Here is a 70762-nt window from a genome sequence, read left to right on the forward strand (position 1 = left end):
ACACTTCCCTCCGGGAGGGGGAAATCATCACCAACGTCATCACCAACGATCCTCTCATTGGGAGGGGGTCAATCTCCATCAACATCTTCACCAGCACCATCTCCTCTCAAAACCCTAGTTCATCTCTTGTATCCAATCTTGTATCAAAACCACAAATTGGTACCTGTGGGTTGCTAGTAGTGTTGATTACTCCTTGTAGTTGATGCTATTGGTTTACTTGGTGGAAGATCATATGTTCAGATCCTTTATGCATATTATTACTCCTCTGATTATGAACATGAATATGCTTTGTGAGTAGTTACGTTTGTTCCTGAGGACATGGGTGAAGTCTTGCTATTAGTAGTCATGTGAATTTGGTATTCGTTCGATATTTTGATGAGATGTATGTTGTCTTTCCTCTAGTGGTGTTATGTGAACGTCGACTACATGACACTTCACCATTATTTGGGCCTAGAGGAAGGCATGGGGAAGTAATAAGTAGATGATGGGTTGCTAGAGTGACAGAAGCTTAAACCCTAGTTTATGCGTTGCTTCGTTAGGGGTTGATATGGACCCATATGTTTAATGTTGTGGTTAGGTTTACCTTAATACTCCTTTTTGTAGTTGCGGATGCTTGCAATAGGGGTTAATCAAAAGTTGGATGCTTGTCCAAGTTAGGGCAGTACCCAAGTACCGGTCCACCCACATATCAAATTATCAAAGTACCGAACGCGAATCTTATGAACGTGATGAAAACTAGCTTGACGATAATTCCCAATGTGTCCTTGGGAGCTCCTTCTTCATTATTAGAATTTGTCCAGGCTTATCCTTTGCTACATAAAGGATTGGGCCACCTTGCTGCACTTTATTTACTTTATTTACTTTTTGCTCGTTACTATTTATCTTATCCCAAAACTATCTATCACCTACTATTTCAGTGCTTGCAGAGAAAACCTTACTGAAAACCACTTATCATTTCCTTCTGCTCCTTGTTGGGTTCGACACTCTTACTTATTGAAAGGACTATGATAGATCCCCTATACTTGTGGGTCATCAAGGCCTCACACATGACGATGAATGTCAAGATGTTGAGGAAGGAATTTGGGGATAGATCATGAAAATCAATCCCGTAATAATACATGATGCCGCGAATGAATGGATGAAGGGGAAACCCTAGCCCGCGGATAAAATGAGGGAGGAATACCACCCTCTCATGGGGTTCCGGAGTGGGGATGATCTGCCCCGCCATCGGAAGATGGTGGCCAATTCTCTTGGCCAGATACCCGGCCCCCCGAAGCTTTTTGATATCCTTCTCCCGGACGGTAGAGGCCATCCACTTGCCTCCTGCTCCGGATCCGGACATCTTTGGGAAGCCTTTTTGGGCGGAGAAGAGGAGTGCTTGGGCACTAGGACTCAAGCAAAAAGGAATGGATGAGTAGAGGAGGGCGTGGGTGAAAAAGGGAGTTCTTATCCCCTTATAAAGGCAGCAGAGATCCTGTGCCTCCCCACTTGCCTGCTAAAATCGCTTATTCCCCAAGCGCCACGATTGATGGCACGGTTGGGTTACCTACACCTGTATTGATGAGAATCTCGTGATAAGGGGACACGATCTCTGCTTCAACGAGACTTGCCGATAAAGCTGCCTCGCGATATGTGCGGTGGCAGGTTGTGAAAAATGGTTCGAATAAAGACCGGACCGCAGTGTGATGTCATAAAAAGACGTCAGCAGATCAGATCTTGGAATATTGTACTCTCTACGGTGGTATGTGGAATTTGTTTTACAGAGCCGGACACGATTCTTGTGTTCAAAATCTTCCATGAAGTATTCGGAGAAGGAAACCGCCTTGCAATGCCGAAGACAATATGCACGCCGGACTCATCGTCATTGAAGCCTGGTTCAGGGGCTACTGAGGGAGTCCTGGATTAAGGGGTCCTCGGACAGCCGGACTATATACTTTGGCCAGACTGTTGGACTATGAAGATACAAGATTGAAGACTTCGTCCCGTGTCCGGATGGGACTCTCCTTTGCGTGGAAGGCAAGCTTGGCAGTTCGGATATGTAGATCTCCTTCTTTGTAACCGAATCTGTGTAATCCTAGCCCCCTCCGGTGTCTATATAAACCGGAGGGTTTAGTCCGTAGGACAACAACAATCATAATCATAGGCTAGCTTCTAGGGTTTAGCCTCTACGATCTCGTGGTAGATCAACTCTTGTAATACTCATATCATCAAGATTAATCAAGCGGGAAGTAGGGTATTACCTCCATCGAGAGGGCCCAAACTTGGGTTAAACATCGTGTCCCCAGCCTCCTGTTACCATTAGCCTTATACGCACAGTTCGGGACCCCCTACCCGAGATCCGCCGGTTTTTGACACCGACAGATGGCTCGGATGAGTCGAAGGGGCAGGCGGCGGCAGCGACGGCCCGGATGTCTGGAGGGGGGATCCAGATGACCGGCTGGGGTCCGGGTGTTCGTCCGGATGGTCCGGCTTCGGGGTCCAGCTTTGGGTGTCTCCGGGCACATTATCCGGATCGTCCGGGACCTCGTCCGGATCATCCGGCCAGCCAGGGACTTGGCTGATTTCTTCTCCGTCTTCAGGCATGTCTTCTGCTTTCAATTCTCCTTGCTTCTTAGCTTCTCCATGGCTAACTCCTTGTTACCTGAGTATGCAAAGCGTCTCAATTGAGGTAGTAGCCATGTCTCGTGTGATACGAAAGGGAGTTGTGAGAGGAGTGATGTCACCTTGGTTTTGAGAGCTCTTGCACGTGCTCTTGTCATTGGTCCAAGTGGTGTCGTAGGAGATGTAGATGCGTCCATGGGGATGATCGTGGGATGCTCCGCATCATCTCCCCCCTTGGGAAAGATCCGACCTCGGATCGAAAGCTTCATCACCATGGTATGGCGAGAGGTCTTTGACATTGAAGATGTCGCTCACATTGTACTTGTCGCTTGGGATGTCGATCTTGTAAGCGTTGTTGTTGTTGTATCGTGCTAGCACCTTGAAGGGTCCATCGGCTTGTGGTAGAAGTTTGGACTTGCGTTCATTGTGGAAGCGGTCCTTGCGAAGGTGTAGCCACACAAGATCTCCAATGTTGAATATCATGGGTTGCTTGTTGATGTTGAGCTTGGTCGTGAGTCGTTGTACTTGGAGCTCGATCGTGTGCCTTGTATCTTCATGCATCTTCTTGAGGTAGCTTGCTCGTGCACTCGCGTCCATGTTGGTGCGCTCTTTTAGTGGAAGAGGTAGAATGTCCAGTGGGGACAACAGGTTGAAACTATAGACGACCTCAAAGGGGGACTTGTCGGTAGTCGAATGTCTTGCGCGGTTGTAGGCATACTCGGCGATGGGGAGACACTCCTCCCACTCCTTGATGTTCCTCTTGATGAACACGCGTAGTAGAGTGGAGAGTGTTCGGTTCGTCACCTCCGTTTGGCCGTTGGTTTGTGGATGGTATGTCGAAGAGAATAAGGGCTTGATTCCGAGCTTGGCGCATAGAGTCTTCCAAAAGTAACTCAAGAACTTGACGTCGCGGTCTGAGACAATCGTCTTTGGCACTCCATGGAGGCGCAAGATTTCCCTACAAAAAGATTTGCAATATGTGAAGCATCGTCTATCTTGTTGCATGGGATAAAATGAGCCATTTTAGAGAATCGATCCACAACAACAAACACGGAATCCTTTCCATTTTGTGTTCTAGGTAAACCAAGTACAAAATCCATGCTAATGTCTTCCAAAGGTTGATAAGGAATAGGAAGAGGCATGTAAAGACCATGTGATTGAGCTTTTGACTTGGCTTTGCGACATGTAGAGCATCGGTTGGTGAAGCGTGAGACGTCGGGGAACTCTTGGGCTAAAATTAGTTCTTGGAGAGTGTGGCAAAAGTATTGTCGCGTCCAAAGTGTCCCATGAGTCCGCCTCCATGAGCCTCTTGCATAAGGAGCAAACGAAGGGAAGACTCGGGAATGCAAAGTTTATTAGCTCTCATAAGATAATCATCCTTGATGTAATATCGTTCCCAAGATGTATGCGTCAAACACTTGTCATAAGGAATAGCAAAAGTAGGATCATGCGCATACAAGTCTTTTATGTGCTCAAAGCCAATGACATTCAATTCAAGTTTAGTGACAAGCGTGCATATGCGGGAAAGAGCATCCGCCACTACATTTTCCTCACCCTTGATGTACTTGATAACATAAGGAAATGACTCAATGAATTCACTGCACTTAGCATGACACTTGTTCAACTTAGTTTGACCCTTTAGGTACTTAAGCGTTTCATGATCGATATGAATGATAAATTCATGAGGGCGAAGATAAGGTTCCCATTCACGCAAAACTCGCACTAAAGCATATAGCTCTTTGTCATAGATGGGATAATTCATTTGCGCTCCGGAAAGTTTCTCACTAAAATATGCTATGTGGCACTTCTCTTGCGTTAACACACCTCCTATGCCATTACCACTAGCATCACAATGAATCTCAAAAGGTTTGTCAAAGTTTGGTAAAGCAAGCACGAGAGCATGAGTAAGCAAATTTTTAAGCTCATTAAATGCGGTATCTTGGGATGGCCCCCCAACAAATGGCACTTTTTTCTTACTCAAAGAATGTAAAGGTGAAGCTATGGTGCTAAAATCCTTCACAAATCTATGATAGAAACTGGCTAAACCAAGAAAACTACGCACTTGTTGCAAGTTGGTTGGTTGGGGCTAAGTTTTAATAGCATTGATCTTAGATTCATCTACATGAACGCCCTTAGAAGACACAACAAAACCCAAGAAAACAAGCTTATCAACACCAAAAAGGCATTTGTCCATATTAGCATAAAGTCGCTCTTTCCTAAGGGTTTGCAACACGGTTCTAAGATGGGTGACATGATCTTTGAGAGATTTGCTAAAGACAAGAATATCATCAAAATAGACCACAACAAATACACAAATATAGGGACGAAGAACAGAGTGCATGATTCGCATGAAAGTACCGGGTGCTTCGGATAAACCCATTGGCATAACTAGCCATACATATAAGCCAAATTTGGTCTTAAATGTGGTTTTACATTCATCACCTTCTTGGATGCATATTTGATAGTAGCCACTAATAAGATCAATCTTAGAGAAAATGGCGGCTCCGCTAAGATCATCAAGCATATCATCTAGGCGTGGAATAGGGTAACTATATCTAACGGTGATAGCATTGATGGGCCGGCAATCGGAAACCATGCGATAAGTACTGTCTTTCTTTGGAACAAGTATGACCGGAATGTCACAAGGGCTCAAGCTTTCACGTACTTGACCGTTGTCGATGAGTTGTTGTACTTGCCGTTGGAGCTCCTTAGTTTCCTCGGGGTTGATGCGGTAGGGAGCTTCGTTAGGTAGAGGTGCTCCGGGGATGAGGTCGATTTGGTGCTCAATGCCTCGTAGGGGAGGTAGACCCGGAGGTAGCTCATCGGGGAAAACATCTTGGAATTCCTGCAAAAGAGAAGAAAACACTAAAGGTAGATCGTGAGAGGTGTTAGTTTTTGGTGCCTCGTCCTTGCACACGAGAACATAGTGTATAACACTTGATGGGTTCTCACACACTTCTCTCATCTCACTTTTGGTGGCAAATAGGACTAAATTCTTCTTGTCGCTCATCATTGAGGCACTCGATTTAGGCTTGTGGCGCTCACTTTCTTTTGGGTGGGTCACTCTCTCACTCTTTTCTCCATGATGGGTGGCTTGCTTGTCGGCGATCACTTGACTTGGAGACATAGGTCGTAGCACGTACTCCTTTCCTTTCATCTTGAAGCTATAGTGATTGGTACGCCCGTTGTGGATGATGCCGTGGTCAAATTGCCATGGTCGACCAAGAAGGAGGTGGCAAACGGACATCGGGACGACATCACACTCCAAAGTGTCTTCATATGCTCCGATTTTGAAGGAGACTTTGACTGTATGCTCGACTTGGATAGTGTCGGAATCGCTTAGCCATTGGACCTTGTAGGGGTGTGGGTGCTTTATCTTGACCGATTGGAGCTTGGAGCATAGTTCTTCACTTGCCAAGTTGTGACAACTCCCTCCATCGATGATGACCTTGACGGACCTTCCATTGATGCCGGCCTTGGTGTGGAAGATATTGCATCTTTGGTCTTTGTCTTGTTGATGTTGAAGGTCAAGACTTTAGAGACAACGAGAGCGGGGCTCGAATCCTCATCACAAAAGACTTGATCATCTTCATCTTCGTTCACGCACCGGTGCATGGCCACTTGCTCAAGGGCTTCCATCTCGTCTTCACTCATGGAGTCATAGGTTCCGTCATCGTTGAGGATCATGGTGCGCTTGTTGGTACACTCAAAGGACTTGTGGCCTCGGCCGCCGCAAGTGAAACACTTGATAGAACTTGTCTTGACGATCTCATCGGTTGGAGTAGATGATGAAGCGCACGGCTTGAAGTTGCTTGTAGTAGGAGGACGACTTGAGGTTGTCGAAGTTTTCTTGTAACTTGACTTGTCGCCGTTACTTGTAGATGGCTTGGTTGAGGTAGAAGTTGTTGGAGTCGTTGAAGCTTGGGTGTTGGAGAAGTTGTAGCTCTTCGAAGAGTACTTTGCGTACTTGAAGTCATCTTGCACTTGACGTTCCTCTTTGGTACCTTGATGCACAAGCTCAATGAGGTTGGAGTAGGGTTGGAAGTTGGCGATCTTCTTGATGGGATGATTGAGGGAATTCAAGAAACGTGACATAGTTTGCTCATCATCTTTCGTGACATTGGCTCTTATCATGGCAATCTCCATTTCCTTGTAGTATTCTTCAACACTCTTTGTTCCTTGCTTGAGAAGTTGGAGTTTCTTGAAGAGATCACGGTTATAGTAGGTTGGCACAAAACGTGCTCGCATGACATCTTTCATTTCCTCCCATGTGGTGATTGGTGGTTCACCTCTTGCTTCTCGGTGTTCAAGGACTTGTTCCCACCATATGAGCACATAGTCTTGGAACTCAAGGGATGTCATAGCGATCTTCTTCTCTTCTTCATAGTTGTGCAAGTGAAAGATTTTTTCGACCTTCAATGCCCATGATATGTACTCTTCGGGATCATTGCTTCCATTGAACTTGGGCATGGTGAACTTGAGCTTGCCATAGCATTGCTCTTCATTGTGTTCGGGTCGAGGGTGATGATGACGCCCTTGACATGGAGGATTATCAACCTCATGTTGCTCTTGTCGTGGAGGATTACCATAGTCATCTTGCTCTTGATGAACTTGTGTGGAGGAGCTTGTCGAGCTTGTGGAGGAGCTTGAGGAACTTGACGATGCACTCTTGCTTGATAGTTCCTCTCTTGAACTTCTTTGTGAAGTGCTTCCTCGTGATTGCGCCTATATCAGTTGCAGTTGGCAATGGCTCGACTTGGTTCTCGTAGGTCACATTGCGCTTCAAGTGCTTGAGCTTTGCGTAGTTGTCGTTCTTGACGTTGAGCCTCCGCATCTTGTTCGTCTTGATGTTGTCGTGCTCGCTCTTCCTCTTGGAGACGTTGACGTTGCCTTTCTTGATCTTGTGAAAGAGGGACTTGGTTTTGTCGATGACGATGTGCTTGCTCGTCGAATTGCTCTTGTGGATGATTGCCGTGTAGAGGATTGCGAGATGCTTGACGGTCTTGACGCGCGGCTTGACGTAGAGTGTTTGATGTTAGTGTACTTGAGCCAGAGAAGGTGTCGTCGGTGTGTCAACTCGAACGGCTCCGTCTTGAGTAGGATGAAGTGGTAGAATGGCGGTTCACCAACAAGGCATGAATCTTGTCCATTCTTGCATTGTTCTCTTGTTTGTGAGCGTCAAGCTTGTTGTCCAAGTAGTCTCTTGTTCATTAATCGGAGAGTCTCAAGTCGGTGGCGAGATTGCTGATGCAGTCGCTCATTCCTTGTTGTTCTTGATGTAAAGCTCGTTGTGCACGGAAGAGGTGGCTCTTGGTGACATAGGATGACATGTCGTCGTCTTGGTCGATGAAGAGTGGGTTGGTAGAAGAACTTGGCCTATCCATCATTCCAAGCAAATATGTGAGTGGGAGAAACAGAAGAACTTATACCAAATGTACCTTGACCGATGTTGAATATGGATCAATGATCACTCAGATGTGGTACAAGGAAATAGCACAATTGGCACCAATTCTTGTTGGTTCTCACACCTGCACAAGTAAAATCTTATGGTGGAGCTCGGTTAGGATGGTGGCACAAAATTTGATGCAATTGTTAGTTAGACTCTAAGATGTTGAAAAAGATTCGCAAATTCGCAAATGCAACAAGTAGACCAAGCAAGTAGCGGTACACGGAAACAAACACACTAATAGATAAGTGGGGTTGTGCAAACCAAAAATGAGCCAAAATGTGGAATCCACGAAAATGCTCTTGTTGCACAACACTAGAGAGACGCTAGCACGATTGCACAATAGGCGGATACGAGACTTGTGCACAACCTACTAATCAAAAATGCAACGACTTATATCCCAAGTATGCTATATGTATGGTATTCCGGTGATATGAGCCAAGATGATCGAGTATGACAATCTTAATGTAGTATGATGCTATGGTTCTTGCTTATAAGCTCTTTGCTTATATTTTCCTTTTGCTTAAAAGCTTGTTTGGCTCTTTCTTTTGTGAGCTCTTTTCTTATGCAAAACTTCACGAACCAAGATAGCAATTGTGTATGCGATGACAACTTTGTGACACAAGAGATGATATCAAGATATGCACCACGATTGTATGGTGTGGTATGTATGTATTGGAAGTATGATCACTAATGTGCACAAGTCACATGGCCGGCAATACTCAAAGGCTAGTCTCGATGGGTAAGCAACGCAAAAGTAAGGCTATGGTTGTTATCAATGCAATGGCACAGCATAGACAAAGATGTCGTCGAGGTTACCGTCCTTAGCGATGATGAGTACTCGACGAAGATGAGCGGTGGTGATGTTAATGTCGCGTCGTACCTATATAGCCGAAACACAATAGGACATGGGAACCACAACTAAAATTCTCAAAAACAAAGTCGAATGGTGGTACAGTGTGGTATGTCATGGGGTTGGCGGAGTTTACGGTGGTGGTGGTCGAAGTGGGTATGCGGAGGCGTAGGTGGCGGTGGACAAAAACTGCAGAAAATGCAGTTTCCGCAGAGGTAGCTGGATGATCCGGGCTAGGAGCCGGATGATCTGGGTCAATGTCCGGATGATCCGGGTCAAGGTCCGGATGATCCAAGGAGGTCAACTGTGCACGGGAAAGGCTCAGGATGAACTCGAAAATGGGGAGAAATTCGAGGATTTCAAGGATTTTGGATGGATTTCGAGGGTAAGATGGTGGGGAAATGCAAGATCCACTTGAAACACAACGAATCCACGGATCAAAAACAACAAAACATCATCAAAACCAACAAATCACAAAAAAAATTGGGGGCTATTTTTGTGGGGATTTCGAATTTGGGACAAAATCAACAAAATCAAGCTAGAAAAAGAGGGGTAGGGGCTCCAAATACGTGATCAACGTGGCTCTGATACCAAGATGATGTAGGGTAGAACCCTAGATGCCCGATCTTTCATGGTTGGAGGGGATCCTACGAAGAACAAGAGGGGGAAACGAGGGGAAACACAAGAGAAATCACTCAACCAACAAGATTCGATTACACATATGCTAGATCCTCGAAACACAAAGAGATACACGATCCGAATCCAACAAGGGACGATAGATAGGGTAACCGGTTCTTCTCTGTGAGGAGTCCTTGAGTTCTTCCCGTTAGGGGTATTGAATCCAAGTGGATCTTCTCTGAAGAGGCACGGTCTCTCTCAGAGGAGCAGATTCGGATGGATGAGCAAGGCTCTATCTCACAAATGAGCTATCACAACGCTGACCCTAGAAGAGAGGTGGAGGAGTCATATATATAGGCAAAGGGGGCAAAGGGGTACATGGGCCTCGGCCCAACACGCGCACGCAGGCGGGGGTCTGGATGATCCGGAAGAGTACCCGGATGATCCGGGTCATTGTCCGGATGATCCAAGGGATGGCCCGGACGGGTAGCAGGATGATCTGTTTCATTGTCCGGATGATCCGGGGGATGGCCCGGATGAGTCGAAGGGGCAGGCGGCGGCGGCGGCGATGGCCCGGATGTTTGGAGGGGGGTCCGGATGATCCGGGTGTTCGTACAGATGGTCCGGCTTCGGGGTCCAGCTTCGGGTGTCCTCGGGCACATTATCCGGATTATCTGGGCTCTGTCTGGATTGTCCGGGACCTCGTCCGGATCGTCCGGGACTTGGCTGATTTCTTCTCGGTCTTCACGCATGTCTTCCGCTTCCGATTCTCCTTGCTTCTTGGCTTCTCCTTGGTACCCGAGTATGCAAAGCGTCTTCGTTTGAGGTAGTAGCCATGTCTCGTGTGATTTGAAAGGGAGTTGTGAGAGGAGTGATGTCACCTCGGTTTCGAGAGCTCTTGCACGTGCTCTTGTCATTGGTCCAAGTGGTGTCGTAGGAGATGTAGATGCGTTCATGGGGATGACCGTGGGATGCTCCGCATCATAGGTCCATGGTAAACTACTCACACATCATCGGTAGGGCAGCAAGGTTGATGTAGAGGCCCTCCGTGATCGAATCCCCCTCCGGCAGATCGCCGAAAAAGGCCCCAAGATGGGATGTCACGGGAACAGAGGCTTGCGGCGGCAGAAAAGTATTTTGGTGGATGCTTGTGATGTTTGGGGAATATTTGAGAATTTATAGAGGTGGAACTAGGATTGGGGAACTCCCGAGGGATCCACAAGCCAGAGGCGCCCCCATGGGGTGCGCCCTAGAGGCTTGTGGCCTCCTCGGGACTCTTCTGGCCCTCTCTCCAAGTCACGTAGGTGTCTTCTGGTCCAAGAAAAATCATCGTGTAAGTTTTATTCAGTTTGGACTCCGTTTGATATTCCTTTTCTGAAAAAGCCAAAAACAAGGAAAAACATAAAGTGGCAGTGGGCTCTAGGTTAATAAGTTAGTCCCAAAAATAATATAAAATAGCACATTAATGCACATAAAACATCCAAAACTGATAATATAATAGCATGGAACAATCAAAAATTATAGATACGTTGGAGACGTATCATCCACAAGAGCAACAGCTTGAATTTCGGCTATGGGTTTGTTACGTACATAGTGGCAACACTATAAACGAATAGTATTAGGCTTTATATTGAACGGGTATGTATGTAGTAAATAAAGGGGACTGATCAAAAGAGCTCAAAGTGACAAATATCAAAGGTCCATAGTTCCCGGAAATTAAGTCACGGTGAAACTCTATGCATGATCAGTTATTTGGCATAATCCCTTCACTTGACAACCATAGTTTTAGCAAACAATGATTGAAATAAAGTTCTTAAGAGCCTATAGGATGAGTTAATTTTGGTCATGTGTATGAGCACTCTAGCATCATGTTTTTCCACATGCCTTACACTCTCTATCAAAGGAAACTCTTCCGTGCATTCCCAGCAAGCAAGTGTTGTCTAGAATAAATAGAATTCAGTGTTGCAAAGTTGTTTTATCTAGTAGATCAAAAACTTTGTGTTGATTATCTTTACTTCACTAACACTTGCACAATAACCATGCCAACAGTACGGCTATACTAAGTTTTCATGTCAAAAAGCAGAGGGCTATCTAGACGTACCGATCATAAGTAAACCAAAACCTTTTCATTATTTCGGTTTAAACAACTGAGTTCCTTATGATTTGGATTTATCTATATGTTGCTTGAGGACGATCAAGTTTAAGCTTGTGGGAGTTCATGAGTGATATTTTTACACTCATTCACTCTTAGTTTAAACCGAGATGCTTCATTTAAATCGAGATATTCGCTCCGATATTGCTACTAATGACTAATGAATGCAAATGATTCCACAAATCCTCTCCGTAATGTGTTTTCAGGGGAAATGGGCTAAAAAGGGAAGAAATCATGTGTCAACATGGAAAGGAATGAAAATGAAGAAAGAAGAAATCATCAAGAGGCGCACTAGAAGAGACAACACAAAAGACGACGTTCCATACGACCACGAGTGCTCGTATGGTGTGAATTCTAAGGCGTCTCGTCCACTTGAACTTGCCATCTAAAACGTCCACAAATGGAAACCCCTCCCAACGAACGTCCGACTGATATTCCGGTCCAAAAAAGTGTGGCGGACAATTAGGATTAGCTCATGCCTTAGAGCATCTACACCCGGGCTCCTCAAACACCCCCTATACGTCCGGGTGAACGACCCGGTCAATGACCGATCATAGAAATGTGACCCAACCGGGCTCCTCAAACCTGCCCTATATGTCCGGGCTGGCCGACGCCCTCATATCTCAACCTTGTCGGACGAGCCATTTTCCTCTCATCTCTTCTCCCTCATCCACCTCGGCCCTCCCTAGCTCCGCCGCCACCCCGACCCCTCAGCACCGCCACCACCACCACAAAAACTCTTCCCCATTCGCCTCACCATCCCAGACACCGTCGTCACCCCGGACACCACCGCGGTACATCTGGCAATTCTCAGACAACACCTTGCCATCTATGTGTTCGACAAATTGTCCAAGAAGTTTTTGGCGATTCTTTTGTAGGAAAACGATGGATTCAGATGGTTCATCAGAAGAGGAGTACGGAAACCCGTAGCTTGATGAGTTAATGAAAAAGGAGCTTCAATTCGTTTGAGTTAGACGAAGATGATGATGATCATGAGCATCCGTGAAGAAATGTATAGGGAGGTGGAGCACATTCTAAACTTCAAGGGTTCGACCAAAGGTAGAAGATTTTTGAAATAGAATAGGGTCCCTAGAGCACGACTGCTCTACAAGGACTACTTTGATATCGGACCAACATTCCCCGATACATGGTTTCGTCTACGCTTTCGTGTGTGTAAACTCTTGTTCCTGCACGTGGTGAAGAGAGTGGAGGCACATGATCCCTACTTCAAGGTTTTTTTAGGAAGGAGGCATCTGCCCAGCCTTAGAATGAGGCCCTTAGAGTACATCAAGTAGCTAAGGAAGACGACAAAACACAAAGGGCAACAACTAAGCAGACTAGCAGTATGGATACAGGTCGGCGGCCATACACGTGGTGCAGTGCGGGAGCAGCACAAAGCTAAAGCGAAAGCTATTAAATGCAATCAAGCAGGCTAACGGCAAGGCTGTCGAGGTAGCCGGGGTGGCGCAAGCCGACGAAGTCCCCTATGAAGCACGACGAAGCTCAGTGCACTTTGTTCGCACCCTTGTAGCGAGCACCTCCATGTACCTTCTGTCTTGAGATCTTGCCAACAGTTTCCACAGCTGCAAGAAAGACACCAATTTTTATAATAGGCCAGCCATGTGCTGGATGAATTTCCCCTCAATCAAAGCCTTGTTTCTAGTAGTCCAAAGGGCCCAAGTGATGGCCCCGAATCCCAGCCATGCCATCCTCTGGTATCTCCCCACCGTGGTATTTGCTAGGCGATAAAATTCAGAAAAACCACTCGGGTTCCAGGTGCAGCCGGTCACCACTCTAATGGCACTCCAGACGAACCGTGCCAAGGAGCATCAAAAAGGACATGGTCGCGGTCCTCACTCTAACCGCACCAGATGCATTTCCATCCCCTGGCCCCCTATATTTCTGGACTTGGTCGCCGCTCGTAATTCTATTCCACGTCACTTGCCAAAGGAAAAAATTTATCTTGGCCGGGAGACGCGCCTTCCAAATCCCGAAAAGGTAAGGGAGGAGCAGTCCTGAAGATATTCTTATATAACGAACTAGTCGAGAAGTGGCCTGAGGGGTCAAGGCGCCACATCACCTCGTCCTGCCAAGAGGTGAGGTGCACTCTCTGAGGTTTGTCCACCGGTCTTGGCACCACATGTCTCCAACCCTCGTGGTCAGATTGTCGATAATACCAAATAACCGAGGGAACACAGACTGTAGCGGCTCCTCCTCGAGCCAGCGATCAGTCCAAAAACAAGTCGTCTTCCCCCTATGAATCCGGAACTTGGTTCCAAGCTACAGCAGAGGCTGGCCCTTTTTGATATCTCTCGCAAACTGGGATAGCTTGATATTTCGATGAAAATCCAGGCCATCCGATGTTAGGTATTTTCTCACAAAGATGTATAGCCACATCCTCCCCAGCCAGTTATGATTTTTCACGCCCATTTGATCATGAGACACCAATTCATGATTTTGGAATTGATAACTCCCAAGCCGCCAGTCTCTTTGGGTTGACATATACTCTCCCAACTAACCATGTGATACTTCTGTTTCTGGTTTTCCTTGGCCCAAAAGAATCTAGATCTCACTCTATTAAGTTTCTCATGCACCCCATCCATGACATCCGCAATGATATTGAATAGGAGAGGCAATATTGGGTCACCTTGGCAGACTCCTCGTTTATTCCTAAAGAACGACCTGATGTGGTCGTTGATATTTAAAGTTGTCTGGCCGTCCCAGACCAGTTGCCGCATCCAGCTGGTCCAAAGCGGGCCAAAGACCCTTTTGCTCAAAACCTCCTCGAGAAAATCCCACCGGACCCTATCATATGCTTTCTCGAAGTTGATCTTGAGGATAAACACCTCTTCCTTGGTGAGTCTGATCTCATGTACGACCTCATGTAGTACCGCCACCCCGTCTAAAATGCTTCTCCCATGGATGAAGGTCGATTGGCCAGTGTCAATCACCTTGTTAGCCATCGGAGCGAGCCGGTTCGCGAACCCTTTGGACAGAAGGTGAAATCTCACATTGGTAAGGGCTAAAGGTCGACATTATCTAATATTGTCCGCACCATGGACTTTAGGAATCAGCACGAGGACCCCAAGTTTATGCGTTTCTCATCTATCCTGCCCAGTGTAAACTCGTGGACTAGAGTAGCAAATTGAGGCCCCACCAAACTCCAAAACTTCTTATAAAATATATCCGGAAACCCGTCTGGTTCTGGAGCATCATTTCCTCTCATGGCTTTAAGATTATTCGTGATCTTCTCAAAGGCGAAAGGACGAGTGAGAGCCCAGTTATCTAGAGGGGATACCAGCCTTTGGCCTTCTCACATATTCGGTCTAATGGATGCCTCCCCTCCTGAAGTGGAACCCAATAAGTCTTGATAAAAGCTGTCAATATGGGATCTAAGGGCCCCCCTTTCCGAATAAACAATGCTCCCCTCTCTTAGGGAAGTGATCATGCCTCTCTTACGGCGAACATTAGCCACGGCGTGGAAAAATTCCATACTAGCATCTCCCTTAACCACCCATCTCTATTGCCCTCTCTATTGCCAGTATATTTTCTCACATGTGAAAATGAAAATCATCTCATCCTTCGCGACATATCTTCTAGCCCATTTCGTATTGCAAAGCCCAATCGAATCAGCCTTGCCGTCGAGATCCCTTATCTTAGCCATTAAGGCCTCTTTACGTACTCGGGAAAGGCTCCCCACATTAGCCCCCGATCCCCTAAGGTGATGCCGCGATCTCTGAATGCAATGTTACCATTCGTCCAACACGTCGCATAAGGGGCCATAGCGGTGTGATCGGTTTCGCCTTGCATCTACCCAAATTTTATTCACCCTTTCCATGAAACCGGGTTGAAGCAACCACTGGTGCTTAAAGAAGAAGTGTTTTGGCGGCCGTCGTTGGGTCTCACCAGAGTGCAGGATTAAGGGACAGTGATCCGACCCAAGGCGGGTCTCGGCTGACAAGGCACATCTCGGGAACTTCGCCTCCCACTCCGTCGAAATAAAGACCCGGTCAAGCACACTCCTCATAGGGTTAGCTTGATTATTCATCCAAGTAAACTGAGCCCCCGCCCTCTATAGTTCAATCAGTTGCAAATCCGCCACCCAGTCATTGAAGTTATCCACCAAACTTTGGTCATTAATCCTCCAATTACTCTTATCGTCTGCCGACCTAATGAGATCAAAATATCCACCAATAACCACGAGGTACTGGGAGTTTGCCACCTTGGCATATATCTCACACAAAAAGTCCAGGGATCTCGAGTGATCCGCTAGACTATACACCACTAAAAGCTCCTACTTGAAATTAGTGTTCTTTTGGAGCACCTCCACGCCTAGAAAGAATTCTCCCCTCGAGAAATAAACAACAAAGGTATCTTTATTAAGGCCTAACAGGATGCCACCCGACCGCCCCGTGGCAGGAACCCACTCCCAATGAAAAGCCATGGTGCCCCCAAGGGAGTCCACCTCCACTTGCAAGAAGGAGGAGCGGATCGTGTCTTGCAGCCCGACAAATTCGAGATACTACTCCCGGATGTACTCGATCAACTGTCTGTGGCGATCTCGTTGGCCAAACCCCCTCTAGTTCCGAAATAGGCCTCTCATTGCGTTCCTGAGGGGGAACGGACCCCCGCCCCGTCCTCTGTGGTAACCTCTCTCCTCTGAGGCGGAATGGCCCGGCCACGACTCTCCCTCTTCCGCCCCCCTTCCGCGGCCACGGCTCGAGGTCGGTCGACTAGAGGCCCCGACCATCTCCTTGGCCGGTTCCTCAGGTCCCTGAGCCTGCCCCTCGGCCTGGACCTCGACGAGCGTCGTGCGGGCCAAGTCTTGGTGCGCAATGGCCTCGGCGATGGCCGCTTGCACAACCTCTTGTGCCCGAAAGCACTCAGTCACCTCCAGAGGAGATCTCTCCTCCGAGCCTAGCATAATATTGCTATCCTTAGCCAGCGCCAACACTTTAAAGGAAGACGTCGATCTAGTTACAGGTTTTGAAGATATGCCTTGGATGGTCTTGCCGGCCTTGAGGGCCATCGCCTTGTCCGTCATCTTGGAAGATTTGGTAGTGGCCACCCTAGCACTGGTCCTTGAGGCCCGAATCGGCGACACGGTCATCGCAGCAACAGGAGGGGGAGCAGGAGATTAGGTCGCAGATCCGTGTCACGGAAGGCCTCAAAAGCCTCCACACAGTCTTCCACCACCATCAGGTTATTGACGAACTCCTCTCCCTCGAAGAGGCCCACCAGCTGCACCAGACTCACCCTCGCAGCACGAGCAATGGATGCGGCAGACAGGATGACAACAATGGAAGCCGCCGAGCGCAGCGCAGGGGACGAGCAAGGCGTTGAAGAGGCGCTCGGAACGGGCGAATACGCAGCAGTGATGCCCAAGCCCACCGTGCTTCAAACTCGCCAGGGATTGTGGTGGACAACTCTTGTTCTCTGCTAAGCAGAAATGCACGACTGCTATGAGGATGCTTGCACTAGGTAGCGCTGCCGATGGTGAGATGTTCCGGAAGGGGAGAGTACTGTTGGGGAATGTTGCATGGGAAACAAAAAAAATTCCTACGCTCACCAAGATCAATCTAGGAGATGACCATCTACGAGAAGAAAGATTGCATCTACATACCCTTGTAGATCGCTAAGCGGAAGCGTTAAGAAATGTGGTTGATGTAGTCGAACGTCTTCGCGATCCAATCACGATCCATCCCGCGAACTCCCGATCCAAGTGCCGAACGGACGACACCTCCGCGTTCAACACACGTATGGCTTGATGACGCCTCACCTCCTCGATCCAGCGAGCAATGGTGAAGTAGTAACTTGAGTCCTTTGGAAGCACGACTGCGTGGATATGGTGGTGGTGGTAGAATCTCAACAGAGCTTTGCTAAGCACTATGGAGAGGAAGATGACTGCTATGAGGATGCTTGCACTAGGTAGCGCTGCCGATGGTGAGATGTTCCGGAAGGGGAGAGTACTGTTGGGGAATGTTGCATGGGAAACAAAAAAAATTCCTACGCTCACCAAGATCAATCTAGGAGATGACCATCTACGAGAAGAAAGATTGCATCTACATACCCTTGTAGATCGCTAAGCGGAAGCGTTAAGAAATGTGGTTGATGTAGTCGAACGTCTTCGCGATCCAATCACGATCCATCCCGCGAACTCCCGATCCAAGTGCCGAACGGACGACACCTCCGCGTTCAACACATGTATGGCTTGATGACGCCTCACCTCCTCGATCCAGCGAGCAATGGTGAAGTAGTAACTTGAGTCCTTTGGAAGCACGACTGCGTGGATATGGTGGTGGTGGTAGAATCTCAACAGAGCCTTGCTAAGCACTATGGAGAGGAAGATGACTGCGAGGGAGAGGGAGGGCAGCGTCGTGGCATAGATGGGTGCGGCTTCCCTCCCTCTACCCCTCTATATATAGGGGGAAGGGGGGAGGAGGAGCGCCCTAGGGCTTCCCTAGGGGGGGCGGCGGCCACAGGGGGAAACCCTAGATGGGTTTGGGCGCCTCCCCCTTAGGAGGCTTTTCCCCCAAGGCAAAGGGGGTGGCAGCCCTACAGGCGCCCCCACCTCCTCTGGCTACATGGGATGGGGTGAGGGGGTGCGCACAGCCCCTTAGTGTGCTGGTGTGTGATGTCGCTTGAACTACATCGGTATTTTCCCAAAGAGGAAGGGATGATGCAACACAACTATGGTAGGTATTTCCCTCAGTTATGAAATCAAGGTTATCGAACCAGTAGGAGAACCAAGCAATACTATGTAAAGGTACCTGCACACAAAGAACAAATATTTGCAACCCGGCGTGTAAAAGGGGTTGCCAATCCCTTTCGGGCAATGGTGCCAGAAATTGTCAAAGTTGACGGGATAAAAGTTGTGATAGATTGATAGATGCAAATAATGGCAAATAAAATTCAGCGAGGTATTTTTGATTTTTTTATAATATAGATCTGAAAATAAAAGATGCAAATAAAATAAAAGGCAAATAGCAATATAGATCTACAAATATATGATGGGAAAATAGAGCCCGGGGCCGTAGATTTCACTAGTGGCTTCTCTCGAGAAAATAGCACACAGTGGGTAAACAAATTATATTGGGCAATTGATAGAACATTGAATAATTATGACGATATCCAGGCAATGATCATTGTATAGGCTTCACCTCTGGACTATTCCGGAGTTCCTCGTCACGTCCGGAATCTCATCCGGGACTCCAAAGAACCTTCGGTAACCACCATAATGACTCAATTATACTTATATCGTCACCAAACGTTAAGTGTGTAGACCCCGCGGGTTCGAGAAGTATTCAGACATGACCGAGACACCTCTATGGTCAATAACCAATAGCGGGACCTGGATGCCCATATTGGTTCCTACATATTCTACGAAGATCTTTATCGGTCGAACCTCGATGTCAAGGATTCAGCTAATCCTATATGTAGTTCCCTTTGTCTGTCGCTATGTTACTTGCCCGAGATTCGATCGTCGGTATCTCCATACCTAGTTCAATCTCGTTACCGGTAAGTCTCTTTACTCGTTCCGTAATACAAGATCTCGTGGCTAACTCTTTAGACACATTTGTTTGCAAGCTTATTGTGATGTTGTATTAACGAATGGGCCCTGAGATACCTCTCCGTCATACGGAGTGACAAGTCCCAGTATTGATCCATGACAACTTAACAGACACCCTCGGAGATACCTGTAGAGCACGTTTATAGTCACCCAATTATGTTGCGACGTTTGGTACACATAAGGTATTCCTCCGGTGTCAGTGAGTTGCATGATCTCATGGTCGTAGGAACATATACTTGACATGGAGAAAACGATAGCAATAAACTTGATACGATCATATGCTACATTTATAGTTTGGGTCTTGTCCATCACATCATTGTCCTAATGATGTGATCCCGTTATCAAATGACAACTCATGTCTATGACTAGGAAACCACGACAATCTTTGATCAACGAGCTAGTCCGGTAGAGGCTTACTAGGGACATGTTGTTGTCTATGTATCCACACATGTATTTGAGTTTCCTATCAATACAATTATAGCATGGATAATAGACGATTATCATGAACAAGGAAATATAATAATAACTACTTTATTATTGCCTCTAGGGCATATTTCCAACAAGTGCATGCCTGAAGACCACTATGAGATTTGTCCGTGCCATGATGCAGGTGTTTGCAACTACGATCGATGATGTCTAGAAGCCCGGAGAACAAGTCAACATCCTGAAACAAGATGCAGACCAGATTATGAATTTTCTATAGATGCATCAGAATCTTCGAGATGAACAGGTTCACGTGCGACTACTCAACGATCTTATGGAGCATATGTGGATCCACAATGGAAATCAAGGAGTTTAATGTTTGTATTGAGCACTTCAAATAAATTTTATGTTTGAACTATGTTTAAATTGTGGAAGTACCATGGTCATTTGTTTTTTGTGTGTGAAACTACTCAACTTGTGATATTCATGTGTATGATGGACATATATGAATTTGCATGGATTTGAAAGTTTAAATATGAGGAATGTGACTGTCTGGCAGGAGAAATGAGGAATCGTCCGACGCTGTTCTTGGTGGTCCCAAGTGTGTCCGCAGATATTTAGGGGGCCGAATTTGTCAAGTCCGGTAATAGATGCTCTTGTAATGTTACCATTTCGTGTTCTCAAAGTATTCTTTGTATGACCCCATTAACGTTAGGACCATTGGGCGACGTCGCGAGACTCGTGGACGATGCCAACATAAGGTTCAAAAGGGTATTCACTCTTTACATCGGTTACAACACCGGGGTACAAGTACACATCCAACAAGCATGCATTGCTCCACAATTACATACCATCATCCACGGGAAAAAAAATCAAGTTCCACTAGCGATCTTCTTCCCCGTGGTAGCACGCTCCTCGGATTAGTTGCTAACTCCCAACGTGTCCCTTACTTGGGGGCGAATGCCTGAAACATAACACCAAAAAGGGTCATACATCAGTACCCAAAAATCCATACATACCATATATAATGTGTTAGCGTATGCGTACCCGGAAGATGGTGGCGTGGCCGGGGTCGGCGAGGTGAGCGAAGAGGTTGTCGATGGGGCCGGTGCCGGTGTACTCGGCCTGGAACCACGCGCCCATGACGGCGAGCATGGCGAGGCGGCCGTTCTTGATCTCCTTGGTGCGCAGCTCCTTGAGCTTCTCGGGCGAGCCGGTGCCGTAGCCGAGCGGGTCAAACCACAGACCACCGGGGTACCTTACGTTTCCAACACGCAGAGACATCACTTGATTAAGCCCATGAGAGCAAGGAGAGCCATGCATGTGCAGATTAGCTTCACGTATGTGTGCGCGTACCCGACGTCGGTGCCGGTGAGCTTGTTGTTGGGGAAGATGGGGTCCGTGTTGACGCAGCCGGGCTTGATGATGTCTGCCCACCGGCGGCCCTCGGCCCAGCCGATGAGGATGAGCTCCACGATGAAGAGGGTGGTGGTGTCGGTGAAGTACTCCTGCTCCCCGGCGGTGTACCACGACGGCGTGTTGAGGATGCCGATCTTGGTCAGGAGCTCCGGGATGAAGATGCCCGCCGCGCCCAGCATCGCCCACCGGCAGTGCACCAGCTCCGCCTGCACGTTCCACCGCAAGCTCTCCGGGTCGGATCCTACACGGCAAAATCGATCAAAGATTGTTCATGTCGATGTTACCAAGAACGACAACGGATCAACACTTAGTAGGGATGAGATGTGATAGACTGATCAGAACTTACCAAGACCCCAGGGGTCAAAGCCGAAGTCTCCGGGAAGGCTGCATCAAGAACAACGAGACGTGCACACACACTGTCAGTGCGAAGAGTCGATCGCAGCATATTTCGGCATGCATGGGCGCAACGTGTCCGAGTACCAACCTGCCGTCGAGCCACGGAGGAGGGGTGCTCCCGGGGAACCAGATGGGCCTCTCGGGCGCCGCGGCGCGCACGGCGAAGGACGCGCGCGACGCCGCCGCCTTGCCGGCAGCGCCGAGGAAGGAGCTCCGGGCGCCGGCCAGCCCATTGCTGGGGAGCGCCGCGACGGCGGTGGCGGAGGAGGAGGAGACCAGCGCCATCGTTGTGCCACCAGTGCGCTCGCTGGCTGTGCCTGTAGTGGGGAAGGCGAGCGCGCGCGTGCGTGGTGTGAGAGTGGAATTGAGCGTGTGGTGCGCGCGGCAGTTTATGGGGATCTAGGCGCGCGGCGCCGGGTGGCCCTGGCTTATCCGGGAGGAGATAGCGAGCGCGGCGGTGGCGTGCCACGCGGCAGGGAGAATCCGATCCCCTGGCTCCGCCGCGCCAGGGCCTTGCTGACGTGGAGGCCATCCCGGGCACGACCTGATGAAAATCGGGGCCGAGGCTCGCGATTGGACGACGTGCTCCGCATTTGGCACGCCAGTTGCAGCCTTCAAGGCACTATCGGCATGATGATATGCGCCTATATCCACGCAGATTTTCTGTTTAGACAATGTATGCGTCCACGGAGAAAAGAAAACATGTAATCAGGGAGAAATGATAATGTATTTTTTTCCAAGGAAAGAATGAATATATTACTTCCTCCGTCCCATAATATAAGAGCGTTTTTTCTCCGTCTCATAATAAAAGAGCGTTTTTAACACTACACGAAGTACTACCTCCGTCCTGGTTTATTGGTCCCCTTTGTAGTTTGTGCCAAATTTTAACTAAATATTTAACTAACAAAATGTTAATGCATGTCAACAAAAATTATATTGTTGGATTCGTATTTGCACATAGTTTTCAATAATATAATTTTTTGTGACATGCATGAACATTTTGTTAGTTCAATCTATGGTCAAAATGTGGCACGAAATACAATGAAACTAATAAACCAGGACGGAGGTAATACTAGCTAGCAATAGAGGTACAGTCACAACTCATGGCCTCCGCAATTTTAATGATTAACGGACGATGTTTAGTTATCGGGCGGTATTTTGGGTTCTCATCCCGTAGCAATAGTATTAATGGCCTCTGCAATAGAAATACAATCACTTCTCTTTTGTTCTAGAATCTTCTATATTTAGAATATCTAATTTTATAATGAAAATACCGATCTTTTTTGAGTTTATGGTTTACAATGCACAAACCTCACATCACAGACACTTCTTATTTATCCTAGATTCTTCCATACCTTAGTTCCCACAAGTTTTTTTCACTTTAAATAATTGTGATTCACTTTTACGTTATGATTTTCTTGTGTTCAAGGCTATGACAACACCTTCATAAATTTCATTTGTCTTTTTTTTGCTAAATAGATTTCATTTGTCTTTTAAGATGCAATACTGCTACTCACTACAATACGAGATACCTAAAGACAACTGTGATGCATATATTTCACATGAGTTTCATGTACTATTATTCCCACGGTGTTTAAATATTTTTATAACTATAATCTGAATTCTTAAGCTCCTGCATACTCCCTTCATTCCTAAATATAAGACCATTTAGAGATTCCATTATGAACTATATATGAATGTATATAGACATACTATAGAGTGTAGATTCATCAATTTTGCTCCGTATGTAGTCCATAGTGAAATCTCTAAAAGGTCTTATATTCAGGAACAGAGGGAGTACTTTGGTATTATACCATGTAGTATTATACTATACTAGCTACTCATCCATGCTTTGGTTATCTAAGCTCCTACATGCAATATATGTGTACCTTATTAGTGGTAAAAGAGGGGCATATATGGCGAGACCAAAATATTTGTCATGTGGACAAGGTTCTTAGAAAAGTTCGGGGCTCCATCAATTAAAGAAAATTTTAGTTCCTATATGTGGGTTTTGATTACTATTTTTTTTTGGAGAAATACCAATTAGTACAACACAAAAACACATAGCACACACTCACACCACTACATACATGCACTTACGCCAATGACGAAGGACGGAAAAAGATAAGGCAGGACTCTAAAGCATAATTCCTTGTATACAAATCCAAAGTAGTCCATAAACATTTTATGTGCATAAATACTTTAATGTGATCCTAAACATATACTCCCTTTGTTCCTAAATACTATAAGTCTTTTTAGAGATTTTAATGCAAACTACGTACGGATGTATACAAACATATTTTAGAGTGTAGATTCGCTCATTTTGCTCCGTATGTAATCCCTTATTATAATCTTTAAAAAGACTTATATTTAGGAATGGAGGATGGAGTAATAACCAACGGGTTTGTCTAGGGCACATTGCACATCTAGGTGCAAACTAGGAAGTAAAAAAAGACAAAAGAAAATGTTTGCACGAATCGTCCCCTAAAATCAATGATATAGGACTTAGATGTACAATAATTAAAAAACATCTAGATGTGATATAGCAAATCTGAAGCAAATTACAATTTCAAGGAGGACAAGAAGCCGGGAGAAGCAGCCGTGGCTTTCCAAGTACTCCAGCTTTAAGACATCGTCGTGTCCGACGGTGGCGGACACATGGAGCGCGTCGGGTAGGGATGAAAATGGAGTGGAAACTTTCCGTTTTTCCGGAGGAAAAATGGAAACGGAGAGGAAATATGAAAACGGAAACGGAAATTTGTAAAACGGAAGTGGAAATGGAATTTTTGATGCGGAAACGAAAACTAAAACGGAATGGTGTTTTCCGGTGGAACATGCATGGAAACGGAACTTTCCGTTTCCGTGAATATGGAATTTCTGTTTTTACTATAGACCTATAGCTGCTTTGTAGCCCAACCACTAAAGAGAACACAATGACACAATTAGTAGAATGGATCTGAGGCCCAACTTCTACTACCACACATGTACTCCGCTTGACCCTATACGCAATTGTCCGGTACTACTACAATACTACGCTAAGGTTCTAACATAATGATATTATTTTGTAGCCATGATAGAAGTCATTAAATTTGTTTGTTTTGTGTGTATTTCTCTATGATTCAAGGGATTTTAAGTTCCGATCAATGCCTATTTCTGTTTTTGCGTATTCACTTTGTATTCGCTCTGTTTCCGTTTCCAATAGTATCTGTTTCCGTATTTATTTCCGGGGTTTCTGTATTCGTTTCCGCTTCCGAAAAAAATGTGAAAACAAATATGATAGCACTCAGTTCCGTCCGTTTCCGCTCCGTTTTCATTCCTGGCGTCGGGCTTGTGTGGCGCTGTTGTCGAGCAGGAGTTCGGCGATGAGGCACCCGCCGGATGCCAGTACTTCTGGCCGCCGGCCTCACGCGCCCCTCCTGCTGACCGCGGGCCTCGCACCGCTCCTTCTGGCCGCCAGGAACGCGCCCCCGCGCCCCATGCGCGTCGCTCCGTGGACGCTTGTGGCTCCTAGGGTTCGTGTATGGAGCAACGAAGGAAGAAGAAGGAAGTCATGCCTGCGTGAGTCACGATCGACTATGTCTTGGACTGGAGCGAATAGCAGATTGGTGGCTGGTGCGTTGCATACAGCCCCAACAACGCCAATAGGACGAACCAACTTATGGTTGGATGGTTAGAGAGACAGTGCCATCGCAGCCCATCAGGGTTCAAGTCCTGGTGCTCACATTATTCCTGAATTTATTCAAGGTGCATAGGTGAACTTTGTAAATTTCAAGATGATATGTCGGTTCATTCTCTCGAAGGTGCTCATAGGGATAGGGTGTGCGCGTGTGCATTCATAAGAATGAGCGTATGCACGTATGTATGAGCGCTTGCATCTGTACTATGTTCGGAAAAAAAACAAGGCCAATAGCATAGGACAAGTGATTTTCTTAGCCGGTTTTTCATTCACATAAGTGTTTTTTAGCGAACTAATTTATGGTTGGGTGGTTAGGAAGATGGTGGTATTCCCAGCCGATCAGGATTCAAGTACTAGATTTGATACTGATACTTGTATTTTTCTGGATTTATTGCAGGTCTTCCGACGATGTGCGTTTAGTGGAAGGAGACGTTTATGTGGATTACGAAGACATCCGTGGTGACTTTAAGATGATGTGCCAGTTTAGTTTCTCAGATGTATCCATATAGGTAGGGCGTGCATGCGTGCGTTCATGGGGTGAGTAATGTTTGTACGTATAAGGTCTATGTCTGGACTACGTTAAAAAAAGTGGTTTTAGTGATGAATTTAACTTTACCTATGGCTGGAAAAGAACCGTATAAAGTCAAGGTAGGGGGAGTGCTCACGAAAATCCAAATCTGAGCCCGAGCTCATCTGCACCTGCGCTCACCAAAAAAATCAAAATAAATACTAAAAAAGTTCAAAAAATTCCAAAAAAAATTGGGGTGGTGGACAATTTGATGCGTGAGGTGCGCCCCAATTTTCAAAACATTTGGACTTATGTGCAGCTCTCAGCAAAAAAGATAAATCGGAGGTCTGTAAAAATGTGTACTGTTCCTATACTGTTTTGGTCTGATTTGTCTTTTTTGCTGAGAGCTGCACATAAGTCCAAATGTTTTGAAAATTGGGGCGCACCTCACGCATCAAATTGTCCACCGCCTCAATTTTTTTCGGAATTTTTTGAATTTTTCTGATTTTTTTACAAATTTTTTTTTGAACGGGTGCAGATGCACCCGGGCACCAAAACGCCGCACTCGAGTGCTCACCCTCGTCCTAACAAGAGCTCCTCCCTTGACTCACACAACGCCTATTTAAGGTCGGGTTGAATTTGTGAAGCTTGAAGATTGACGAATTCATCGCAGACGCTTCAATATCGACACTGACTACGCCTCCCACACCGTCATCAGTATCGATGTTCAGGGCAAGTGATTTGGGGCTAATGGTCTTCGTGAGTTATATGTTCAGGGCAAGGAATTCACCAGCTTCAATTTCCTAGTCTACTTCTTGTGGCATAGCCCAGTGGCCCCAGCCAGGCATCTCAGCATGATCATCATCTTCTGCGATGTCCTCGTCAATCTCCATGTTCTGAGCTGCATTAAGATCAACGTTCAGAGCCAACTGAAGGTTAAGTTGGGGATCATGGTGCTCATCATGTTCGTGATGTTGTAGAGGCCCAAGAAAGTGATTGTGTTGGTTGGGATGATAATTTGCTTGAGGGGGAATAGGATGCGGATTGCCATTAGGATCAATAGGATCTTCATCTGGAGCGTCCAAACCAAGGATTTGTTGTTGCAGAATCACTACCGGCACCAAGAGGGATTCAGTCTGGAAATCATATCCCTCTCCAAATACAATGCTGGCTGGAATGTTGCTGAGCTCTTACACCCTCACTTTCACCATCAGATTAGCCCTAGTACTCCTGACTCGGTCCCATTGGAGAAACTTGCCAAATTTACTAACCGCATTGCTCGCTTCTTGAATATTTCTCCTGTCAAAAGGATAACCACATAACAGAATCCAAGCTTCTTTGTTTAACACTAACCTCCTGCAATTCATGCCTCTGTTGTGTTTAAAAATAACATGGACATCTGTGAACATGTGTGGGCTATTGGAAACCAGAGAATCTCTATCAAAGATGCTATTCAGTTTGACATAGGATTGGCCGAGAGGACACGGCTCAATCTCAGAAAACCCCAACTGCCTGTCAGCAAGAAAATCAGCGAGTACCTCTCTGATGGTCTGGAATGCTACCGAAAGATCGGGCATTGGAACAATAGTAGCAATCGCCCATTCCTCGTGCGTTGCCGGCGCGGCGTCGGTGATGACCCGAATCCTAGCAGGGCGCCCAACAACTTCCACGCTCTGGTGATTAGGAGGAAGAAATGGAGCGGGATTGAATGGGAATGAGGCCATGGTCGTTGGGTCGGGGGTTGGGGCTGCAGATGTGTTCGATGGTTGCCGCCGGCGAGGGTCAAGAGGAATTGAAGCTAGGCGCAGTCAATGGGCAATGGAGTTTTGGGAAGTGCAAAGATTGAGGCTGCCACCCCGGAGAGACAGAGGAGAGGCATTAACTGGGTTGCTCTGGTTGGTCGGTTGACTAGGCGCTCGTGTAGTCTCCATCGCGGGAACAGTGGCGACTTGCCTCGGAATTGGATACGTCGGGATTGGGCTTGAGCTCTTATCGTTGTTGGATGTGGGCCTATTGAGCGAGAAACAGTCTTTGGCGATATGGCCCCATCTCTTGCAGGCCCTGCATTTGATTCTGTTGTGGCAATTGGGCCGTGCATGGCCCGTCATGAGACAGCGCACACATAACTCTTCGGATGGGCCTTTTTGAATATGCGAGGATCCCGCATGATTGGAGTGAACAGAATTATGATTCGCATGAATACCATGAGTAATGTTGCCCTACAATTGCGTGGAGTTTGAAATGTTGCCAGTGGATCTAATAGATCTAGGATTGGATCGAGCCTGATCATGATAGGATGCTGGTGATCTAAGGGCTTGAAGGTATGATTTGCGGGGATGATCTCTGAAAATGTGAGTCCAAGCATCCTCTTTCTCTTGGAGATACTGATCTAGTTCCCAGGAAGAGTTGGGTCCCCCATTACCCCAGAGCAAGAAATTGACATTGAGCAGGGGGAGAGTGATGTTACCTCCCTTGATGATCGAAAAACCCACTTCTTTGGATGAGACAGAGAACTTGAAAGACCAGTTTTGGAGTAACTTGACTTTGAAAAGGGAGGCACGACCATCGAAGCATGAGAGAAGAATGGTGCTCACAGATTCTTCCGTAAGCCTGATCCTGGATCTGGTGAACTCTGCAACGAGGAGAAATTCCTCCATATCCTTACCTTCCTCATAGTTGATAGGGACTCCCCACTTCCGCCATACTTCCGCTGCGAAATCTTGACCGACGTCAAAGTTGAGGCCGGCGAGAGCCATGGGTGAGTTTGATGGGAGGTCGAAGGTGTGTGTGTGGTCGCCGGCGCCGGAGTAGCGGTCAGCGATGGCGGTGGCCGCCGCGGCCGGAGTGGCCAGGCGCTAGGAGCGGAGGGCGCTAGGAGATCCAGTAGGGCTAATGGTCTTCGTGAGTTATATGGACATGCCCTCTTCCCCAAAGTGAAGAGGAAAATAAGATAGCACATGTAAATTACATGCATCTTTCTTTTCATGATCGAGTCCTAGTGAAGTCATACTATTGATTTCTTCTTTACGATTGAATCCTAATTAAGCCGTACTGATAGGAGTAGGGTGCAGTATTTTTTCCTTCCAAAATTCCACAATCTGAAACCGAGGGAACCTCTAGATTCTGTGCACATCGGCCCTACATTTCTGTCGGTGTGGTAACAACCCTATTCTTTTGAAAATAACACCTGCTCCGATAATGGCAGACGATATCAAATCTTGTGATAGATCACAAAAAGAGCAGAGCTATGTGATGTGCACACCATGTTGCATCATCAAATAGACCGCCTCACAGATTTTCCCCCTGTCTACTCACCTTTTCCTCCACTAACTTGCAATCTCGACATTCATCATACACCAAAACAAATGAAAAAGGCATGTGACCCAGAAAAGAAACGAAAGGGAGTGCGCACCAGCACAAACACCTTTGCCGACCCGGGAGAAACTGTCGGTAGAACTGAGCAACTCCTTCGTGTCCATGATTCTATACAGTAGATAGTTCGACGAATATCTGGATAGACTCGCCGATGTTTCATACGGTACATCGTTTGGTCAAGTACATAACTGATCAGATGCCATAAAACAACATCCCTGATAACAGATCTGTTCTTGGTAGTCGGGCGCGCGGGGTTTGCTGTGGAGTTCCTCGGCGGAATTTGTATTGCATCATGCCCAAAATTCTAGTTTTTGCCCAATCTTGCATTATTCTGAGATGTCCGGAGTATAGTAAGGAACTGTGTACCTGTGTTCATACCTCCTTGAAAGGTACGCTCTTCTTGGACCCATGCTTGGCCTTGATCATCTGGTTCAAGGCCTTCACGCACCGGCGGACGATTCCCGGCGACTTCTTCTTCCCTCCGTCGGGCCTCCTTATCACCATGGCCAATGTTGTGCCGCCAGCTGCTGCTGCTGCTGCTCTATGGTCAGCAATGGCATTCTCCCCGTAGCCCAAGTCCCTGCCAGCTTTTGCTTCTCCGGTGCCAAGCTGCTTCTCCCGTATCAGCTCCAGGAGGGAAAGCCGTGGCACGTCACCCGCAGGTGGCGGCGTGATCGGCTTCTTCACGCTTAGGCGCTGCGCCAGGGTCTTCTGCTTCGTGTCTTGGCCTCCCCGCGGTGCCTTTTGTTCCTCATCTTGATGTTGCTCTGATGTTTTCTCATCTCCGTCTTGATATTGCTCTGATGCCTTCTCATCCCCATCTTGGCATTGTTTGCCTGTCTTCTCTTCCTCGTCTTGGCATTTCTCTGGTGCCGTTTGCTCCTCAACATGGCATTCCTCTGATGCCTTCTCATCTTGGTATTGTTGTGCTATCTTTTGCTCTTCATCAAGATATTGCTCCGGTATGTTTTGCTCATCCTCTTCCTCCTCCTCGTCTTGGTATCGCTCTGGTATGTTTTGCTCCTCCTCCTCGGTCTCCAACTCCTCATCTTGGTATTGCTCTGGTGTCTTTTGATCCTCCTCCAACTCCTCATCTTGGTATTGCTCTGGTATGTTTTGCTCCTCCTCCTCCTCTTCCTCCTCTTCCTCCAACTCCTTATCTTGGTATTGCTCCGGTGTCTTTTGATCCTCATCTAGGCATTGCTCTGGCGCATCATCATCTTGCTGTTGCTGTCCTGTCTCCTCCTCATCTTGATATTGCTTTGGTACGTTCTGCTCCTCATCTTGGTGCAGATGTGGTTTCTTCTCCTGCTCTCCATCTTCATATTGCTGTGGTTTCTTCTCTTGCTCATCTTGATATTGCTCTGGTGCCTTCTTCTCAACACCTTCACACTCCTGTGGTGCCTGTGGAATCTCCAGCTGCTGCTCTGCATCTTCACATTGCTGAGGTGCCCGCAGCTCTTTTATATCTTCGCACTGGAGCAATCTCTTCAGCTTGGCCTCGTGGAGCAGCTGTCGTGCCAGGGGCGGCACATACCGATCTTCATAACAAGCGACGAGGCTCACTGGTTTTCGTGTCCGCCTCGACATGCCGCGATCGAAGCGGCGAGATTTGTTCACCTCACACTCGGTGGCCATTGTTTGTGGTCTGAGGAGAAGATCACCAGAAAGAGTGCTTGCTCCTTCTGTGGGATGGTGGAGTTATAGGTCGACTGATATGCTGAGGTGTGCAGTCTGTTCTGTGAACAGGTGAACTGGTGGAATGTCTCTTTCAAAGGTTTTGTCTGATTTGTTCATTTAGAAGATATGTACCTGTCGTAGTAGCCTTTCATTCCTCCATGAAGTGGGATTGAAGTTAGCATTCGTAAGCAAGGGGCCAATATTCTGGCTCAAACATTTGAAATATTTGTCCAGCTTTCATTGCACAGCGGTCGTACTATGTTGGATGACAGTATACCGTGAACCACTGTACAGGGGAATGATAAAAGGTAGGCAGAGTTCTAGAAATAAACATCATTCATGTATGATTGAAGCCATGCCCAACAACCTAGGAATGATAGCGAGCGAAAATTTGGTTTCAAGTGAAAGATTTGACTCGTAGGCTTTTCGTAGTTTGACTGTGATATGTGACAGTTTTTGGGTCACTGAAACTTAAGTACTATCACGATTTTTTCCCTTCAAAAACAAATCAAGTGGGCAAAATTCATATATGGTCTAATGGCATGACCTGATGCCAAGTTCCAATAAGTAGGATTTCGGTATCTTGCTCACGTAATCGAAGAAGCGACCCTGAAGAATTGCTAGGGGTAACTTCGCGAAGTAAACCATAAAGGCTAATTCTGCACCTAAACATCAAAATAATGCTCGAGCATAAAGCACATGTTTATGTCACAACTCAGATTAATGTATTGGTCATTTTCCAACTTATATCTCAGGATACATACAAGATTATTCATTTACAGAGTCAATTTTTCTTATTTAGTTACACAAAGGACTCCCTATCTTGCAAACCTCAATGTCCATTCAGCAGCTATTTCATCATGCTTAGCTCTATCAGTCAGGTACAGACGTGCAATGCTCTCCACAAGTGGGTTGTCTGCACAGACAAAAACATCATAATGTTAGGCTTTCCAGTAGAAACGAAGCAACAACTATGTAGATACTATACAGTAAGTATTAAAATACTCCCTTTTCTAAGTTCAGAAATTAATACTGGTAATGTTGGAACATACATGGATCCGGATTTGTGATGATGGCTTTGATCGCCAGTAGCACCTTTGAAATAGTTAAAGCTGGACTCCAGCCATCCTTCAAAATTTCCAAACTCACTGCCCCAGTGGAATCAACATTGCAATGGTAAATCCTTGTTTTGAAAGTCACCTCGAAGAGTCACAGCACAACTGTCAGTTTGTCACCGCAAGTTAAGGTCCCCCGGTGCTAAATTATACTACCGGGTTCCAGCAATTAAATCTAACACATTAGAGTAGAACATAAAACAATGTAAGAATACTTATAAAATATAACTGTCAGATATAAAATCATGACAATCATTGGTTGTAAAATCACAAACATCAGAGCCGTACAGCATATATGTTGGTATGCTACAGCCTACAGTATAGCAGACAGATCTTTTATTTTACAAAACCTTGAGAAAATTCACATGCTCCTGCCTTATTGTTTGGACTATAATTGTTGTGGTGACCTACATTTCGTTTATGCATGGTGCCATATGCTTGTCATGGTAAATGTAGCACTCTGTACAGCTGTGGGGTAGGTGAAAGTAGTGTTAGCATTGTTCCATTGCTGAGATCTGAAAATGGAGGTTGGCTGTTTCTGACCCCTCCCGTCTCAACCTACCACCAAGTCATCTGTCAAAGGTAATAATTGGACCTCCAAACCATGGTGCCAGCGGATGGATACTGATAAATCGATACGGCCAGTAAATAGACAGATATGTTATATGTGTATCATGCTTTCTAATTTACAAAATTATCACAGACTTGTGCTCTAAGCCAAGATATGCCAATACAAACAATATGTCAACAAAGGATAAAGGTGATCTCAATCACACAGTAATAAGGCTTCCGGTGGACAAAATCCTTTTCCAGAAAATCTTTTCTCGGCAAAGCATTAGCTAAAAGCTTGCCACAACATAGGTCAGGAGGACACCTAAGAAAACAACATCTCAGCAACCACACACAATTATTTTTCCTGAATAGCAGCTGTAAAATAAAAACTTCAGATATGTTTCTTTACACATGACCGACATTATGACGGAAAGATGCATAATGTCTTATTACACTCAAGGCATCGGCAAACATACGTCACTTCAGAAGAAACAAAAGCAACATTTCTTTTGGCGGGTAAACAAAAGCAACATTAATTAGCAGCGAAGTAAACTCGCTTTTACATAATACTTTTCTTTTAATCTATGCTCTTTAGAGTGTTCTAATCCTTGCTGGTTTCTCCATGCTTCCACAAAATTTCCTATTGAGGTGTTGTTTCTGGATGAATCTTGATTCTTTGACAGACAGCTCGATACAGCTTCCTCTTTCTAGGCCTTTTTTATTGAATAACGGTAGTAGGCTGTGGAAGTTTGGGGACAACAGACTTCTATGATGGATCTCCTTCCTAATAATTTACTAATGCATATTAAATCTCATCCCTTTGGCCATACACTATATTAGTCTGTTTACATGTTATGAAGACCGGTCTTAATGAAAACAAATCAGATTCCAAATACACAATAAGAATAATAACATTCTTTACGAACTATTTTGAGGTCGTACTTGAGTATTTGAATATGCAAATATCACATTCTCTTAAAAAAATCACATTCCTTCTACAGAACTTAGGTTTGCAACATCTGAGGATTGTTTTTTTCTAGAACCAGGGGGATATTGCTGCCCTCCTAACTCGGCTAACCTACACATCACATAAGAAAATACTGTAGTGGCAAATGAAAGAAGGTTACTTATCAGTTCTTACCATAGGAGGTTTGAAAGGATAATCAAGTGGGAAAACGATATCAAGGAAAAATATCCCTCCATCATATGGTGACCCTACAAGAAAAACACCGCATTAAACCAAATTACGGGTGCCTTTCGATATATTAAGTTAAACCAAATTACGAGTGCATACTTTATTACTCCCTCTGTTCACTTTTGTAAGACGTTGGAGACAATTCGGACATCACCCAAAATAGTTCAATGAACTGTCTGAAACGTCTTATAAAAGTGAACGGAGCTAATTTAAACATGGATGGATGGCACAATTTAAACAAGTATATAAAACTAAAGTTCCTAAGAGCTTCTCCCTGTCTTGATTGAGCTAGTGGCGAAGAGGAAGTGAAAAGGATTCCATAATCTTATACCTTGGGGTCCAATGATGGTGGAGAGCCAGTGGTAGAGGTTGTCGCCCTTGGGACCGGCGGAGCAGTCGGAAGCATTGAGGTCCAGCAGCTCCTTCTGTATCCGCTTCCCCGACGACGAGACCGACGTCCCTCCGCTCGATCCCCACGGCCGCACGCTGCTCCCGCTGCCTCCGGCTCCGCTTCCGCCGGAGGCTCCAGCACCGGCGCCAACGGCGGCGAAGGGGAAGCGGGAGCCGAGGAAAGATGACGAAGAGGACATGACTGCGGCCAGTGGCAGAGCAAAACCGAATAAGGTGAAATCTGAAGAACTGTCGCTGAGAAAACTGCATCATCAGTTCATAGCTCACAAATCACAAGCTCTGGAAATTCGGAACAGACCTTTAATCCTAGTGCTGTTCGGACCTCAGTCTACACTTAGCTTCAGCTTTCGCGCCGTCCCTGCCGCGCGGCTGCAGCGCGGCACAGCGACGCCCTGCCGCTGGCACGCTGCTCGCTTGACCTTAACGCCTCGACGGTGCACGGCCGCGCCGCCCGCCGTCCGACGTCGCCGAGCTTAGGTTGCCGGGGAAGAATGGGTCAACGGGGAATTGGGGATTTTCTCCTGATTCCTTTGGCGGCTGGCGTAGTGGGCTTCAGTGCTTTCTTTGTGGCTCAGCTAGCTAGCCCATTGTGGAAAAGGACTTGGTAAAACTCTTTGCATTTAGGCCCAGAAAATAAAAGTATATTTAGGCCCGGCTTTCTGTCGGGCGATATACCGGAAAAAGGTTTCCCCGCTTTGTATTCCAAAGCAACCAACCGTACACATAGCATTGCTGGGAGAGCAACACATCAAGCTCAAAGAAAAAGAAGAAACAAATGCCAACATCGGCAGCTTGACAAAAGCGCGGATGACCCGCCACCGCTGCGCCCTTCGGAGACGAACCACCACAGCCTGAGGCTCCGATCTGCCGCGTACCAAGTAGCACCTTCAAGAAGGGATGCGACGCCGACGAGCTGCTACCCGGACGAGTCCTAGGGTTTCCCCCGGCTCGTAGAGGGAAGTGGGGGTTGGCTACCACCGACACCCTTCAAGAAGGAATGGTGGCACCGCATTGGAGTCGGACGAACCGGCAAGGATTTCTCCCGCACTTCAAACCCCACCGCCCAACCGAAACCGACCAACCAAACCACCGCCCAACACCATGCGCCATCGAGGTTGCGCTGCCACCCACATTGTCTTACTGCGAGCACCAACACGAGGCCAAGAAGAATAAAGAGAAGTGCCAAGCGACGGGAGCAGCAGCACCAAGGCCGAGCGGGAGGGAACCACCTCCACCGCCGTCATGCGGGAGGCCCGCGCCTCCGGTACCGTTGCGGCCGGTAATATACTTTGGGCTAAGAGTATAGGACATCAAATGTGGAGGCTGGAAATCTTGCAAAGCATGCTTTAACTCTAGGGAATGGTCGCAGTGTTTAGTTAGGCCAACCCAACGATCTTGTCTTCGTCCCGGTAAACATTGGGGCGTTTTGCTATGCAGTAATAAAGCTTTGTGAGATCCTAAAAATGAAACGCTGAGCTAAGATCCTGAGCTCTCACAGAAAAGGAGGAAGAAGCTGGCTCAGTTGTACACCTGAAATAAAGATATGTGCAACACAAAATTTGGATCTTCCAACGTTTCAAGAAAGTAGCCCTTCCAGGATTAAAGTTTTCCAACTTGACATTCAAAATAAGTGCACCTTGCTCATTCATTCCTAGAACAATTTCTTACCAGAGATACATGTCATCTACCTCAATACACTGAGACCAATATGGCTCCCTATTCTAAATAATGACAAGAGGCGCGAGAAATTCGACACATCTCATCCGAAATACAACATACAGTACAATGTTTTACATGAGAAGTACAGCAGGCAGAAGCACGGCAGCTAGGTAAGTCAACCAGCAAGACTGGGATTGCGAGGCAAAACTGTCTTGGCTCACAGGACCAGCAGCCGCATCACCACTGCTGCCATTGGCACCGTTGCTGCACGTAGAACCAAACCTCATCGTCAGTATAGAACAACAAAAGAAGTTTGAGCTTACAATAACACCAAGGAAAATGCGACTCACCTTCCTGCGAAAACACATGATCCATGGCCTGCAAGTTTACATTCAGGAGGAAATTTGTTTAGGTTCATGTCACAAAATAAAGTGGTAATAGCAAAGATCGTAACAGTTAACACTTGAATAATAAGACAGAAAATTCAGCAAAGAAATGGATACTCAAGAGACAGTTCAGCTTACTTGGATCCGTAGATGATATGGTTGCTGTGCCATTAAAGTTGCATGTACCGCCACTCGCTTGTGTTCTATGATAATAATCGTTGAATGCATACGAAGCAACAGCTACAATGTCATCTGCTTTATAGCATTGCTGCCCAGGTTGAATGGCACTGCAGTTTGCGGAGCCAGGGCCACATACCCAATCCAAGCTTTGCTTCAATGCACTATGGGTTGCACTTGAATTTGCCACACAAAACATCCCGCGCAAACCCGGCGAGTCAGTGTTATTTGTGGCCACATCTTCAAATGTCAGGGAGTACACCGCACTTGCGTTGGTAAACATAATGCCCCAACTTTGCTCCGAAACAGGTCCAGCCCGACGATCCTCGTTGAACAGCTCAAATAGGTATGTGCTTACTTGGTTATCTGGCTGGCTAGGTGTACCAGAATTATTTAGCACATGGCGTATGAGATTTGTATTGTAGGCCAGAGCATTGTCAACATCAGCAGCCGGCTCATTTCGTCCACCACGCCATGGCCAACCAGAAGCTGTGACTATAACAGAAATATTGGTGAAATTCATGGCTTTCATCGAGTTGTACGCAGCATCAACCATAGCATCAAACATGTTGGTATAGAACAAATTAGTGTTGGGATCCGCAACCTGACTGTTGGGATTGAGTGATCGGAACAGGGCATACTCCAAAGGGAACACACCTTGCCCTCCCACATAGCTATAGTATGGTTGAGCATTCAGCATGAAGGAAGATCCTGTACTCTTCAGAAACTGAAGATACGGAAGCATTATTGAGCTCCACGTCGAGTTGAAAGTGGCGGTAGAGGGAGGAAATGCCTTGGGAATCATATCCATTGAGTGAGGACTTGATAGTTTCACTTGGGTATTGAGGTTCGCAGCCAACAGTGCTGACTGGAGGAACTGCAATGCAGGTACCAGAACAAGAGCTGCATTTGGGAGAGTGGAAAGAACCTCATCGCCCACGGCGATATACGTGATGTTTGTAGCCGGAATGTAGGCAGCAACATTCTTGTTGACCCAATCAACAGCTGCCGGACGAGACTGCCCCACACGGAGCAGCTGATCGTTTGGCACACCGACCATCACTTCGATTCCGGTGTTCGCGAGGGCGACAAGCATCTGATGGTCTGAATCAACCAAGCGAACATGTTGGATCTTCATGGCTTTAAGGGTGGAGACTATGTCTGATGCTGATGGCAGGTCTGACACCCCAGTGCCAATGTTGATACCAACAAATGCTCCTACAATTGAACAGAAAAACAGCAACCGATTGTTATGCGACGAAAAATTAGATAGAAAAGCAGATATATGATTGTACACATCCAGGAAATTCTCTTCAGGTTTCTTTATCGATTTTTCCCCTTCAGTTCAGGGCAAACAAAGTATGTTTTCCTCAAAACTAGCCACTGGCACAGTGGGGAATCAAAATGCCAGATGCATAGACACAATGAGATGCTAATCATGTGCAGAGCACCGTGTAATTTAATACAGCATGCATCCATGTGCTAGTAAGTACCTGAAGCGTTGAAAAGCATGAGCATGAACAGCGTCGCCACGGCCTCTGGTCTCCTCGGCGACATTATTTATGATCTACTAGGGGCTTCTTGCAGACTCTGGATCCAAGCTGAAATATCAATTCAATCAATCATTTTACAAGAACAGAAACTACTAAGCACAAAACTCCTGAAATGCAAAATGAATCTGGGGAGAAATTAATGATGCGAAATGCTCTTATTGAAAAATGACGCGAAATGGTAGCAATGCATTCACACAAGTGCATAATAAGCTGCGCTCTCTCACCTTGGTATGAACTCAGATCGATCTTGCGCGCTGAAAAGGAAGAACCATCGGACCATGGACGGATGGGGCTGGGCCAGTATTCGGGGGTGCCCGGACGCAAACAAATCGGCGAGTAACCGGACCGGGCGGAAGAGTGGTAGTGATTTCGATCTCGGTTGCTCGCTCCCTGCAGCAAAGAAAGAACCCCCGGGACGAACCGGAGGGGAGATCGAAGAGCAGCGAGTGAGACGGCGGATTTGGGGGCGGAAAATCAGAGAAAGGCAAACAGGCGCAAGGCTCCAAGAAGCGCAGCAACAAATGCGGCGACATCGCAATCGCGAAAAGAGGACGGCGGCAAGCAAATGGGGCAAACAAACCACCTGGTATCCCGCTGGTCCCCTCCGGAGCCCTCCCTGCTTCCTCCTCCGCCGCCGGCTCCCTCGCCGCGAAGAGAAGAGATCGCCGCACGAAGGAAGAAGCACTTGTCCTCCTCCGGAGAAGGAGTAGTGCCAAGCAAGAAGCGGGCCACGCCGTAGACTCACGGGGAGCTCTGCACTGAGCCACTGACACACAGAGAATGCGAGGAGCTGCGCGTATCCGTGCAGCGAGCTGCCTCTGCTCTTGGCTGGCTCCCTGGCTTCTGTGTCTTGGGAGTTTAACTTACTCTACTCGTAATTAAGCGTACTTGAGAGTGGCGACGGGAGTAAAAAAATGCGAGGGTTTGACTGAGGAGCTGCGCGTGTTGTAGATCCAACTTGGGAGGTGATGCACGCGGTGTTTAGAAAAGGAAAAAAGAAGGGTGGGGGAGAAAAAAGAGCCCTTTTGTAGCCTCTGGGACATGGTAATGGTGTGCCTGTGTGACATTATTATTACTGTATTAAAAAGAAAACAAAAGAAAAGCGGTGTGGGATGACTGGGCAGTGTGCAGGTTCCAGAGCAGCGGATAAACGGTCAGCCTTTCTGTGGTCACACTCGTGTGACCACGCCGTGTTTGGGCTCTTTAAAGAGGTAATAGCACCCGGTACCTTAACTTGCACACAATATGATGATTTAGTCCCAAAGTTGTAAAACTACATCAAATCATATCCCAATTTGCATCCAATGTAATGTTTTAGTCCCAGGCCAATCAGAGCTCGCCAATTGGCTGCCAAGCGGCTGGGCCGGTCAGCGCTGGCAGTTTTGCACAAAACCTCGTGCCGTTTCACCGATTCAACCCGCAGTCACCCCCCACCTGAACCCCCACCTGAATTAAATCTGTCGGATGAATCGAGCTCACGTCCGGTCTCTAGCTCCACTCGTTCCCCATTTGCCCCCTGCCCCCCTCAGCTCCAGCAGCAGCTTCTCCACGCCACCAGCTCGCCGCCGCCGTCCAGCTCACCGCCGCTCTCCAGCTCGCCGCCATGGTATCTTGGAGTGAAGGGTCGAGCTCGTCGTCCGACGGCTACTCTGTGACAAGTGAGGTTAGTTCTTGACTATGTCTCTGGCAGTTAGGGATTGAGCAAAAATGGGGAAGGGGGTATGTTCTTTAGTAGAAAAATTTCAGCATAGATGATGTCTGCCTCTTTGCTGACTAGAATATGTTGTACACAATGTTGTAGGCTCCTGCTCCTGCCACCATTTTCTGCTCTGAGTGGACAGGCCTTGCTCCAGATCTTGCATCTAGATGTGAACACCAGTGTGTGTGAGAGAAGTTTGTGTACTTTGAATCAGTTGATAGTGGAAGGAGGTATCTTGCTTGTGCACAAAAGGTTAGTAGATCTACCAAACTTGCAATGTGTGTCAGCTTACTTTGATCTATATAATAGTGTGCCATTTAAATGTGGAGGAGTGCATTTTTAGTTAAGAGCATCTAGTTTGTGAACTTTATTGAATCTTTCAGTTAACAGCATCTTGTTAGTGAACTTAAGTGAATTCAAATGAAATAGCTGAACTTATCTGAATTTAAATTCAGTTAACTGAAGTTAACTGAATTAGAATGAAATAGATGAACTTATCTGAATTTAAATTCAGTTAACTGAACTTAACTGAATTCAAATGAACTAACTGAATTCAAATGAACTAACTGAACTTAACTGAATTAAAATGAACTAACTGAATTCTATCTTATTTGTTAGGAAATACCTAAATGCAAGATTGTGGAGTGGATTGACCCTGAATGGCCTGCCACTCTGAAGATGAGTTTAGCCAGGGTTTGGGGCATGTATGATGATGAGTTAAAGCTAAGGATCAGGGAAAGTGTGGTTCAAGCTGAAGAAAATTTTAGGGTTGTGAAAGAGAGGGAAAAGATGGAAAATGATCTGAGGTTTTTTAAACTAGATTTTGCTAAGATGGTGGCTGACAAGGAGCAGGCAATTACTGAATTGGGCAATGCAAGACTTGCTCTTTCTGACCTAAAGGAAGAGCTTGAGAAGAAGAAGATGTCTGATAAATCTACCACTACCATTCATCGGGTTGTGAGGGCTAAGGCAGAGAAACAGAGGGATGAGATGAAGCAACAGATGGACAGCATGAAGGAAGAGTTGGACAAAGTGTTGTCATAGAGGGATGAGCTGAAGAAGGAGAATAAGAAACTAGAGTACATGATTGGTGATCTATTCAGGCACAAGGAGGAGACCAAGAGCAAGATAAGGAGGGTGAAGGAGATCTTAGATGAAATTGAGTAAATCATTGTTGTTGCAATGCTGCCTTAAGTTGGAGCTATTAATTAGCTGTACTTCTTTATGAACTTGGTTGATTTGTATGCCAGTATCACCTAAGGCACTGAATTTGTATGACTGCTTTTAGTTAACTGAATTTGTATGACTTCCCAAGTTATCTTGTTGCAAGGTGTTATTAGACTGAATTTGCCTTTTAGTTAACTGTATTTGTATGACTGAATTTGCAAGGTGTTATTAGATAACTGAATTTTTGACAGTGTTACTGAAGATTCAGTAAACTGAATGACCAGTTCACTGAAGATTCAGTTAAATGGCACATGTAGTTAACTCAATTTGTCTCTCTCTGTTTGCATGTCCATTTTCCTGAATTTATAGTGGTCATCTATGTATCAGTCTAACTGAATTATAGTTAACTGTATCTGTTAACTATACAGTTAACTGTATTTGTTTCAATTAACATCACTTTAGCTGAAGAATTGGAACTAAACTGAGAATAAGTAGTACATAGATAAAACACTGACTGATATATAGATAAAACTCTGATTCATACACAGATAAAACACTCACTCATACATAGATAGACTTGCATTGACATAGATAAAACACTCACTCATACATAGATAAAACACTCACTGACATGCAGTGCATTCATACATAGATAGAAGAGATAGGAGCAGTTGGGTGCTTAAGAGCTCATTCATCTGGGTAGAGAATCCTACTCCACCTCTGCCTAGTGCACTGAAAAGGATGGAGATTAGCCCTCCTCCTTGCCCAGTAGATGATATCATCATCAGTAGGGTTTGATCCAGGTGGGAATGCCTCCAGGAACTGTTGTACATCCTTGCGGTTGCGTGCTGCAAGGATCCTCTCTGCCAGTTGCCTTCTTTGCAACCTTCTTGCCTCTCTACGCCTAGCTCCACTGGGTACCCCTTCTGCATCTACTACCTCTCCAGGATCCATGCCCTCCTATGTATGCCCTCCTAGGATCAATACCCACTGCACTAAGCAACACTCCTTTAAACCTATTTTTCATGTGACAACCATCAATGAAAATAATAGGCCTGCATCCCTTGAGCCAACCCCTTTTGCATGCATCATAAGACCAATATAAAGTTTTGAGACATTTCCTGCCCTGTGGGAAATCTTTGTCTCTAACAACCTCGGTTGACAGAAGAAATGTAGACCCAGGGTTGGTATTCCTCAATTCATGACCATAGTCCCTAAGCCTATTGAACTGCTCTTCTTCATCACCATGGATCTCCTTAAGTGCTGCAGTTCTTGCCCTAGCTAGCTTCCATCTGTTAGGGGTGACATGAAATTCATTGGCGATCTTTCTTGAAAATGTACCTAGTGACATCTTCTGGTCATCTCTGAACTCATTTATGAAATACTTGCACAAGAATTTTGCTGTCAGTGACCTTATCTTCCATTTCTTCTGACATATATGTTCTCCATAGTAAGTCTTGATGACAAACCCCCCTGTCCTGTTGTCATTGCCAGCATACAGATACCAAGGGCAACCATCTTCACAAACTGCTTCAAGTCTCCTCTTGTCATTCTTTATCTTCTTGATCTACACTCTGTTTCTAACTGAATATGCAGTCAGTGCATGCCTTAGCTCAACCACATCAGCAAATACCATCCCTACTTTAAACACAGGGGAAATCATGTCCACCTTTGCATTGAAAGCTTTAAACTTGTACCTAAGTTCATCTGCTTGCTCAGTTGATAGGTTGAGATCTTCATCCTCAAGCAAGTATTCAGGCTCCACATCATCCTCATCCTGATCAGCTTCTTCATCAACATCAAAGTCAATGTTGTCATCATAAAGATCATCATCACCATCATCTATGTCATAGTCACTATCACTGAAATCAGAATCTGAAACAACTACATCTTCAATAACTGTTTCTCCATCAGCACCCTCAATAAGCAAACTTTGTGGGTCTGTTCTAATTGGTGCAATCTCTAACAAGGGATCTTCAGTTACCATGTTCTGCAAAGCACCTGATGAAGTCATGTACCTAGGGTAGGGTCATAGACCTGATCTAAGTACCCTACCCAAGGACACCCTCAGAAGAGACTGCCTTCCAGTCGACCAAGAGGGACTTCACTCGACGGACTCGAAGGACTCGACCATGAAGACTCACTCGACCACCAGAAGAAAAAGAGGCACTCTGCACCGCAACGGTCTGTAATTAAGTAGACTTTATGGCATTTAGGACACTTTATGTGAGGCGTTACCAGTAATGCCTAGACTTAATGTACTTTAAACCCCGCATTACTGAGGGCCGGAGGGGTCTGGCAGGCACTATATAAGCCACCCCCCTCCTCGGTGTAAAGGGTTCGCACCCCTGTAATCCATACATACATAATCCACTCGACCGCCTCCGGGCTCCGAGACGTAGGGCTATTACTTCCTCCGAGAAGGGCCTGAACTCGTACATCTCTTGTGTTTACAACTGCTCCATAGCTAGGACCTTGCCTCTCCATACCTACCCCCACTCTTCTGTCAGACTTAGAACCACGACAGTTAGCGCCCACCGTGGGGCCGGTGTCTTAGCGATTTTTGGAGAAGTTGCGATTCTTCCGATTACTTTCATCATGGTTGCTGGTGGAGTTTTGGTCGAGGGCCGCGAGATCCGTCTCGGCGCTCTCACCTTCATCGCCGACGACTCCGCTTGGCTCCAGGAGGCTCCACTCGACGTTGATGCGCTCCCCGTCCGCGGTGCGACGCATTTTCGCGCATGTGTCCGCGGCGTTCTGCTGCGGCAACCATCGACTCCATATAGGTTGACTCCCCTATCGATCACCCTCCCGGTCTCCCGCCAGCGCAAGCGCTCTGGTCGGTCGAGACTCCAACGGTGGGTGAGACACGCGGTGGCTCACCAGACGGCACCACCCAAGTTGCGGCAATCGAGCCCGACGAATCTCTCTACGGCCTATTTGATCTGTCGACTGGCTCCGTAGAGACTGCATCCGAGTGTGATAGCAGTGATCCAGCGGCAGAGGTCTTGATGGTCAACGGGCCTCGCAGCCCTCCCGGTTTCCCTCGCGAGGACGGGGTAGACGGTGGAGGCGACCCCGCTCAAGTCCATGAAGAGTACCAGCCCGAGCCACTTAATTCCCTACAGAGGGAAGAACTTCGCCGCAGGAACATGGATGCCCTGCATACTCCCATCGCGGGAGAAACCCCCGAGGCTCGCGCCTTGGAGGAGGCACGTTTGGCCAACTTGGCTGAACGCGCTCGCCTGGAGAACCTTCAGCGAGCACTCGACGAGCGCGCGCGGCAACGAGTACCCGACTCCAATCGACGTCAACTCTTCCCGCCGACTCAGGTATATCGAACCCCGATTCAGAATTTAGCAGCTGCAACCCGTATAGCAGAGTCCATCCAACCCTCTCAGTCGGAGGCTGGCAGAGGCTTGATGCAGATCAGAGATTTGCTCCGGGCAGCAGGAGATCAGAATTCAGCCGTGTCGCAGTCACGCAACAGAATTCACAGTCGATCCGTCGCTGCGAATACGGTTCAGTCGGCTCACAGTCCCAGATCGCCTCCGCGGCGTGAAGGACGCGAGAATCGGCGAGACCAGTATGGTGACCGACATGATCGTGATGATAGGCGTCGAGTGCCCACTCCTCCCCCGAGGGGTGGGTCTTACGCTCCTCGGCAGCAGGATGACAGGCGTCAACTCAGTGTGGGGCGAAGAGCTCCGATCGACCCCAGGGAACCAGGCTTTGACGCGCGATCCATCATCGTGCAAGGCTTGGTCGATCGGAACAGAGCTCATCGAGGTGGCCCTGACAGAGATGCGCCCACTAGCAGTCGAGTGCATGTTTCTGGTCCGGAATGTTTCAGCAGGGCTATCAGAGCCGCGGTGATTCCCCCCAACTTCAGGTTGGCAACTGGAGTAAGCAAGTTCACTGGTGAGTCTAAGCCTGAAACCTGGCTTGAGGACTACCGAGTGGCGGTACAGATTGGTGGCGGGAATGACGAGGTGGCCATGAAGCATTTGCCACTCATGTTGGAAGGTTCTGCCAGAGCATGGTTGAATCAGTTACCTCCAAGCAGCATTTACACTTGGGAAGATCTGTCCCGAGTGTTCGTCAGAACATTTGAGGGAACTTGCAAGCGACCAGCTGGATTGACAGAGCTGCAAGTTTGTGTGCAGAAGACGAATGAGACTCTAAGAGAGTATATTCAGAGATGGATCACTTTGCATCATACAGTGGAGAACGTGTCTGATCATCAGGCAGTCTGCGCCTTCAAGGATGGTGTTAAGAACAGAGAATTGAGTTTGAAGTTTGGTCGAACCGGAGATATGACCCTGAGTCGGATGATGGAGATTGCTACCAAGTACGCCAACGGCGAAGAGGAAGACCGACTCCGAAGCGGCAAGTACAAGCCGAGTCAATCGGAGAAGGGAAACACCAGTCGGAAGCAGAAGCGGAAGGCCGAACCAGCAGCTCCTGGAGAGGCTCTGGCCGTGACTCAGGGCAAGTTCAAAGGGAAACCCAAAGGATCCTGGAACCCCAAGAAGGTGAAGGATAAAGAAGGAAATGACGTGATGGATATGCCGTGTCACATCCACACGAAGAAAGACGAAGAGGGTAATATCATCTACCCGAAGCATACCACTCGCCAGTGTCGACTCCTGATCCAGCAGTTCCAAGGAAAACAGTCCAAGGACAAGGAAAAGGAGTCGGACAAAGCCGAAGACAAGGAGGACAGTGAGGGAGGATATCCTCATGTTAACTCCACTCTGATGATCTTTGCGGATGTGGAAAGCAAGAGCCGACTGAAGGTTATTAACCGTGAGGTGAATATGGTCGCTCCGGCGAAACCAAGTTATCTGAGATGGTCCCAAACACCCATTACATTCGACCAGTCTGATCACCCGACTCATATAGCCACCCCTGGGAGGCAAGCTTTGGTGGTCGACCCGGTTGTCGAAGGCACTCGGCTGACGAAGGTGCTAATGGACGATGGTAGTGGACTGAACTTATTGTATGCGAACACACTGAAAGGAATGGGCATTCCGATGTCCCGACTGAGCACCAGTAACATGAGTTTTCATGGAGTTATACCAGGAAAGAAAGCCGAGTCACTCGGCCAAATAGCTCTGGACGTGGTGTTTGGTGATTCAAAGCATTTTCGCAAAGAGAAGCTGACGTTTGAGGTCGTGGATTTTCAGAGCGCTTACCACGCTATTTTGGGGAGACCAGCTTACGCACGGTTCATGGCTCGACCATGTTATGTGTACCTCAAACTGAAGATGCCCGGCCCCAAAGGAGTGATCACTGTCACTGGTGATCGGAAAAAGGCAGAAGAGTGTTTCCAGAAAGGCTCAAAGATTGCCGATTCCCAGGTGACAGCGGTCGAGTTTGAAGAATATAAGCAAAATGCAGATCCGAGTGATTTGCTGCGAGCCAAGAAGCCTGCCACAGAGTCAGCATTTCAGTCGTCCGGTGAGACGAAGCCCGTCCACATTCACCCGACCGACCCCAATGCAGCTCCGACCCATATCTCCACAACACTCGACCCGAAATAGGAAGAAGCGCTCATCCAGTTCCTCCGTGAGAACTGGGACATCTTTGCATGGAAGCCAGCTGACATGCCGGGTGTTCCCAGGGGACTGGCTGAGCATCGTCTTAGAGTCGACTCAGCAGCAAAACCAGTTAAAGAACATCTTCGGCGGTCCGCCGTCCAGAAGAGAAAAGCTATTGGTGAGGAGGTGGCTCGACTATTGGCGGCAGGATTTATCCGAGAGATATACCACTCCGAGTGGCTCGCCAATGTCGTCATGGTTCCTAAGAAGGACAACTCACTCCGAATGTGCATTGATTTCAAGCACATCAATCGGGCCTGCCCGAAAGATCATTTTCCTCTCCCTCGCATTGATCAAATTGTTGACTCGACCGCGGGATGCGAGAGATTGTCTTTTCTAGACGCCTATTCCGGGTACCATCAGATCCGTCTGTACGGACCCGATGAGATAAAAACAGCTTTCATCACTCCATTCGGGTGCTTCTGCTATATCACCATGCCATTCGGCCTCAAGAATGCCGGAGCCACGTTTATGCGAATGATTCAGAAGTGTTTGCTCACTCAAATCAGTCGGAATGTGGAAGCGTATATGGATGATATCGTGGTCAAGTCGCGAAAAGGTTCCGACCTGCTGACTGACCTCGCCGAAACATTTGCCAACCTCAGGAGGTATGATATCAAGCTCAATCCATCAAAGTGCACATTCGGAGTTCCTGGTGGCAAGTTACTCGGTTTTCTCGTTTCCGAACGAGGAATCGACGCTAATCCAGAAAAGATCGGCACTATACTCCGAATGAAACGCCCCGTGCGAGTGCACGATGTCCAGAAGCTTACTGGATGCTTGGCCGCATTAAGTCGATTCATCTCACGACTCGGTGAAAAGGCATTGCCTCTTTACCGACTGATGAAGAAGGCAGACAAGTTCGAGTGGACTCCAGAAGCTGATGCAGCGTTTGCCGAGCTAAAAGCTCTGCTCTCCACCCAGCCGGTGCTTGCTGCTCCAATCAGCAAAGAGCCTCTGTTGCTTTATATCGCAGCCACAGGACAAGTCGTCAGTACAGTACTTACGGTCGAGCGGGAAGAAGAAGGGAAAGCCTTCAAAGTTCAGCGCCCAGTGTATTATCTGTCTGAAGTTTTGACTCCATCCAAGCAAAGATACCCTCATTATCAGAAGCTTGTGTATGGGATATACATGACCACGAAGAAGGTTGCTCATTATTTCTCTGATCATTCCATCACAGTCGTCAGCGACGCTCCACTTTCAGAGATTTTGCACAACAGAGATGCAACTGGTCGAGTGGCGAAATGGGCGATTGAACTTCTTCCCCTTGATATCAAGTTTGAGGCAAAGAAAGCCATTAAGTCCCAAGCAATAGCAGATTTCCTCGCCGAGTGGATTGAACAATAGCAACCGACTGAAGTTCACTCGGAGCATTGGACCATGTTCTTTGATGGCTCTAAGATGTTGAATGGTTCCGGTGCTGGGGTTGTCCTGGTTTCCCCCAGAGGAGATAAGCTCAGATATGTGCTCCAGATTCACTTTGATTCCTCCAACAATGAGGCAGAGTACGAGGCCCTTTTGTATGGGTTGCGCATGGCCATTTCACTCGGCGTCCGTCGCCTTATGGTTTATGGCGACTCAGATTTGGTGGTCAACCAAGTGATGAAGGAGTGGGACGTTAGAAGCCCAGCCATGACTGGATACTGTAATGCAGTGAGGAAGCTGGAAAAGAAGTTTGAGGGGTTAGAGCTCCATCATATACCCCGACTGAAAAATCAAGCAGCTGATGATCTAGCAAAGATAGGTTCCAAGAGAGAAGCCATTCCGAGTGGTGTATTCTTGGAGAATATCCATACTCCGTCAGTAAAAGAAGATCCTTTCACCGAAGAAGCTCCGCAACCCAAGAGTGCCACAGATCCGACTGAAGTAGACGTCCCAGCAGTGGTCGACTTGGTCATGGAGGTCTTAGTGGTCATTCCCGACTGGACAGTTCCATATATCGCGTATATCCTGAGAAAAGAGCTCCCGGAGGATGAGGAAGAGGCTCGACAGATCGTCCGTCGATCCAAGGCCTTTACCGTAATCAAAGGACAGTTGTACAGAGAGAGCGCGACTGGAGTTGGTCAGAAGTGCATAACGCCAGAAGAAGGTCGAATCATCCTTGATGATATCCACTCGGGGACCTGTGGCCATCATGCGTCCTCTCGGACCATCGTGGCCAAAGCATACCGAGCCGGATTTTACTGGCCAAAGGCAAATGAGATGGCAAAGGAAATAGTGGACAAGTGCGAAGGATGTCAGTTCTACTCCAATATGTCACACAATCCTGCGTCAGCTCTGAAGACCATACCACTCGTCTGGCCCTTCGCAGTATGGGGGTTGGATATGGTGGGCCCCTTGAGAACAGGTCGAAGCGGTTTCACGCATGTACTGGTGGCAGTCGACAAGTTCACCAAGTGGATTGAGGCTAAACCCATCAAGAACCTTGACGCCGGTACTGCTGTTAGCTTCATCAGGGAACTGATATTCAGATATGGAGTCCCGCACAGCATCATCACAGATAATGGGTCAAACTTCGACTCGGAGGAATTCAGGGATTTCTGCACCTCTCAAGGCACACGAGTCGACTATGCTTCGGTCGCCCATCCACAGTCGAATGGACAAGCGGAGCGAGCCAATGGCTTGATCCTCAAAGGGTTGAAACCCCGACTGATGCGTGACCTTAAGCATGCGGCTGGAGCATGGGTCGATGAACTTCCCTCGGTGCTTTGGGGTCTGAGGACCACGCCTAATCGGTCGACCGGAAGGACTCCATTCTTCTTGGTCTATGGAGCTGAAGCGGTCTTGCCGAGTGATCTGCTCCACAATGCTCCTCGTGTTGAGCTCTACAACGAGGCTGAAGCGGAACAAGCACGGCAGGACGCAGTCGACCTTTTAGAGGAAGAAAGAGAGATGGCTCTGATCCGATCGACCATCTATCAACAGGACTTGCGTCGCTTCCACGCTAGAAACGTGAAGAGTCGAGCCTTCCAGGAAGGAGATTTGGTTCTCCGAGTGGATCAGCAGAAACAACACAAGCTTGCTCCTTCTTGGGAAGGACCCTTCATTGTCACCAAGGTTCTCCACAACGGAGCGTACCGTCTCTACAACGTCAAGCACAATATCGACGAGCCCCGAGCTTGGAACGCGGAGCTACTCCGCCCATTTTACACTTAAGTTTTCACTCGGATGAGTTGTAATAAAAGTACTTCTGTAGTTCATGTTTTGCAAGATAATAGTGTCATAATTTCCCCAATGATTTTTGTCACTTTTATTTGTTCAGTAAAATTTCCCCCTCAGTGGGTGACTTAGCTGCGAATTCGTTTCGCCTAAGTTTGTAAAAAAAATCCTTACCGAGTGGAGATCCAGCCTCCCACTCGGGGGCTTAGCCGCGAATCCGTTTCGCCTAAGTTTCAATAAAATCCTACCGAGTGGTGAGCCAGGCTCCCACTTGGGGGCTTAGCTGCAGTCCAAGTACTCGCCTAAGTTTCAATAAAATCCTACCGAGTGGTGAGCCAGACTCCCACTCGGGGGCTTAGCTGCAGTCCAAGTACTCGCCTAAGTTTCAATAAAATCCTACCGAGTGGTGAGCCAGACTCCCACTCGGGGGCTTAGCTGCAGTCCAAGTACTCGCCTAAGTTTCAATAAAATCCTACCGAGTGGTGAGCCAGACTCCCACTCGGGGGCTTAGTTGCAGCCCAATGCTCGCCTAAGTTCAAATACAACAGGCGATAGCAAGGAAGACGAGGTGCAGGTCGACTGCGACCCTCTCCTTCGAGCTACACCACAAGTACAATGTGCGGTAGCAAGGAAGATGAGGTGCAGGTCGACTGCGACCCTCTCCTTCGAGCTACGCCACAAGTACAATGTGCGGTAGCAAGGAAGACGAGGTGCAGGTCGACTGCGACCCTCTCCTCCGAGCTACACCACAAGTACAATGTGCGGTAGCAAGGAAGACGAGATGCAGGTCGACTGCGCCCCTCTCCTCTGAGCTACGCCACAAGTACAATGTGCAGCAGCAAGGAAGACGAGGTGCAGGTCGACTGCGACCCTCTCCCCCGAGCTACGCCACAAGTACAATGTGCGGTAGCAAGGAAGACGAGGTGCAGGTCGACTGCGACCCTCTCCTCCGAGCTACGTCACAAGTACAATGTGCGGTAGCAAGGAAGACGAGGTGCAGGTCGACTGCGACCCTCTCCTCCAAGCTACGCCACAAGTACAACGTGCGGTGGTAAGGAAGACGAGGTGCAGGTCGACTGCCACCTTCTCCTTTGAGCTACGCCACAAGTACAATGTGAAAATCCTACCGAGTGGAGAGCAGACCTCCCACTCGGAGGCTTAGCTGCAGCCCAGTGCTCGCCTAAGTTATAAAAATCCTACAGAGTGTGGAGCACACCTCCCACTCGGGGGCTTAGCTGCAGCCCAGTGCTCGCCTAAGTTATAAAAATCCTACCGAGTGTGGAGCACACCTCCCACTCGGGGGCTTAGCTGCAGCCCAGTGCTCGCCTAAGTTATAAAAATCCTACCGAGTGTGGAGCACACCTCCCACTCGGGGGCTTAGCTGCAGCCCAGTGCTCGCCTAAGTAATAGAAATCCTACCGAGTGGAGAGCATGCCAACCACTCGGAGGCTTAGCCACAGCCTAGTGCCTGCCTAAGCGAATTGGGGAACAAGTCGACTGCAATGAGCACCTCGCTTTAACCTGCAAAAGACATCCCAAGCCAAGTGCAAGCATATTTGAACATCGAATCCAAGTTCGGATAAATACCTAACGGAACCGAAAGTGCTCAGGTGCTAAGCCTGTTAAGGTTTATCGGTTACAAAATCACTCGGCATACCGAGGCAAATTTAAAGTGTCGAGCTCAAGAAGTTTTTTACCCCTCCTGTGGAGGGCTGGAAGGTGCAACAAACTCATCAAGATCAATTCCGTCTGCGATCTGAGTGGCAGCAGCGATGAAAGTCTCCATGAAAGACCAGAAATCATGCTTCTTGGTGTTAGCCACCCGAAGAGCCGCCAGCTTGTCCTCTCGTGCATCGTTGCAATGGACTCGGGCCAGACACAGAGCGACATCTACACCACACCTGGCAGAAGACTTCTTCCACTCCTGCACTCGACCAGGGACTGTGTTTAGTCGAGTCATCAGAGACTCGAGGTCATTTTGGAGTGTCTCCCTGGGCCAGAGCGTAGTGTCAATGCGGGAAGTGGCGACCTTCAGCCTTGCAAGATAGTCAATGACAGCAGCAACGCGAGACTCGAGCCGGAACACGTTCATGGCGACTTCATCATTCATCGGAGAGTTGATGGGGTCCAGGTTTGGTTCCAGTCGACCAGTTTCCTCTTCAAAGTTTTGGCAAAATTCTGCAAGTACAATCGCCGAGTCAAGGCAATGGTCGAATGGAAAGATCACTGTAAAAACGATTGTTTGGCGCAAAGGATTACCTTCGAGCATGAGGAACAACTTCTTGGCGAGTCCGCTCGGATAGGCCTCCAGATCATTCTTCTTCCCAGCCAACTCTGTCCTTGTCATTCAGAGCAGCTTTGTCGCTTTTCAGTCGACTGACCTCCTTGTTGCAATAGCAAGAGCAGCTTTCAGATTAGTGTTTTCTTCTTCAAGCTTGGTGACCGAAGCTAACTTCTCGTCTGCGAGCTTGGTCTTCTCTAAAGCTGTCTTTGCATCTCAGCTAGCTCAAGGTCTTTCTTCTTCTGGGCTTCCTTCACTTTGCCTGCAAAGTTACAGCAAGATCAGATTTTGAAACAAATGAGGGCAAAAGCAGTCGTCGAGGCCTCACCAAACATACCTTTGGTCTCCTCCTTCGCCTTCGCCAGATTCTCCTGGACCAGCTTCAGATCAAGCTCGAGCTGGATATGCTTGTTCTCCAGCTCGGTGTAACGAGCCGCAAGGTCGCAGGATTTCTACGAAGAACCAATCGACAACATGTCAAAGATAATTCACTTCCGAGTGACTAAGGAAAAATCATGCGTTTCTAAGACTACAGCCGAATACAAACATTCGACCGTAGTCTCGGGGACTACACCCAGTGGGTGCACTCAGCGTGCCCCCACTAGTTCTATCAAGATAGAGTCGACCAGTCGACCAACAAAAAAACAGGACATGTTCTTCAGACTGTAGTCGACTGCCAGCAGTCGACCACAGTCTCGGGGACTACACCCAGTGGGTGCACTCAGCGTGCCCCCACCGGTTTGGAGAAATCCATTCGACCTAGTCGAATGAAGGAAGAACTTAACTTATAAAGCCTATGGTCGACTGCCAGCAGTCCACCATAGCCTTGGGGACTACACCCAGTGGGTGCACTCAGCGTGCCCCCACTAAACCGGAATTTCAATCGACACACCCAGTGGGTGACTACTACGGATTCCAGAAAGAAGAATTTTCAGAGATCATATCCTAACAGAACAGGCGATGACCGACTGACCTGAACGTTGCTTTGAAGAGCAGAACTGGCGTCATAGGCTGCCTGGCTAGCCTCCCGGATGGCCTTCACCTGCTCCATCATGACTCCCGCCTGGCGTATCGCTTCTTTGCAGCACTGGCTTGGTCCTCTGGGACGTAGTGGGTCGAGAAGAGGGAAGGCTGTGCAGCACTCGACGACGCGGGGTGAGCACTCGTCAGCGGCACCGCGAAAGATACGGTGTGCCGAGTGGTGTTCTCCTCCTCTGCGACCAGTGTCTCGGGTGCTGTCACGTCCTGAGCCACCCTGCCAGCAGACGCTTTCCTGCTCCTCCTGTGCTTCAGCGGTTCCTCATCGTCGTCGTCGTCAGGAAGGGTGATAACGACATTGGATGGAGCTGCAGAAAAGAATCAGAATTAGAGACCAAGAGCCAATCGACTAAAAAACGGAATTAAGAGAGTGGTACCAGGTTTTGAGGTTGCAGCATCTTCCATCTCATGATCGTCAGCCCTGGCCGAAGTATCAGAAGTAGCAGCACTGCAATTCCAAAAATCAGTCGGTTAACTCATGAGTCGACCAAAAATAAACTCGTGTAGAGCAAGAGGACTCAGATAGCATTTTTACCCTGATATGGTGGGAATTGACACCTTCATCTTCGGCAAGACCTTCGCTGGTTTCGACGGCACCATTCGAGATTGCTTCGGAGCCTTCTCAGTTGGCGCCGGAGAGGTGGTCCGAGGGCGCTTGGTCGACTGCGCGACAGTCGCGACCCCCTTACCACGTTCAGTCGCAGGGTCATGGATGAGCTTCGATCGCCTCTCCGTACGAGGCGGTGCAACTTCCTCCTCCTCCTCCTCTTCTTCCTCCCCATCGAGTCGTCATCATCATCATCTTCAGCAGCATCCGAGTCCCACTCCTCCTGGCTTTCGCCCCCACTCGCTTCCCCCTCTTCAGTCGGAGTCTGCGCTCCATTGGGCATCGAGTATAGTTCGGTGAGGGCCTGTCAGACATCAAGACAAAGATCAATCGACCAATTTGCGGCGAAAACGGAATAAGTATGGCAAGAATACAATTGGAGATAAAGTGGGCATACCTTGTCTGGAATGCTAGAATGGTCGAGTGGTGGAATCCTCCTGGCTCCACGAGGGTTGTCTTTGTTCCCAGTGACCGCGGCCATCCACCTCTCCAGTGTGGCATCGTCGACTGCTTCTGGATTGATCCGAGTCTCATCTTCGGTTCCGCAGTACAGCCACATGCAATGGCCTCGGTACTGAAGAGGCTGGATACGTCGCCTAAGAAAGACCTCCAGAAGATCCATACCCGTCACTCCTTCCCGAACTAACTGGACTACGCGCTCCATCAACATCTTCACGTCGGCTTTCTCCTCCGGGAGCACCTTCAGAGAGGAGGGTTTGTTGGCTCGGTCCATGGTAAACGGAGGGAGACCACTCGACTGCCCCGGCGTCGACTCGTTCTGGCAGTAGAACCAAGTCGACTGCCAGCCTCTGACCGACTCAGGAAGGGTCATGGTTGGGAAGGTGCTCTTGTTCCTCATCTGGATCCCCAGACCTCCACACATCTGAATAACCTTGGTTTTATCGTCATCTGGACTCGCCTTCTTCACGGTCTGAGAGCGACACGTGAATATATGCTTGAACAGACCCCAGTGCGGTCGGCAACCCAGGAAGTTCTCACACATGGACACAAAGGCAGCAAGGTAGGCGATAGAGTTCGGATTGAAGTGGTGGAGTTGCGCCCCAAAGAAGTTCAAGAAACCACGGAAGAAAACACTCGGCGGCAAAGAGAATCCACAGTCGACGTGGGTAGCCAGAAGAACACACTCACCCTCTTCCGGCTGAGGTTGCCACTCATTCCCCGAGAGCCTGGCTGCTCCATGGGGGATCAGACCGTCGTTGGCCATGTCGGTGAGATCCTTCTCAGTGATGGTCGACCGGATCCAATCTCCTTGGACCCAGCCGTGCGGCAGACGAGATCTGGACGAAGACCCGCCCCGACTGGTTGCTCTCCCTTTCGCCTTCCCCGTCGCCGACGCCTTCTTCGCGCGTTCCAGCGCCGCCGTCTTCTCCTTCACCATTGTTGCCGGCGAAGCGTACGAGGAGCGATTGCGCGGAGGCGAGAGCGGGCGCAGTGGGCGGAGGCGGAGAGGGCAGGAGGAGAATGGAGAGATACTGTTCAAAAACCCTCGCCGGGCGCCTTTATAAGAACACTTCCGAGTGGATGACAAGTGGGCCCGGGCAATCCAATCACATCCCGAAACAGTCGCGCGTACGCGATACGTGGCGAAAAAGGTGGCGCGGGAATCGAGGCGTCTATGCCCTATCCCATCCGAGCGCCGCGGTCCGCCCCGCTTCGCGCGCTTCCCCAAATTTCGGATCCCACAAAATCCGCGAACGGCAGATCGATCTGTCAGACGAGAGATTTCCTGCGATCCGTCGCTCGGAATTGTTAAGTTCAAAAGTTCACTCGACGAGAGAAAAGAATGGATCAAGGCGACCGAAGAAAAGTTGCTGATTATCAACAAAGAGATTATTGGTCCAAGACGATACATATCCAGAACGCAAAAGCAGGTCGGAAATAATATCAACTCCTTCCTCACTCAAACCTCAATCCATTCAGGGGCTAATGATGAAGTCATGTACCTAGGGTAGGGTCATAGACCTGATCTAAGTACCCTACCCAAGGACACCCTCAGAAGAAACTGCCTTCCAGTCGACCAAGAGGGACTTCACTCGACAGACTCGAAGGACTCGACCATAAAGACTCACTCGACCACCAAAAGAACAAGAGGCACTCTGCACCGCAACGGTCTGTAATTAAGTAGACTTTATGGCATTTAGGACACTTTATGTGAGGCGTTACCAGTAACGCCTAGACTTAATGTACTTTAAACCCCGCATTACTGAGGGCCGGAGGGGTCTGGCAGGCACTATATAAGACACCCCCTCCTCAGTGTAAAGGGTTCGCACCCCTATAATCCATACATACATAATCCACTCGACCGCCTCCGGGCTCCGAGACGTAGGGCTATTACTTCCTCCGAGAAGGGCCTGAACTCGTACATCTCTTGTGTTTACAACTGCTCCATAGCTAGGACCTTGCCTCTCCATACCTACCCCCACTCTACTGTCGGACTTAGAACCACGACAGCACCCTCAATAAGCAAACTCTCTGGATCTATTCCATTTGTTGCAATCTCTGACAAAGGATCTTCTACAAAGACTGAAACTAGGCTATGGGAAGGGGATGCACTTGTTGCTGCAAGACTTGTTGTTGATTTTATGAAACATAGGGGCAATGTGCACACCAAGTCAGACCTGAAGTTGCTGATGAAATCTGTATGGTCAACCATGACTACAAGCATCTTGTGCTCAGCACTGGCTCTGATCATATGCTGCACATCCTCATCACTGCTAATTCTGATCAAACCATCTGAGATTGGTTTATTTGGTTTGCTGAAGTAAATGATGTGCTCACTCACAGGATATCCCAACCAAAGCAAGTGTTGTTCAAGGAATGCATAAGAGAAAGTGCCAGAGTCAACAAAGGCTAGCACCTCAACAGAAGGGTTTCAGTACTCCAGGTTTGTGATTGGGCCACAGAAAATTCCACCATGCTCAAGTTCCGGTGTAAAAAATGGACTGTCCACCCTTTCTCCATTTGCTGCATCACACACTGTATTCAAAACAAAGATGCATCAGTTGAGTTAACTGAATAAATTAGTCAATTGCATAACATACTTGAACAACAGCTTAAGGTTCAGTTAACTACAGTAAGCTGAAAAAGATTCAGTTAACTACAGTACTTGACAAAATTCTGATAACTACAGTAACTAAAAATATGCAGTTAACTACAGCAACTGAACATGGTAACTGAACTACAGATAACTACATATTCAGTTAACTTGAAAATATTCAGTTAACTACATGTTCAGTGAACTAAATATAAACTAACCATAAATGAAATACAACATTATCACAACATTAACACAAACCAATCAATTCACTGAAACTTAGCTGCACATACCATTAGCTTTACCAAAAATATACTAAATGGTGTAACAAAATAGCCAAGTTTATACTATGTACAATACATCTTCAACAGCAAAAAGGAGTTAAATTTCACAACACGAACAGATGCTTGAGTAAGAGTGCAGGGTAAAGCAGAACGAAAAGCCAACTACAAAGGCATTAACATCGAATTTGTCCGCCATAAACCCTAGCTATCGTGTCGAACCAAAACGTAAATTCATCGGCCGAAACCCTAGCTCCACTTCGCCATACATGACCCTACTCAAATAACACCACTAGACGACCCTGATTCGAGCTGCAAATGGCGGGGCGACGAGCTCAGAGGAGCAAAGTAGAGGACAGGAGAGGGAGGGAAAGAAAGCAGAGAAGGGGCGTCGAGCTCACAGTAATCAGGAGGGAATGCTCTGAATGGCCGGACGAGATGAGCAGATGCCGGCGTCTCCACGTCGCCGGCGAATGGCGGCGACGACGCCTCCGTCACTGACGTCACTGTTAGGGAACGTAGTAATTTCAAAAATTTCCTACGCACACGCAAGATCATGGTGATGGCATGGCAACGAGAGGGGAGAGTGTTGTCCACGTACCCTCGTAGACCGTAAGCGGAAGCGTTATGACAACGCGGTTGATGTAGTCGTACGTCTTCAGATCCGACCGATCCAAGCACCGAACGTACGGCACCTCCGAGTTCAGCACACGTTCAGCTCGATGACGATCCCCGGGCTCCGATCCAGCAAAGCGTCGGGGATGAGTTCCGTCAGCACGACGGCATGGTGACGATGATGATGTTCTACCGGCGCAGGGCTTCGCCTAAACTCCGCGACGATATGACCGAGGTGGAATATGGTGGAGGGGGGCACCGCACACGGCTAAGGAACGATCCGAGATCAACTTATGTCTCATGGGGTGCCCCCTGCCCCCGTATATAAAGGAGCAAGGGGGGAGGAGGCCGGCCCTAGGAGGGGGCACGCCAAGTGTGGAGTCCTACTAGGACTCCCTAGTCCTAGTAGGATTCCACCTCCCTTGTTGGAGTAGGAGAAGGGGAAAGAGGGGGAGAGGAAGAAGGAAGGGGGGCTGCGCCCCTTGTCCAATTCGGACCAAAGGGGGGCGCAGGCCTCCTTCCTTTTGGCCTCTCTCCTCTATTCCCGTATGGCCCAATAAGGCCCATATACTCCCCGGCGAATTCCCGTAACTCTCCGGTACTCCGAAAAATACCCGAATCACTCGAAACCTTTCCGAACTCCGAATATGGTCGTCCAATATATTGATCTTTACGTCTCGACCATTTCGAGACTCCTCGTCATGTTCCTGATCTCATCCGGGACTCCGAACTCCTTCGGTAAATCAAAACTCATAAACTCATAATATAACTGTCATCGAAACGTTAAGCGTGCGGACCCTACGGGTTCGAGAACTATGTAGACATGACCTAGAACTATTCTTGGTCAATAACCAATAGCGGAACCTGGATGCCCATATTGGCTCCTACATATTCTACGAAGATCTTTATCGGTCAAACCGCATAACAACATACTTTGTTCCCTTTGTCATCGGTATGTTACTTGCCCGAGATTCGATCGTCGGTATCCAATACCTAGTTCAATCTCGTTACCGGCAAGTCTCTTTACTAGTTACGTAATGCATCATTCCGTAACTAACTCATTAGCTACATTGCTTGCAAGGCTTATAGTGATGTGCATTACCGAGAGGGCCCAGAGATACCTCTCCGATGATCGGAGTGACAAAACCTAATCTCGAAATACGCCAACCCAACATGTACCTTTGGAGACACCTGTAGTACTCCTTTATAATCACCCAGTTACGTTGTGACGTTTGGTAGCACCCAAAGTGTTCCTCCGGTAAACGGGAGTTGCATAATCTCATAGTTACAGGAACATGTATAAGTCATGAAGAAAGCAATAGCAACATACTAAATGATCAAGTGCTAAGCTAACGGAATGGGTCAAGTCAATCACATCATTTCTCCTAATGATGTGATCCCGTTAATCAAATGACAACTCTTTTGTCCATGGCTAGGAAACATAACCATCTTTGATAAACGAGCTAGTCAAGTAGAGGCATACTAGTGACACTATGTTTGTCTATGTATTCACACATGTATTATGTTTCCGGTTAATACAATTTTAGCATGAATAATAAACATTTATCATGATATAAGGAAATAAATAATAACTTTATTATTGCCTCTAGGGCATATTTCCTTCAGTCTCCCACTTGCACTAGAGTCAATAATCTAGTTCACATTGCCATGTGATTTAACACCAATATTCATATCTGTATATGATTAACACCCATAGTTCACATCGTCATGTGACCAACACCCAAAGGGTTTACTAGAGTCAATAATCTAGTTCACATAGCTATGTGATTAACACCCAAAGAGTACTGAGGTGCGATCATGTTTTGCTCGTGAGAGAATCTTAGTCAACAGGTCTGTCACATTCAGAGTCGTGTGTATTTTGCAAATATTCTATGTCCACAATGCTCTGCACGGAGCTACTATAGCTAATTGCTCCCACTTTCAATATGTATCCAGATTGAGACTTAGAGTCATCTGGATTGGTGTAAAAGCTTGCATCGTTGTAACTTATTACGACGGGCTCTTTTATCACCTCCATAATCGAGAAACATCTCCTTAGTCCTCACTAAGGATATTCTTGACCGCTGTCCAGTGATCTACTCTTAGATCAAAATTGTATTCCTTTGTCAAACTCAGAGCAAGGTATACAATAGGTCTGGTTCACAGCATAGCATACTTTATATAACCTATGACTGAGGCATAGGGAATGACTTTTCATTCTCTTTCTATTTTCTGCCATGGTTGGGTCTTGAGTCTTACTCAACTTCACACCTTTGCATCACAGGCAAGAACTCCTTCTTTGACTGTTCTATTTTGAACTATTTCAAAAATTTATCAAGGTATGTACTCATTGAAAAAATCTTATCAAGCGTCTTGATCTATCTATATAGATCTTGATGCTCAATGTGTAAGCAGCTTCACTGAGGTCTTTCATTGAAAAACTTTTATTCAAGTATCCCTTTATGCTATCCAGAAATTCTATATCATTTCTGATCAACAATATGTCATCTACATATAGTATTAGAAATGCTACAGAGCTCCCACTCACTTTCTTGTAAAACAGGCTTCTCAAAAAAGTCTATATAAAACCATATGATTTGATCAACTCATCAAAGCGTATATTCCAACTCCGAGAGGCTTGCACCAGTCTATAAATGGATCGGTGGAGCTTGCACACTTTGTTAGCACCTTTAGGATTGACAAAACCTTCTAGTTGCATCATATACAACTCTTCTTTAATAAATCCATTAAGGAATGCAGTTTTGATATCCTTTTGCCAGCTTTCATAAAATGTGGCAATTGCTAACATGATTCGGACAGACTTAAGCATCACTACAGTTGAGAAAATCTCATTGTAGTCAACACCTTGAACTTGTCGAAAACCCTTTTGCGACAAGTCGAGATAGTAACACTACTATCAGCATCTGTCTTCCTCTTGAAGATCCATTTATACAATATGGCTTGCCGATCATCGGGCAACTCCACCAAAGTCCACACTTTGTTCTCATACATGGATCCCATCTCAGATTTCATGGCCTCAAGCCATTTTGCAGAATCTGGGCTCATCATCGCTTCCTCATAGTTCGTAGGTTCATCATGGTCTAGTAACATGACTTCCAGAATAAGATTACCGTACCACTTTGGTGCGGATCTTAATCTGGAAGATCTACAAAGTTCGGTAGTAACTTGATCTGAAGCTTTATGATCATCATCATTAGCTTCCTCACTAATTGGTGTAGGAATCACTGGAACTGATTTATGTGATGAACTACTTTCCAATTCGGGAGAAGGTACAAATTACCTTATCAAGCTCTACTTTCCTCCCACTCACTTCTTTCGAGAGAAACTCCTTCTCTAGAAAGGATCCATTCTTAGCAACGAATATTTTGCCTTCGGATCTGTGATAGAAGGTGTACCCAACAGTTTCCTTTGGGTATTCTATGAAGACGCACTTCTCCGATTTGGGTTTGAGCTTATCAGGATGAAACTTTTTCACATAAGCATCGTAGCCCCAAACTTTAAGAAACGACAACTTGGGTTTCTCGCTAAACCACAGTTCATATGGTGTCGTCTCAACGGATTTAGATGGTGCCCTTTTAACGTGAATGCAGCTATCTCTAATACATAACCCCAAAACGATAACGGTAAGAGACATCATAGATCGCACCATATCCAATAAAGTGCGGTTACGACGTTCGGACACACCATAACGTTGTGGTGTTCCAGGTGGCGTGAGCTGTGAAACTATTCCACATTGTTTTAATTGAATACCAAACTCGTAACTCAAATATCCGTCTCCGCGATCAGATCGCAGAAACTTTATTTTCTTGTTACGATGATTTTTCCACTTCACTCTAAAATTCTTTGAACCTTTCAACTATTTCAGACTTATGTTTCATCAAGTAGATATACCCATATCTGCTCAAATCATCTTGTGAAGGTCAGAAAATAACGATACTTGCCACGAGCATCAACACTCATTGGATCGCATACATCGGTATGAATTATTTCCAATAAGTCAGTAGCTTGTTCCATTGTTCTGGAGAACGGAGTTTTAGTCATCTTGCCCAAAAGGCACGGTTCGCAAGCATCAAATGATTCATAACCAAGTGATTCCAAAAATCCATCTTTATGGAGTTTCTTCATGCGCTTTACACCGATATGACCCAAACAACAGTGCCACAAATAAGTTGCACTATCATTATTAACTTTGCATCTTTTGGCATCAATATTATGAATATGTGTATCACTACGATCGAGATCCAACAAACTATTTTCATTGGGTGTATAACCATCGAAGGTCTTATTCATGTAAACAGAATAACAATTATTCTTTAACTTCAAATGAATAACCGTATCGCAATAAACATGATCAAATCATATTCATGCTCAACGCTAAATAACATTTATTTAGGTTTAACACTAATCTCGAAAATATAGGGAGTGTGTGATGATGATCATATCAATCTTGGAACTATTTCCAACACTCATCGTCACTTCCCCTTCAACTAGTCTCAGTTTATTCTGTAACTCCTGTTTCGAATTACTAATCTTAGCAACCGAACAAGTATCAAATACTCAGGGGCTACTATAAACACTAGTAAGGCACACATCAATAATCTGTATATCAAATATACCCTTGTTCACTTTGCCATCCTTCTTATCCACCAAATATTCAGGGCTTCTCCGCTTCCAGTGACCATTTCCTTTGCAGTGTAATCACTCAGTTTCAGGCTTTGGTCCAGCTTTGGGCTTCTTCGCGGGAGTGACAACTTGCTTGTCATTCTTCTTGAAGTTCCCTTTCTTTTCCTTTGCCCTTTTCTTGAAACTAGTGATCTTGTCAACCATCAACACTTGATACTCTTTCTTGATTTCTACCTTCGTCGATTTCAACATCACGAAGAGCTCAGGAATCGTTTTCGTCATCCCTTGCATACTATAGTTCATCACGAAGTTCTAGTAACTTAGTGATGGTGACTAGAGAATTCTGTCAATCACTATCTTATCTGGAAGATTAACTCCCACTTGATTCAAGCGATTGAAGTACCCAGACAATCTGAGCACATGCTCACTAGTTGAGCGATTCTTCTCCATCTTTTAGCTATAGAACTTGTTGGAGACTTCATGTCTCTCAACTCGGGTATTTGCTGGAAATATTAACTTCAACTCCTGGAACATCTCATATGGTCCATGACGTTCAAAACGTCTTTGAAGTCCCGATTCTAAGCCGTTAAGCATGGTGCACTAAACTATCAAGTAGTCATCATATTGAGCTAGCCAAACGTTCATAACGTCTGCATCTGCTCCTGCAATAGGTCTGTCACCTAGCGGTGCATTAAGGACATAATTCTTCTGTGCAGCAATGAGGATAAACAGCAGATCACGGATCCAATCCGCATCATTGCTACTAACATCTTTCAACACATTTTTCTCTAGGAACATATCAAAATAAACATATGAAAGCAACAACGCAAGCTATTGATCTACAACATAATTTGCAAAATACTACCAGGACTAAGTTCATGATAAATTTTAGTTCAATTAATCATATTACTTAAGAACTCCCACTTAGACAGACATCTCTCTAGTCATCTAAGTGATCACGTGATCCAAATCAACTAAACCATAACCGATCATCACATGAGATGGAGTAGTTTTCAATGGTGAACATCACTATGTTGATCATATCTACTATATGATTCACGCTCGACCTTTCGGTCTCCATGTTCCGAGGCCATATCTGCATATGCTAGGCTCGTCAAGTTTAACCTGAGTATTCTGCGTGTGCAAAGCTGGCTTGCACCCGTTGTAGATGGACGTAGAGCTTATCACACCCGATCATCACATGGTGTCTGGGCACGACGAACTTTGGCAATGGTGCATACTCAGGGAGAACACTTCTTGATAATTTTAGTGAGAGATCATCTTAAAATGCTACCGTCAATCAAAGCAAGATAAGATGCATAAAGGATAAACATCACATGCAATCAATATAAGTGATATGATATGGCCATCATCATCTTGTGCTTGTGATCTCCATCTCCGAAGCACCGTCGTGATCACCATCGTCACCGGCGCGACACCTTGATCTCCATCATAGCATCGTTGTCGTTACGCCATCTATTGCTTCTTCGACTATCGCTACCGCTTAGTGATAAAGTAAAGCAATTACAGGGCGTTTGCATTTCATACAATAAAGCGACAACCATATGGCTCCTGCCAGTTGCCGATAACTTCGGTTACAAAACATGATCATCTCATACAATAAAATATAGCATCACGTCTTGACCATATCACATCACAACATGCCCTGCAAAAACAAGTTAGACGTCCTCTACTTTGTTGTTACAAGTTTTACGTGGCTGCTACAGGCGTAGCAAGAACCGTTCTTACCTACGCATCAAAAACCACAACGATAGTTCGTCAAGTTGGTGCTGTTTTAACCTTCGCAAGGACCGGGCATAGCCACACTCGATTCAGCTAAAGTGAGAGAGACAGACACCCGCCAGCCACCTTTAAGCACGAGTGCTCGTAACGGTGAAACCAGTCTCGCGTAAGCGTACGCGTAATGTCGGTCCGGGCCGCTTCATCTCACAATACCGCCGAACCAAAGTATGACATGTTGGTAAGCAGTATGACTTGTATCGCCCACAACTCACTTGTGTTCTACTCGTGCATATAACATCAACGCATAAAACCTAGGCTCGGATGCCACTGTTGGGGAACGTAGTAATTTCACAAAATTTCTACGCACACGCAAGATCATGGTGATGGCATAGCAACGAGAGGGGAGAGTGTTGTCCATGTACCCTCGTAGACCGTAAGCGGAAGCGTTATGACAACGCGGTTGATGTAGTCGTACGTCTTCACGATCCGACCGATCCAAGCACCGAACGCACGGCACCTCCGAGTTCAGCACACGTTCAGCTCGATGACGATCCCCGGGCTCCGATCCAGCAAAGTGTCGGGGATGAGTTCCATCAGCACGACGGCGTGGTGTGATGATGATGTTCTACCGGCACAGGGCTTCGCCTAAACTCCGCGACGATATAACCGAGGTGGAATATGGTGGAGGGGGGCACCGCACACGGCTAAGAAACGATCTGTAGATCAACTTATATCTCATGGGGTGCCCCCCTGCCCCCGTATATAAAGTAGCAAGGGGGAGGAGGCCGGCCCTAGGAGGGGGCGCGCCAAGTGTGGAGTCCTACTAGGACTCCCTAGTCCTAGTAGGATTCCACCTCCCTTGTTGGAGTAGGAGAAGGGGAAAGAGGGGGAGAGGAAGAAGGAAAGGGGGGCTGCGCCCCTTGTCCAATTCGGACCAAGGGGGGCGCATGCCTCCTTCCTTTTGGCCTCTCTCCTCTATTCCCGTATGGCCCAATAAGGCCCATATACTCCCCGGCGAATTCCCGTAACTCTCCGGTACTCCGAAAAATACCCGAATCACTCGGAACCTTTCTGAACTTCGAATATGGTCGTCCAATATATCGATCTTTACGTCTCGACTATTTCGAGACTCCTCGTCATGTCCCCGATCTCATTCGGGACTCCGAACTCCTTCGGTACATCAAAACTCATAAACTCATAATATAACTGTCATCGAAACATTAAGCGTGCGGACCCTACGGGTTCGAGAACTATGTAGACATGACCTAGAACTATTCTTGGTTAATAACCAATAGCGGAACCTGGATGCCCATATTGGCTCCTACATATTCTACGAAGATCTTTATCGGTCAAACCGCATAACAACATACTTTGTTTCCTTTGTCATCGGTATGTTACTTGCCCGAGATTCGATCGTCGGTATCCAATACCTAGTTCAATCTCGTTACCGGCAAGTCTCTTTACTCGTTACGTAATGCATCATTCTGTAACTAACTCATTAGCTACATTGCTTGCAAGGCTTATAGTGATGTGCATTACCGAGAGGGCCCAGAGATACCTCTCCGACAATCGGAGTGACAAAACCTAATCTCGAAATACGCCAACCCAACATGTACCTTTGGAGACACCTGTAGTACTCCTTTATAATCACCCAGTTACGTTGTGACGTTTGGTAGCACCCAAAGTGTTCCTCCGGTAAACGGGAGTTGCATAATCTCATAGTTACAGGAACATGTATAAGTCATGAAGAAAGCAATAGCAACATACTAAACGATCAAGTGCTAAGCTAACGGAATGGGTCAAGTCAATCACATCATTTCTCCTAATGATGTGATCCCGTCAATCAAATGACAACTTTTTTGTCCATGGCTAGGAAACATAACCATCTTTGATAAACGAGCTAGTCAAGTAGAGACATACTAGTGACACTATGTTTGTCTATGTATTCACACATGTATTATGTTTCCGGTTAATACAATTTTAGCATGAATAATAAACATTTATCATGATATAAGGAAATAAATAATAACTTTATTATTGCCTCTAGGGCATATTTCCTTCAGTCACCATCGACCCGCCAGCCCGTGAGCTCTGTCGCCCCGACAGCGACCAACTGAACCCTCTCGAACGGACGCGAAGTGGAATCCGACAGATTTAATTCAGGTGGGGAACGAGTGGGGGGTGACTGTGGGTTGAATCAGTGAAACGGTAGGGGGTTTTGTGCAAAACTGCCAGTGCTGACCGGCCCAGCCACTTGGCACCCAATTGGCGAGCTCTGATTGGCCTCGGACTAAAACATCACATTGGATGCAAGTTGGGGTATGGTTTGGTGTAGTTTTGCAACTTTGGGACTAAATCATCACATTGTGTGCAAGTTAGGGTACCTGGGGTGCTATTACCTCCTCTTTAAATTACGGCTCGGATGGCTGTTTTGACATGTGACATGTACTCGTGTTTTTGTTTTCATTTTCAGTTTTTAATTTATTCGACAGGGTAAATAAGCAATAGAAGTGGAAAACCAAAGTAGACCGATTCATCGGCGCCGATCATTCGTTGGATCAATGCACGTATCAACCAAAGTGCTCGGCGGACGCCGGCGTCGCTTTCAAGGGTGCAGCTCATTGAAACCCTAGCCAACGCCACAACGATGCCGAGGTGACCCAGAGTTGAGCCACCTTTCCCTCGTCACTGGTCTCTTCTTCATCGTCCTCGCTCGGGCTAATAAAGGGCGGGCCCTAGCGGCGCCTAGATGGTCGGGGCACACGTGGTCTGGGGTGTATTCAATGGGTGTTTCTTTTCAAAGTTTTTCCTCAAAGATGCTCCTAGGGTTTCCGTGGCGACTAGTTCTTCTGCATCGATTGCTGCGGAGGCCGATCTCAAGGAGTTGATGCTGCACTTAGGGATTGAGGACGTTGACCTTGATGATGTGGTCCTGCCCCATTCTACTCAGATGACACGCAAAAGGGAGGAAGAAGCCTAGCTGCCGACAACGGTGGTGAGGAGAGGGGCGGAGAGATGGGCACCGGCGTGAGGGAGGCGTCCATGTAGCTAGTGGGAGTGACACGAGGTGAAGTTTGTTTTTCCCCTTTTCTGGTAAATGGATTTACCCATTCAGGGGCGCAAGTGGCACCTTCTTTTTTCTTGTTTATAAACAATGCTACCCTAGCTAGCAACCCAAACAGAAAACCGACTCCAAGATGAATTATGAAAATAAAATCAACCTTTCCAGACCTTGTCCTGTACCGGATGCATGCATGTTCGGCGGTCCGGATGCACATGAACAGAGTGGAAATTTGGGAAAGTATTTTGATTAATATATTGTTTGAGGTTTGTATACACAGGTGTTGGAGGCAACATGTGGCTTATTTAGACGCAGATCAACATGCCAGAACACCGAAGGATAGTGCGTGCATCATAGAGAATGCATTTTCTACCCAAGTATTGTCATCCGAGCCTGGTTTTATAAAGTTCAACAAAAGGATTTTTACAGCATGAAAAATTTCAATTTTTTTTTGTAGATGCATGTATATCAGGGTAGTATATCGGGCCAAAATTTCATCAATATACGTGCTTGCATGTGACTGATAGAAAAAAGACAAATAATGAAAAAATGGGCTTGTTTTTTTTTGTCGATTTTGAGGCCAAATTTTTGCCTTCTTTTTGCAGCATATAATATAGCGTATTATCGAACGAGGTTTCACACATACTTAGACCACATGCATGCGCATATTTATGTAAAAAATAAAAAGAATAAAATCTTTTAAACATCACTTCTGAGGAGTTCAGAAAAACGTGCTTCAATGCACCCCTGCTCCGAAAGTCTGCTTTATTCGTGAACACTTTCCCCAGCCTCACATGCTCCTCCTCTTCTGAATTCCTCTGAATACTTGTATCTGTTGCCAAGATAATTAATAGGGATTGTAACAGTTTTTTTCTCTTCAACAAAGGTTACGTTTTATTCACTCAAAGTAAAAAACATTAAGTGGATAGAAGCACCATAAGCACACACCTCATCTCTGCACAGTTAGAACGTACATAGGCAACATCAATGCACAAATACAAATAGACACACCGGCAACTAACAAAGTCATACACAATCAAAACTATGCCTGAGCAAAAAAGGAGAACAAAATGAAGCGTTCAAAATAATGATCAACAAACTACATCACCGACCATATCCTCATCAACCAACTCTGGACACCATAAAGATAATGAGGCTCTTCGACAATAACGCCTTTAGGAAGGGAATGATGCCTGAGCGGTGCCGTCATGGCATCCAACCACCAAAGGTCATATTCTAGATTTTCACCCTGAAAAACAAGTCCAAGCATATCTATGCAATGCCTTGAACAAGGTAATGACGCAAAAAAAACATCGTCATTGCCAGGTATAACCAACTCGGACAGACCTAGGGTTTTCACCTTGAAGGTCGAAACCGGTTACTTGAGAAGCACCGGCAAATCAAAGGCAATTGTGTGTTGTCGCCATCCCTTTTCCGTGATCCAAGCAACTGCATGCGTTGGGCTAGAAATTCCACTACTGCTGTTGCACAACCATATCCTGCGTCAAGCTGCTGCTATATATTGCATCCCGTCACCTAAAGCAAACCAACAAGAGTGAGAACAACCAAAACCCACAAAGAAGCCTTTCAGCTAAATCACGCATTGTCACCAGCATGAGCCGCACGTAGCAACCACCGAATCCATAGGAAGTAACCCTCACAAAGACATTTTGATGGCCACCGCAGACCATAGTGAGTGCACTGACACATGCTTGAGTGTCTACCACACGAACCGCATCGACGGTGAAGCACACCCACTGACTGCCACATCACAGGAGAGAGCCCTACACCATGGTCACGGGGAGCGAATGAAGCCGTGCCCGCCGGCAAATGCAGAGGGCTGAACATTATCGGCAACATCAACATGTCTCATGCACCCGTCCAGGACCCAAGTAACAGCCAACAGACCAGCCGCCGATGCGATCCAAGCATCACAACCACGTCAGGCCTTTGGCAACCACCGCCGTCGTTGTGAAGCCAACGTCCACTCGACTCGATTGGGCCAGCGGTGCGCCATGATGAGCATAGATGGCGGACATGCTCTGGGATGTGCGCCACCCAGCGATGTAAGGCACCCTCTGCATCAGTGTTTCGCCATCAGTCGGTCTCGTTGGAGTGAAGTCTGGTTTAAACCTTGAGGTTGTAGAGGTCGTCGGAAACAAACCCTCACGTCTAAATCCTTGAAGTTTGTACCATTTGCTCTTCGATCCCCGTTGTTTTTAACCTTGATGCCTTTTAGGAGGGGATTTGGTGACGTGGCACCAAGACTCTGGGATTGCTGACTAAGCTTGATTTTCAGAACACACGTGCATGCATGGTTTTTATTTGCATGGATCGATGGATGTATAAGGCTACTCATAGTGGGAAGTATCATATATCAATACCATGCATATGGTACTAGTGTATGATATTATTACCTTCATGGTGCATAGTATCATAGAGTAGTATCATAGATGACCTTATTTATGACCATGCATGACACAAAGTAATATAACATTTATTATGTTATGGTATCTACCTATGTTACTCTAATCCTTTCTCTTTAATTCTCTGCCACATCATCATGTTTGCTATTGCTGAGTGCATGATGCCGGCTCTGATACCCCCGCTACGGCCAGCCTAAATGGACGTGGACAACGAGTTGGATGTCGGAAGCCGGGGAACAAGTTCCTCCTGTACGACCCGTGCCAGTGGACAAGCGCACACCATGCGTAGTCACCGACTCGTCGGCGTACTGCTCTAGCCCGGCGTCCCACACCAGCGATGCTCGGAGGACTAGCAGCAGGTAGACAGGCGTGACACCTTCGTGTCGGATAGGAGGAAGAGCACGTCGACGAGCCATGCCACACACAAGAGGCGTTGTTCAAGGCTTGTTCCGCCTAGACGTGTTTTAGCAGAGGTGGTCAGCAGTGGAGGCATATGACATAGAAGTTGCCACTTAACGCAGGCAGCGGCGGAGCTGTACTACAACTAAAAGGCGTTCTTCTCTGCAGCACGGTCCTAGGCAAACGCCCGCCACCGCGGCGTTGGCTGCGAGGTCAACTTGGAGTCGTCGCGTCCCGAGGTGACCCATTTCGTCCCACGATGCACACAGATACAGAAAAACGGGCCTATGAAAGGAGATTTCATAGACGGCGTGCGCGGCGGGCACGAGCGGTGCACTACATGGTGGGCAGGACGCTAGCGTAACGACGAGCAATAGCACGCTTGCGATGGTTATCAGCTACGGCAGGCAGTCTATCAACTAGTGATCTAAATGCTTTTATATAAGTTTACGGATGGAGTACTTCCTTATTTACTTCCCCCGCTGACATGTGGGTCTCAACCTCATCTCGGCCAATTGTGTTTGGATATGCTCTAAGTTTAAATACAACCGGGATTGAAGAGCGCAAGGTACAAATTTCAGGGATTTAGATGTGGACGTTCGTTTCCGACGATATCTATAAGCTGAAATGTAGAGGTTTAAATCAGACTTTGCTCGTCTCGTTACAATACGCCACAAATACGACATAGAGCGAACGCGACAAAGCTTATACAAACATCGTGGAGACCAATGGCGTACTGCGCATCACCGAAATGAGCACAGGACGCAGGTGCTCATAGCCGGCTACACGGGTTTTCTGCCTTGAGGCCGAGGTACTCGGCGGTGACCGGCCTCAGGATGCGCTGCTCGTCAGAGTCGAGCGCGGCGGCGAGCCTCGGCCACACCACCATGCTGACGACCCACGAGCCGTCGCCTCCGGGGCGCGGGACGATCTTCACGAAGCCGGCGCACAGCCTCCCGGTCCCGGCGAGCATCATCGGCATCGCCAGGGCGGCGTGCCCGAATCCGAAGTCCGTCCGAAGACGGAACGACGCGAATGACGTCACGGCTAACGCCGGGCTGCCCAGCCCGACGGTCGCCGTCTCCACGAACCTGCCGCCCTTGTGCTCCTCCACCCAGTCTACCAGCTCCTGGAAATGCTCCTCGGTGGCCCTCGCGGCGATCGCCTCCCGCACCATCGACGCGACATCCGGGAGCGGCCGCCGCTGGACCTCCTCCAC

The 70762-nt window shown here is 47.2% G+C and overlaps 5 protein-coding genes across 6 annotated transcripts in view; all 5 read right to left on the bottom strand.

Moving 5' to 3' along the window:
* Positions 1–20420: 20420 nt before the first annotated feature.
* Positions 20421–21864, bottom strand: LOC123044442 (chlorophyll a-b binding protein 7, chloroplastic). The gene is made up of 5 exons (XM_044467179.1): positions 21567–21864; positions 21429–21466; positions 21020–21323; positions 20711–20921; positions 20421–20627 (listed from the first exon to the last, which is right to left on the bottom strand). Exons 1-5 carry the CDS (start codon positions 21761–21763, stop codon positions 20610–20612), a joined length of 768 nt encoding a protein of 255 aa, XP_044323114.1. The 5' UTR covers positions 21764–21864; the 3' UTR covers positions 20421–20609.
* A 7243-nt stretch (positions 21865–29107) lies between these two features.
* Positions 29108–30895, bottom strand: LOC123044447 (cilia- and flagella-associated protein 251-like). The gene has a single exon (XM_044467183.1). The coding sequence runs from the start codon at positions 30673–30675 to the stop codon at positions 29410–29412; it is 1266 nt and encodes a 421-aa protein (XP_044323118.1). The 5' UTR covers positions 30676–30895; the 3' UTR covers positions 29108–29409.
* Positions 30896–31389: 494 nt separating this feature from the next.
* On the bottom strand, positions 31390–34564 carry LOC123044448 (constitutive photomorphogenesis protein 10). Its single transcript, XM_044467184.1, has 5 exons — positions 34289–34564; positions 33911–34171; positions 33526–33599; positions 31770–31917; positions 31390–31633 (listed from the first exon to the last, which is right to left on the bottom strand). The coding sequence occupies exons 2-5, from the start codon at positions 34167–34169 to the stop codon at positions 31536–31538; spliced, it is 579 nt and encodes a 192-aa protein (XP_044323119.1). The 5' UTR covers positions 34170–34171; positions 34289–34564; the 3' UTR covers positions 31390–31535.
* Positions 34565–35548: 984 nt separating this feature from the next.
* Positions 35549–38701, bottom strand: LOC123044444 (glucan endo-1,3-beta-glucosidase 4). Of its 2 annotated transcripts, none has more exons than XM_044467181.1 (6): positions 38349–38701; positions 37990–38155; positions 37706–37802; positions 36174–37430; positions 36000–36027; positions 35549–35913 (listed from the first exon to the last, which is right to left on the bottom strand). In XM_044467181.1, exons 3-6 carry the CDS (start codon positions 37767–37769, stop codon positions 35781–35783), a joined length of 1482 nt encoding a protein of 493 aa, XP_044323116.1. In that variant the 5' UTR covers positions 37770–37802; positions 37990–38155; positions 38349–38701; the 3' UTR covers positions 35549–35780. The 2 variants fall into 2 exon arrangements, with proteins under 2 accessions (XP_044323116.1, XP_044323115.1); XM_044467180.1 differs by having other exon boundaries at positions 37706–37813; positions 38349–38697.
* A 31426-nt stretch (positions 38702–70127) lies between these two features.
* LOC123044445 (coniferyl alcohol acyltransferase) overlaps positions 70128–70762 on the bottom strand; it is a 1772-nt gene continuing 1137 nt past the window's right edge. The window contains exon 1 of the mRNA XM_044467182.1: positions 70128–70762. This exon is cut by the window's right edge and continues 1137 nt beyond it. Coding sequence (XP_044323117.1) covers positions 70316–70762 — 447 coding nt within the window. The 3' untranslated portion in view covers positions 70128–70315.

This window comes from Triticum aestivum, chromosome 2B (genome assembly GCF_018294505.1).
Source record: "Triticum aestivum cultivar Chinese Spring chromosome 2B, IWGSC CS RefSeq v2.1, whole genome shotgun sequence".
Taxonomy (NCBI): domain Eukaryota; kingdom Viridiplantae; phylum Streptophyta; class Magnoliopsida; order Poales; family Poaceae; genus Triticum; species Triticum aestivum.

Excerpts from the sequence above, each read along its gene's own strand:
- LOC123044444 (XM_044467181.1), bottom strand. The coding sequence starts at position 37,769 with ATGTCGCCGAGGAGACCAGAGGCCGTGGCGACGCTGTTCATGCTCATG. Across the intron at positions 37,431-37,705 it reads CATGCTTTTCAACGCTTCAG|GAGCATTTGTTGGTATCAAC; the intron begins GTACTTACTAGC and ends GTTCAATTGTAG. Across the intron at positions 35,914-35,999 it reads TCATGTGTTTTCGCAGGAAG|CAACGGTGCCAATGGCAGCA; the intron begins GTGAGTCGCATT and ends TTCTACGTGCAG.
- LOC123044442 (XM_044467179.1), bottom strand. The coding sequence starts at position 21,763 with ATGGCGCTGGTCTCCTCCTCCTCCGCCACCGCCGTCGCGGCGCTCCCC. Across the intron at positions 21,467-21,566 it reads CCTCCGTGGCTCGACGGCAG|CCTTCCCGGAGACTTCGGCT; the intron begins GTTGGTACTCGG and ends TTCTTGATGCAG. Across the intron at positions 21,324-21,428 it reads CTTTGACCCCTGGGGTCTTG|GATCCGACCCGGAGAGCTTG; the intron begins GTAAGTTCTGAT and ends TTTGCCGTGTAG.
- LOC123044447 (XM_044467183.1), bottom strand. The coding sequence starts at position 30,675 with ATGGCCACCGAGTGTGAGGTGAACAAATCTCGCCGCTTCGATCGCGGC.
- LOC123044448 (XM_044467184.1), bottom strand. The coding sequence starts at position 34,169 with ATGTCCTCTTCGTCATCTTTCCTCGGCTCCCGCTTCCCCTTCGCCGCC. Across the intron at positions 31,918-33,525 it reads ATCCTTTCAAACCTCCTATG|GTGACTTTCAAAACAAGGAT; the intron begins GTAAGAACTGAT and ends TGACTCTTCGAG. Across the intron at positions 31,634-31,769 it reads CATCACAAATCCGGATCCAT|ACAACCCACTTGTGGAGAGC; the intron begins GTATGTTCCAAC and ends TTGTCTGTGCAG.